General features: G+C 36.0%; 7 protein-coding genes and 4 non-coding genes across 18 annotated transcripts; 4 read left to right on the top strand and 7 right to left on the bottom strand.

The window, feature by feature from the left end:
* Positions 1-2,251: 2,251 nt before the first annotated feature.
* Positions 2,252-3,228, bottom strand: LOC132037912 (fasciclin-like arabinogalactan protein 9). Its single transcript, XM_059428560.1, has one exon. The coding sequence runs from the start codon at positions 3,180-3,182 to the stop codon at positions 2,424-2,426; it is 759 nt and encodes a 252-aa protein (XP_059284543.1). The 5' UTR covers positions 3,183-3,228; the 3' UTR covers positions 2,252-2,423.
* A 9,646-nt stretch (positions 3,229-12,874) lies between these two features.
* Positions 12,875-18,311, top strand: LOC132037913 (uncharacterized). Its single transcript, XM_059428561.1, has 2 exons — positions 12,875-13,709; positions 17,858-18,311. The coding sequence occupies exon 1, from the start codon at positions 13,058-13,060 to the stop codon at positions 13,697-13,699; it is 642 nt and encodes a 213-aa protein (XP_059284544.1). The 5' UTR covers positions 12,875-13,057; the 3' UTR covers positions 13,700-13,709; positions 17,858-18,311.
* A 534-nt stretch (positions 18,312-18,845) lies between these two features.
* LOC132037909 (putative pentatricopeptide repeat-containing protein At3g08820) lies at positions 18,846-23,756 on the top strand. 4 transcript variants are annotated; one of them, XR_009410133.1, is made up of 3 exons: positions 18,846-20,971; positions 21,413-21,515; positions 22,862-23,756. XR_009410133.1 is itself a non-coding variant. In XM_059428556.1 (2 exons), the coding sequence occupies exon 1, from the start codon at positions 19,161-19,163 to the stop codon at positions 20,925-20,927; it is 1,767 nt and encodes a 588-aa protein (XP_059284539.1). In that variant the 5' UTR covers positions 18,846-19,160; the 3' UTR covers positions 20,928-20,971; positions 22,862-23,756. The 4 variants fall into 4 exon arrangements, 2 of the variants coding, with proteins under 2 accessions (XP_059284539.1, XP_059284538.1); XR_009410134.1 differs by having other exon boundaries at positions 21,413-21,519; XM_059428556.1 differs by lacking the exon at positions 21,413-21,515.
* Positions 23,757-28,709: 4,953 nt separating this feature from the next.
* Positions 28,710-34,835, top strand: LOC132036466 (OPA3-like protein). Of its 3 annotated transcripts, none has more exons than XM_059426819.1 (5): positions 28,710-28,987; positions 29,675-29,809; positions 33,501-33,587; positions 34,285-34,471; positions 34,577-34,835. In XM_059426819.1, exons 1-4 carry the CDS (start codon positions 28,859-28,861, stop codon positions 34,438-34,440), a joined length of 507 nt encoding a protein of 168 aa, XP_059282802.1. In that variant the 5' UTR covers positions 28,710-28,858; the 3' UTR covers positions 34,441-34,471; positions 34,577-34,835. The 3 variants fall into 3 exon arrangements, with proteins under 3 accessions (XP_059282802.1, XP_059282801.1, XP_059282800.1); XM_059426818.1 differs by having other exon boundaries at positions 34,567-34,835; XM_059426817.1 differs by having other exon boundaries at positions 28,713-28,987; positions 34,574-34,835.
* Positions 34,836-36,160: 1,325 nt separating this feature from the next.
* LOC132037674 (uncharacterized) lies at positions 36,161-38,697 on the top strand. 3 transcript variants are annotated; one of them, XM_059428224.1, is made up of 3 exons: positions 36,161-37,444; positions 38,144-38,330; positions 38,439-38,697. In XM_059428224.1, the coding sequence occupies exons 1-2, from the start codon at positions 37,268-37,270 to the stop codon at positions 38,297-38,299; spliced, it is 333 nt and encodes a 110-aa protein (XP_059284207.1). In that variant the 5' UTR covers positions 36,161-37,267; the 3' UTR covers positions 38,300-38,330; positions 38,439-38,697. The 3 variants fall into 3 exon arrangements, with proteins under 3 accessions (XP_059284207.1, XP_059284206.1, XP_059284205.1); XM_059428223.1 differs by having other exon boundaries at positions 38,429-38,697; XM_059428222.1 differs by having other exon boundaries at positions 36,164-37,444; positions 38,436-38,697.
* Positions 38,698-39,729: 1,032 nt separating this feature from the next.
* Positions 39,730-42,958, bottom strand: LOC132037673 (ras-related protein RABA1f). The gene is made up of 2 exons (XM_059428221.1): positions 42,497-42,958; positions 39,730-40,503 (listed from the first exon to the last, which is right to left on the bottom strand). The coding sequence occupies exons 1-2, from the start codon at positions 42,715-42,717 to the stop codon at positions 40,071-40,073; spliced, it is 654 nt and encodes a 217-aa protein (XP_059284204.1). The 5' UTR covers positions 42,718-42,958; the 3' UTR covers positions 39,730-40,070.
* Positions 42,959-45,745: 2,787 nt separating this feature from the next.
* On the bottom strand, positions 45,746-61,209 carry LOC132037904 (uncharacterized). The gene is made up of 19 exons (XM_059428539.1): positions 60,812-61,209; positions 56,853-56,927; positions 55,290-55,440; positions 55,141-55,209; positions 54,799-54,968; positions 53,542-53,679; positions 52,772-52,897; positions 51,821-51,919; positions 50,575-50,695; positions 50,348-50,411; positions 49,782-49,836; positions 49,567-49,691; positions 49,171-49,244; positions 48,118-48,167; positions 47,252-47,338; positions 46,835-46,885; positions 46,674-46,757; positions 46,346-46,396; positions 45,746-46,109 (listed from the first exon to the last, which is right to left on the bottom strand). Exons 1-19 carry the CDS (start codon positions 61,133-61,135, stop codon positions 46,026-46,028), a joined length of 1,998 nt encoding a protein of 665 aa, XP_059284522.1. The 5' UTR covers positions 61,136-61,209; the 3' UTR covers positions 45,746-46,025.
* On the bottom strand, positions 58,208-58,303 carry LOC132038807 (small nucleolar RNA snoR113). The gene has a single exon (XR_009410282.1). It is a non-coding gene; the product is annotated as a small nucleolar RNA snoR113 (small nucleolar RNA).
* LOC132038806 (small nucleolar RNA snoR113) lies at positions 58,583-58,675 on the bottom strand. Its single transcript, XR_009410281.1, has one exon. It is a non-coding gene; the product is annotated as a small nucleolar RNA snoR113 (small nucleolar RNA).
* LOC132038805 (small nucleolar RNA snoR113) lies at positions 58,988-59,081 on the bottom strand. Its single transcript, XR_009410280.1, has one exon. It is a non-coding gene; the product is annotated as a small nucleolar RNA snoR113 (small nucleolar RNA).
* Positions 59,305-59,398, bottom strand: LOC132038804 (small nucleolar RNA snoR113). Its single transcript, XR_009410279.1, has one exon. It is a non-coding gene; the product is annotated as a small nucleolar RNA snoR113 (small nucleolar RNA).
* Positions 61,210-70,594: the final 9,385 nt, after the last annotated feature.

Genomic DNA, 70,594 nt, shown 5'->3' with positions numbered 1-70,594 from the left:
AGTTAAAAGCCTACGTCCCCCTTGCTACTCCCATCGTCAGAAGAAATGGAGCAATACACAAAGTAAAACACAATTTCCATCGTCAACGAAATTTGAACTTAAACTCCAATAATCTTGACATCTCCACCTAGATATTTCGTTGAACTTGAGCCGCCCTTAATCTTAAAATCTCGACCTAGATATGTTATTTTTAGCTCCACATAAAAGCATTTTAATAAGGAATTTTTACCTGTCATAGCTACCTCTAAGACTTATTTATGAATAATAACTACCTTATTTTTTTATTTAATTTTTGTAGCTTTATTTTTCCAAAATTACATTCCATAACTAATCCAGGTAACTTTTGAAATACGTATATCTTTATTCTCCCTCATTTTGCACATTTATCATCTTCTCCCACCACTAAAAAAATTCTCTCTCCTCTTTCCCTTTCCCTTTCCCCTCACTCACTTCGCCTCGCTCGACATCTCCTTGGCGCCGCCGCGACTAAAGGTCACTCTTGCTCGGTGATGCCAGAAAAAAATTCTCTCTCCTATTGCCATCGGTGATGCCAGAATCCATGGCTTCTTCTCAGATCTAGACGGTTATCGAGCAAGTTGATCGGATTTGGAATAATGAACATCACAACCATAAAGCTTAAGCTTTTTGGGATTGCACAGTATATATCTGATTCAATGATCTAGTAGAAGTTGATTTCATTTTTTTCTTGATATCTTCTATCTTCTTTTACGCTAAATTAGGTGGTTCGAGTGTAATTTCGTTAGTGAGCAGCACATTCTTTGATTTGTCTTTGTTGACATGTTAGTGAGCAGCACATTCTTTGTTAGTGAGCATCACATTCTTGATATCTTCTATCTTCTTTGTAATTTCGTTAGTGAGCAGCACATTTAACTACTCCTGCAAATGCACCAAATGACAACTATTCCTCAATCTCAATCCTGTTAATATCTTTTTTTCCTTCTCGTTAAGATATGCATATGCTCAAGTTACAATCTTTTCAAGTAAGTATGGCACTCAAAGATATAATGATGCGAAGAAGGTGTTTGATGAAATACTCTAAAGATATATTGTTTGCTCTCTTCATTACGATATCATGTTATCTTCATCATGGGTTGGTGAATAAGGTAATGGATGAATTTCACGGTTTCTACTAAGGATAATGTTGGTGGACAGCTATGATTGATCTTCGGTTAGAAACAGTGAAATGAAAAATCTTGGAAATATATTTAAAAGATATTTCGTTGTATTTCAATGTATTTAATTTCGAAACAGTTTACGATATATTTCATTGTATTCCATTGTACATACACATACTACAATTTTATATTTCTTAAATAATCAACCATATTTCATTGTATTTCGGTGTATATTTTTACGTATTTGGAAGTATTTCTAAAAGTTTGGAATGGAGTAATTTGGAGAGAGAAACGTGGGTTGTTATGGAAACTTGACAGTTATGCGTCATATATTGATTTAATTTGACTTACCATTTAAAATAAAAGAAGAGAATCTATTCCATAAATAATTTTATTTTTACTCTCATTTTTGTATTTCGGTATATTTCAAAAATGTGAACTCTAGGATTTTGTATTTCGTGTATTCTCATATTTCAAAAACGCGAAATACAACTAAATACAATAGGCCCAAACGATTTGTAAATATAGAAAAAGTAGCTATAAATTGTTAGAAGCTATTAAAAGGTAGCTGTTTTTGTAAGTTGCCCTTTTAATAAAGGCTAAAAAAAAGCACTCATCGGTCAATTCAGCCTTTTCTATTCGTTTCAAGCCTGTTAAGAGAAAATGTCCAAAAAAATAATAGTAAGCCGGCCCATTGATCTTCCAAAGGCCAAGAAAGAGTTGACAGAAACCAGCATAATTATAGTTTTAGCTCCATTTTGTGGTGGAGTTCTATATAATTATATTGTGTAATAGAGTTTGATCTATAAGACTAAACAATGACTTCTAACTCTTAACTTCACGTCCCAACTATTCTAACTCAACTTCACGTCCCAACTAAACCACAAGTTGATATTTTCTAGTTCTCTAAAGTCAAGGCTGCATGTGATCTTCTTTTAGATCAAAACATGTTTGTCGAAATTTGATAGAGAAAAATCAAGATATTAAAAAGCATAAATTACCTACTCCCCAACCCCACCCTCCACCACGTACCCCAAAAAAAAAAAAAAAAAAAAAAAAAAAAGTTATGCAGAATAAATAAAAGAAAGCACAACTGTAGTTTGCAACTTGCAAGATTGTCCAACTGTAATATTTATATGACGAAGAAATTACAGCAGAAAAGAATGAAATCATAAAATTAACAAACACCAATCAAACTTGAAGAAACAATGTAAAAAAAAAAAAAAGTTGGAGTACAAGTAGTCAAGAATTAATTTTTATAAGCAAAAGATAATTATAGTTTGCCCCTCAAGAAAGTGCTCCCATCAAGAAAACTCCAGAAACCAAACCAAGAATTCCAACATTGAACCTCTTAGCATCATTTGGAGTTGTTGGAGATGGCTCTTTAGCTGTAGTATTATCAGCATCAGTACCTTTCTTGGTAGAACCACCAGCAGGTGCAGGTGCATCATCAGTAGATGGACTTTTAGCATTAGTAAATTCCACAGGAATTAAAACTTTATCCAATTGGTAAACAGCCAATGGAGGGTCTTTCCTTATAGCATTATACACATTTGTTTCCACAGCACCAGATGAGACATTCACTTGATTGTTCTGTCCAGTGAAGTTAAGTCCAAAAGGCTCACCTTTTTGTCCTGTTGCTTGTGTCCTAACAGGGTTGCTCACTGTTTGTAAGTCATCAAATGTGTAGAATTTTGGGATAACATGGTACTGAATGAGCTGGACCTTTTGTTGGTCATTTAGTTTGTTGAGGGTCCCACTTGGGAGGTTGTTAAAAGCATTGTCTGATGGTGCAAAAACTGTCATGCCTTGGTTGGAATTGTTGACTTGGTTGTTGATTTGGCTTCCAACTTGTGTATCATTAAGGAATTTAATGAATGTGTTGTATTGTCCTGGTTTTTTGAGGATTGCAAAGATGTCAATTGGTCCTGTGGGTGCTGGAGCTGGTGCTGTTGGAGATTGAGCTTGGATTGTTTGAGGAAAAAGAACGAAGAATAGTGGGATCGAAGACAGAAGAACGAGAGGGAGTGCTCTTTGATGAACCATTGTTGGAGAGAAATGTGAGATGGAGAGAAATGGGAGTGGTGATTTGATGTGTGAAGTAGAGGATTGTGTGTAATTTATGGGATAAGATCTGGGGCTAATCCTTGGTGGAATGAGCTGGCTATGGACTTGCATCAAGACAAATTTTATTTGAAAGTGAAAATATAACAACCAATAGATAGACTAGAAGAATAAAATATATCAGTGATTAGAAACCCAAAAGCACACTTTGTTTTTCCATCAATGCTAATGTTAAGAAAATGATTCTTCCTCTAACTCGACTCCAAAAATTAGCTCATGATATGAGTATTGTCTATAATATAGAGTTAATTCCTTGGATGATCACCCAAGTTTAGAGAATTTCCTACAAAAGTCACTTTTATTTCATTTAGGACAATAAAGTCATTGAAATATCACTATTTTCCTCAAAAAATACTAAATACCTCAAAAGCCTCATTCTCTCCAAGTTGGCATGCCACGTCATTAAAGCCCCATATTTTTTAATAATAGACTTATTTAATTCATCAAACTCATTTAATCAAATTCATATTTTTGAGGAAAATAGTGATACTTGAGTGACCTTAATGAAACAAAAGTGACTTTTGTAGGAAATTCCCTAAACTTGGGTGACCATCCAAGGAATTAACTCCTATAATATAAAAAGACAACACCTTATTTCTTTAAATAATGTGGTACATTTTAACAGTTTCTTGCACTACAGACTTGGACAGTTGGTGCAGACGAATAACATATCGAGACAACAACTCATTCCTTTAACTATGTATTGTTCTTTACTCCTCTCGAACGCTTAGTCTGGACAACTGGAGCGTGGATAAAATAATATTGGCGTTCAATACTGAGAAACACAACAATGGAGGTGATTTTGGCTCATATACCATGTTAAGAAAATGGATTTTGAGCTTAATTCGACTCTAAAATAATAGCTCACGAAGTGAAGAAATGTCCAATAGTATTATATAAGGAGACAGCAGGTAACTCATCCGCAATGGCGGAGCCACTCTTTGCCAAGGGGAGATTTACACCGCGTAGATAGATAGAAAATATATTCTTTTATATTTATACTATATGTTGACATCTCTTGGTAAAAATTCTGGCTCCGCCATTGCTCATCCGTTTACCAGCGTGGGACACTTTAATAGCTAATAGTAGTTAAAGGGTACTAATCACCCTTTTTCAATTGATTAACACAAGGAGCTTGGAATTGACATTGTAACAGTAATGCAAGAAAAGATTTAGCTGACTTTAAGAGAAAAAAAAAAAGAAATAATAAAAGAGGGCAGGCTAGAGCTGAAAAGAACCAGATCCAATTAACCAAAGTGGCAATACCAACTACAGAGCCGAAATATGAATTATATATATGAAAGATAAGATTATAAAGATATTTGACAGAGTGGCAGAACATGGTATGAGACATAGGTGCTAAAACTTAGAGGGTTTCAACTAAGAAACAGAGCACTTTAGCTTGTCATCCTGTTGTTTGATGATTACGTAGGTCCATACTCCATATATATTCTTTGTGGAATGTCTTTATCCCTTCCTGATAATTTAACAGTTAGGAAACAGTGGACTTTTGCAATTTTCCAGTATGGTTCCCACTTAGAAATACTTTTATAGACAAGTTGCATTAAGGGGGGCCAACCACTTGGATTTGAAAAAACAGCCACAGCCATTTTCTTATGTGAATATATCGCATTTTAGTTACTTTAGTTTGAACTCCATATTCGTTTGGATAGATTACAATATACTTGTTAAGAGTCCCGGCTCTTGCAATAGAACATTGTAGAGAAATATAGCAGAAGAAAGGTAAATCGGAGAGACCTTCTGCTAGCCCAAGATCGTAACTAAGATCGGAAGATTCAACTAAAGAAGAGGAAGCTATGAAAGGAGAATTTGGTTATGGAAGAAAGACTTTCTTGAATTGGCTTGAATGACTTACAATTGGGGTTGGCTTGGCTTAATTACAAATGTTCAAGGCCACTCATATTTATACTTGTCTAGGGATGGTTCTAGATATTATTCTAGATACATCCATAAGAAAAATCTAGTTCTTTCTTGTCTTCTACCACTATTCTAGACTATCATGATATTATTCTAGATACAAAAGGATCTAGATAATTCTACCCTCAATTATAAATATCTAAGTGTCTAGAATTTCTAGACATTTCTTAAGTATATATATCAAAGATATTACAATATAACTTTCTAGAAACTCTTCTAAATATCTATGATATTTATTCTTTCAAAAAATTAACTTTAATTTTTCACACTCCTCCTTAAAGTAATTTTTTGGAAGCTATCCCGAACTTGTCGTGGAAGAACTCAGACGAAGCTTTTGAGCGTGCCATGGTGAAGATCTCAACAATATTTTACCGACACTGCTTCCTTCAAATGCTGATGGTTTTCCGCTAATAATTGGGTCTCCAAAGAAACATGAATACATCTTGATAAAATTTTCATCTCTGTAGCGGAGAGACTTGACAATATTTGTTTTTGGCCTTTGTGAACCACGTGAATCATCTTCATGCTGAGTTTCACATTCTTGAGTTTCCAGACTCCCCCTTTCTCTTAGCTCCTCAACAATTGTGATATCTGGAAAGACACTCGAGTCGGTGACGATCTGACCACGATTTTCCTTCGAAGCCTCAATACCAGCATAGGATCCACCACTAGATTTCCTTTCCAGGTCCTCAATAAATTGTTTGGCAACTTCGGAGCTTTCAAAAGTCATACCGTTTGTATCTGCATATGAAATTGAGCCTTTAAGGTCAACCTTTTCATTTATTTGACTGTCGACTTCTCCATCTGCTTCCAGCATTTGATCTGAGCTAGTGATTGACTCTGATATGGTAGATGATTGACCAGAGACTTCAACTTCCACCACAACTCCCTCAATGCTTTCTCCAGAATGGTCACCATTGTCATATATAGTTTTAGAAACTTCATGCTCAGGATCTACTTCAACATACTCCACGTCCAGACTTTTATTACCAATTTCGGGGGATCTCTTCGTTGATTTCCTCGATGGCGGTACCGCCACATCGGTCCGATCCGAATGCCTTCGGAATCTGCTTGCTTTTTGTTGATGACACCAATGCCTTCCTTCTGCACGTAATGGACCGTATTATCTATTGAATCCACGATCCGGTCTTTTTCGAAATTGAGGGAAGCTAAGGCATCTACTGCTCGAGTCTCAGCTACGAAGCACCTTCCCCAGTCTTCTTCTTCTTCAGCAACTTTCTCAACTTGAGCCATATTGCTCTCTTTTGTTCGGCAATATCTTTTTATGTGTCCTATTTGACCACATCGGTAACATTTAATAGACTTCTTACCATAATTAGAAGACTCCTTCTTCTGTCTTAGAGAGCTTGAACCCTCTTGGAATTGAGAATACGCCATCTCTCTTGAGCCACTTTGCTTTTGCCTTACTTTAAGATTCCTTTGATTAGCTGCAAGAGCATTTCCTTCCCCTTATTTGATCGATACACCAGCCATCTGTTTGGCTAGTAGCTCCTGTGATGACAACAAATTCTCAAACTCCTCGAAGGATGGTTGTTGAGCCCATCCTTGAATTGATGTAACAAAAGGAATATATTCTGACTTTAAACCACGAATGATAATTCGTCTCATTCGTGCTTCAGAGATAGCCTTATCCGGATTTAATAATGAGATCTCTGAACATAAGTTCTTAATCTTCAAAAAAATTCAGAATAGAAAGATTACCTTGAATGGTGTTAGCCAATTCATTCTCAAGATCTCGTAGCCGCGCTTCATCCTTCTTATTGAACAAACAATCAAGGGTCCTCCAAATTTCATGAGCCGATTTGCACCTTATAATATGATCAAACAAGTTGTGAGAGATGGACCTCAGATGAACTCCGCCTTCGCATTAATTTGCTTCCACTTCTTGTGTATGAGGCGCTATTTTCGTGTCCGTCAATCAGGAGGACTTGTGTAACTACCATTAACAACATCCCACAAATCCTCTCCCACAAGGTATGACTCCATACATGTCTTCCATACCTTGTAGTTGGACTGATTCAACAACTCCATCCCCAGTCCATTAATACAGCCGCTTAAATCCATTTAGAGAAATCAATTGAATCTACCACTAACCCGATCTTAAAATAAAATCCAGAAGCCAACTACGGCTATGGCTCTGATACTATGTAGAGAAATATAGCAGAAGAAAGGTAAATCGGAGAGACGTTCTGCTAGCCTAAGATCGTAACTAAGATCGGAAGATTCAACTAAAGAAGAGGAAGCTATGAAAGGAGAATTTGGTTATGGAAGAAAGACTTTCTTGAATTGGCTTGAATGACTTACAATTGGAGTTAGCTTGGCTTGATTACAAATGTTCAAGGCCACTCCTATTTATACTTGTCTAGGGATGGTTCTAGACTACCACTATTCTAGACTATCATGATATTATTCTAGATACAAAAGATCTAGATAATTCTACCCTCAACTATAAATATCTAAGTGTCTAGAATTTCTAGACATTTCTTAGGTATATATATCAAAGATATTACAATATAACTTTCTAGAAACTCTTCTAAATATCTATGATATTTATTCTTTCAAAAAATTAACTTTAATTTTTCACAAACATTGTATGAAAAGACATTGTCTTTGTTGGTTTTGGTTGTTGGTCGATACTCGATGCAATTCTTGATTATTCTCTCTCTTTTTGCGTTGTTATTTCAGACTCATAGGAGTAAATATATTTAAGATGGATAGTAGCTCATACTTTGAATAACCATCGACAAATTAAAAAATCCTTTTTTCGGAGGTTGTCTTTGCTTGTTTCTGAAAGCAATGGGAAACTTGCTCCATAGAATCCTTTGATAAATGTATTATATAGGATGTCATTGTATGTGACAATTTTTGAAATATTTTTTTGTAATCTTTTTCCTCCTATAACGGCTCTATCCTGAGAATCAATCACAATCGAATAGATGGAAGAGAGATCAATCCTCTTTTCTTTCAATCTTTAGAGTAAATATAGGATAATCAGTACATTGCAATGTTCAAAATAAAGCTAGATGAATAGAAATATCGAACGGACATAGCTCTCAGGTAAGAAATGAACCTATAACCATCTAGATCACAAAGTACTCTTATTTTTAGGAGACTTTAATCCTTAATATTCTCTATGAGCAAAACCGCTCGGGTGTGCTTTGGAATGACAATTAATTATAACCTACAAAGATGAACTCTTGAACTAGAATTTAGGGTTGTTGTTGTTGTTACTCCCTCCATCCCATAATAAATGTCACCTTAGTCAAAAAAATTGGTCCCATGATAAGTGTCAGCTATTACACTTCGCCTTTTCGTATACGTTAATGTTTTGTCTTAAGTCGGTTGTCGTAGGCTCGTATTGGAAATCATTGGAGAGTTTTGTAAAAGTTATATGGGTGTATCCCGGAGATGTATAAGTCCTTAAACATGTTTGAATAACGTTACAAAGGTTAGACGTTAAACGAATCAGAGAGAATACGTTTTGTCGAAAAAATTGGACAGAGTCCATTTTCACGGACCGTGAAAATGGTGGTTGGCCACCATGACTCGGAGGCAATGGAGAGGAGCCACTGGACTAATTTCACGGCCACTTTCACTGCCAGTGAAAATTTTCGTGGTCCGTGAAATTGAGGTGGTGGAAAATTTCCCCCTTTTTATAAACTAAAGGCCATGACTTGGGGTTCATAATTTTTGCCAAAATAGATTTCTCTAAACCCTCTAAGCTTTTCTAAACACCCATAAACATCCCATACTATTTCAAAAGGAGATCAAGCATTAAAACCCTAAACTAATTCATAGAAAGTGGTTGTTCTTGCTTCTACTTGGAATTGTGGTGAATTTGATCTTGAGGAAAGTTGTGTGTGGCTAAAGTTATTCAAGTATAAGGTATGTTCTTCATCTTATTGCTTATGTTGAGTTGATTTGGAGGTTTAGTAAGTCTTAAAGTAAAGAGAATCATGGTAGAGAAGTCATGAGGTATTAAGTTGAAGTTGATGGCTATGGATTGATTTTGAAAGGGATTTTATGATTGATTTAATTTTAATTTGAATGCAATCTCTTGGCTATGGAATTGTTGATGTTGTTATTGTTGTTTGGGAGTTTTTTTGAAGTTTTGAGCAAGTAAGTGATATAGGGGAAATGCTGCTCGAATTTCGTTAGCTCATTTATTAGTCTAGTTTAACCTTATAAGCGTTTCAACGACTTAACCTTAGTATGAATCTTCTTGAATGTAGACTTGCAAGCTCGGGAGGATAGACGTTGAGTGGTTAAGTAGACAATGAGGTATGTAAGGATGTCCTTTTCTTTCTCTGGCATGATCTTATTGATACAAATATTTACGGATATCCTTCATAATGACTTGAATCCTAGAAATGTTGAAAGCTAAGGTTCTTGATCTTCTTATGACATTATGGATCTTTGTTTTATAATGTTAATGATCTTGTATTGTGATTATTGGCCATATTTATTGCTGATGATCTCATCTAATGGTTATTGTTCCTTCAAGGTCAGACATGCAGATGATGATAGTTCCATAATGGTAATCGGAGGTTACCGGCCTTACATCACTCCGATACAGATGCAACGCTTCTTTGAGCTCTCATTCATGCTGTATATATATATGTAGCTATTTTCTCACACTGAACCGCGTTATAGTTGGCCCGGTACGGCACCTATTGTGCACGCCATTGCAGTTGGGTACGGATAACACCGAGCTTATTATGGCCGGGTACGGATGACACCGACCCTATTAAGGTCGGGTACAACATTATGATATATGTATATGTATGATTTTTTTTTTTTCAAAAGTAAAGCATGTATGTTATTCGTGTTAAGAGGTATTCAGATGTACTGGTTATCTCTATCATCTCTTGTTATTTTTATATCTTTATTATGTTGCTTTCTATGCCTTACGTACTCGGTACATTATTCATACTGACGTCCTTCTGTTTGTGGACGTTGCGTTCTTGCCCGCAGGTAGACAGGGAGACACCTCAGACCCATAGGTTGCCTTCTCAACGATTGTACAGGAGCACTCCACTTGTTCCGGAGTTGCAGATCAGCTTGGTACGATTCTTTTGTGTACATATGGGGATGGCGGGGTCCTGTCCCGTCCTTATTATGTTATGCACGCCAGTAGAGGCTCGTAGACATATATGTACAATTAGATGTCCTATGACCTTCTCGGTCTACATTTTGCTATATCATTTTGACAGCCTTGTCGACTTGTATATATGAGCATAGTTTGATGATGTGTATATGTATATGCATATATCTCTTGGGCTCATGTCCCTTACAGTCTTTGATGTCTATTAGTTAGCATTATGACCCACTCAGGTATGATCATGTGATGCATGTATGTCATGTGGTGCTCGGTAGGTTAGCTCCGGGTGCCCGTCATGGCCCTCTGATTGGGTCGTGATATCACCTTAGGAAACCAAGACATAAATTGGCTAGTTTTTTCCAACTCTACCCTTAAATAAAAACTAACAAGTTAAAGTAACATCTCAATGATGATTGGAAAAGTCACATAGTAACTTGATATTGTTGGATTCCAATATCAAAAGTATTACTATTTGTGCATGCTCTAATCAAGAGGAAAAAGTATATATGGATAATTTAGTAAACTTCACATTGCATTATTGATTTCTTAATATGCGTGTTTTTAGCTAAGGTGACACTTATTATGGGACGGAGGAAGTACTTGCTAGAGGTTTTCTTTATGGACTATCAATTTGTATTTCACCCAAAAAAAAAAAAAAATTAACGAAAGAAGGGAAAAAAGGTATTCTGGACACACAGAGTGCTTCATCGTATCAAGATGTCACCATTAATGCTGTCATCAACTAGTTCCCCATGTTGAAGTTTTGCTACTTTTGTTGTCAAAGAAGATGGTGCGATGATTGCCTTGGCCTAGTCATTAAACCATGTATCTTCAGGGATTGGTAAGCCCAATTTTGTCGGTCTCTCACTTGTCATGGGGTAAATGATGGACTACTATTATTTCGATACCTATGACCCAAGATCATTTTTTTGTGCGGATTGTCCTTCAAAAGCATTGGTCTTTAATTTCTGTCCCTCAAATTCGTGGTCTTTAATTTTTGTCCTTCGTCTAATATCTCAAGGTTCTAGGTTCGAACTCCAGCTCAATAAAAAAAATAAAAAAATTCATAAGATAGAATTTTGAATGCAAAACTCTACCTGCAGGGAGAATTTTGAATGGAAAACTCAACCTGCAGGCATTGAAATCTACCTTTCAAAATTCTGCTTGCAAGTAGAGTTTTGCATTTAAAATTCTGCTGAACCCTAACTTTGGCCCGAATAGGCCTAATTTTGCTACAAAAATCTGCCTTGCGGTTTTTTTTTTACTGAGCCGGAGTTCGAACCCCAAACCTCAGCGAAGCCAAAAATTAAAGACCACCAATTTGAGGGGCAGAACTTAAAGACCACCCCAAAATAAGGGCATTCCTGCGAATTCCCCACCCAAGATTGAACCAGAGATCAAGGTTGCTCCATCAATTGTCTTATGTCATTGTTGCAAATGATGGAATCAGGCATCTATTATGCTTTATGCACTACTTCATCCTTAAGTTTCATTTGTTCTCCACACATAAGGAAATGGAAAAGAAGGGAAGGTGGAGATGGGTATTTGAATATGAGTGTTGAAATTAATAATAAGTAATTAATATATTTGATAAAATAATAGTAACAAATATTTATTTTGTTAAAGTGACTTTAAAGCTATCTATAAAATGTATACCTGGTAATAGTATTTTTATATAAAAGAGTTAGAAACAAAAAATGGGATGGAGGAAAGGAATTTTGTTTTGCGGAAGAAATCTTGGAGAATATAGAAGATATAAGGGATAATTAATAAAATGTTTGGTTAAATTGAAAGTGCTTATAATTTTTAAAGTTATAAGCTTGGGATGACCAACTTATTTTTGTTTGAGTTTAGAGTTTAAACACTTATTTTTAAAATTTATCAAAACTTATCCAAATATCCTCTTAATCATCGTAAAGGCATAAACATATCAATATCAAAATAATGCCAAAAAGAATCTCGACCAACACCCACGGAAAAAAAATACTCATACATACCTCTTAGGGGTCGTCTGGTAGCTGGCTACTAGTAATTTATTCATGTATTAAAAGCCTATATATATAATATTGTATTTGATAGCTATTTATGAGGTGAGTTATTCATGTTTAAAATTAATACGATGTTTAGTTTATAAATTAGAAATCAACTTAATTAATACATATATAAATTATGAAGAAATCTATGTATTATTTTATACAGCGCAAAAGATGAAATAACTAAAATCCTGCATAACTAATATCTGTATAAAATAACACACAAATTTCCTTATAATTAATTCATATATTATTAATACATGCATAAACGACGCCTAACTGTTGCAAAACTATGGATCAACTTTGTTAAAGAATCGTAAGGAAAAGAATAAAGAAAGTCAACTAAAACGAGACAAATAACTCCAAGTGTTCGTACCCAAAACAGTTTCTAACACCCAAAAGAAAAAAAGGAACAAAAAGATTACAAATGGCACACTTGTATCCAGACCAATCAACATCAAAGTTATTACTTATTAACACGTCAGAAATCGTCCGCAACAAGCAACGTTATAGTCCCCCAACCGACTCCACAGACGTAACGTGCACATCCCCACACTTTATTCCTTCCTTTTTCTCTCTCACACAGATCCAAAAACACTCCCATCTTACAAATCAAATTTCACAATATTCCCATTTTTTCCGATCACCGGAAAATCACATTTCTCTCTACCTTTATTTCCTCCTTGTACGGCGGTCGGTAGTGGATGGCAAGAACCAATAAATATACCTCCCTTAATTTCAACGACATCTACGAGAAAAAAACCAAACCCACTAGTAGACCAAACTCTTCTTCATCATCATCTTCATCATCTAATAATAAGACTATTATTTCTAACTCTCGTATCCATGGACATATGCTTGTTTTAAGCCGGCCTACACCTAAGCCCATATCCGTTCCCCAACCCGAACCCGGCCCGATCCATCAACAACAACCTAATAAGTTACAGAGCCCACTACGGGATCAAAAAACCCGAGCTGAACCGGAATCGGATTCCATTTCGCTTCGTCCACAGGGCCGTACCGGGTCCGGGTCGGGTCAAGCTATAGTGTCTTCGTCACCTTTGCAATCGCCTTTGCAAAAGTCGAGCCGGTTTGTGCCGCCACATCTTAGACCGGGATTTGTTGGGCGGGAGGAAAAACCGGTGCCGGGTCAGGGAGTGAGAGGTAGACCGGAGGTTGTTGGGCCTGGGCCTGGGCCTGGGATACATCAACATCATCATAATCAGGGAAATAGGGAAAATGGTAGACCCAAATCGGGAGGTGGGTATGAAAGGATGAACAGGGATTCAGTGAACTTCATGAATAGGCCTAGATCTAGTGGGGCTAGGCCCAGCTCTAGTGGATGATGCCATCATGGTAATGATTCCTTATCTTTTACTTCCATATTTACTTGTCCATCTTTCATGGCTACCCTTTAAGACGAAATAAATATAATGATAATTTTACTATATCAGCAATATAACATGCCCAGTGGAATCCCACTATATATACGTAAAAAATAATTTTAAGTCGTAAAAATAGTAGACAGACATCCGGTAGATCAGCAATAACATACCCAGTGGAATCCCACAAACTGGGTCCGGGAGGTAGACAGACATCCGGTAGACCCTAGGCACAAGAACAAGCAGTTCAAAGCAGTACAAAAAAGAGAAATAACAGAAGCGAATAAGCCGTGGCAAAATACTATAAAAAGCAAGATAAAGCGGTCTGAATAAAAAGGACCCGTAACTACCATAAATCGAAGCACAAGAAACATCAGGGATAATTTTACTATATCACCCCTAATAATTACTCCCTTCGTCCCAAAATAAGTGTCCTTAGGAGTTCAAGACAAAAATTAGCAAGTGTTTCCAACTATGCCCTTAGCATGAAATAGTAGTCCCTTATATTACTCCAATTACATAAATAGTCCTCTTTAAAATATTAAAATCTATATTGTCTTAAAAAACATCTATTATTTTGGGACGGAGGGAGTATCAATCATCTTAATAATTGAAATCAATTAAAAGTTGTTTAGCTACTAAGAATTAGTTGAACTTTCCAACCCAATAATTAATACTCCATCCGTTCCATAAGTGGTGTTTTTAGCTTATGTACACCCCTTAAGAAATTGCTCACTCCTTGAAAATTATGAGTATTTTTACTGACATATCCCTAATTAATGCCTACAAAAAAAAAAGCTACTTAATGATTTTTGATTATAAATAAGGGTAAGTTTGGAAGAACAAGATCAATTTCTTCTTGAAATCCGAAAACACCACTTATTATGGAATGGAGGGAGCAATAAGGGTAAAATAGGTATGAAATGGTAAATTATCTCTTGGTTTTCCAAAATGGATAACTATTTTTAGTATACAGGATAAGTAAAAATGAACGGAGGGAGTAACATCTTTCATATTCGTATATATTGTTGTTGGGAATATTTTCTAGAAATGTGGAGTAAATGATCGAATATTTTGTTTGTTCTGTGTTTATGTTGTTTCAATTAGCCCAATTTTTTTGAAGTAGTGTTTTTTTGTGTTCATTTGATCTGTGGGTTACGTTTAAACTTGTTTCATGAGTGTGTGATTTTGTTTGTTATGAGCTTTTTTTAACGAATGGGAGTAATCATTTAAGGCTGTTTGCCTTATCAAACCAAAAAAAAAAAAGGTTAGTTGATACTATTTGGAGGAAAGAATATATAGGTTGGATTTGTTTTTTTAAATGATAAAAAGATAATATAGGTTTGGTTTGTCATCTGTCGCTCGTTTTTAGGTTTATCTTTGTTATTGCTTTTTGGTTGGCAAGTAACAGTTAAATGCTTGTAAGGCTACAGATGACTTATAAATATGTAAATTCAGGCTTTTGCCCTTTCTTAGATGCTTGTAATAAGAGTTTGTGAGTCACTAATAATCAAATTAAAGCAACTTTTACTTTCAGATAATTGGTTACCACGCGCACACACATGAATATGATATAAGATGGTTGCCAGATTTTGAAATTAACGAGATTCTGCTTGAAAGTGGTCATAAGGCTAGACACTTTTGCAATCTCTTTTTTCATTCAGGTAGTGTATAGGTGCTATGCTTGCAGTGTCGACTATCACTGCACTTTTTTTCTCACTGAGTAAATAAGAAAACAAGGATTTTAAAATATGATGTTTCACATTTTTATATAGTGTTATAGGTACTGAATTGAGAAACAATTGAAAATACCTTGGTATATTTATGATGAAAAATAGGAAAAGATTTTAGCAGTTCCCTAATTCTCTGTGCTGAATATTTCAAAGATGATGATCTTTTGAGCATAAATAGTCGGGTCATTTGGTGACTTTTCCCACTTTTTCTGTACCGTCGGCCCTCTATCATGAATGTTCTATAGATGTTTCGTTGTGTTCCAAAAATTATAAGCTAGTTAGCAAACAAATCATGTCTCCTTAAGATGTGAACTCGAATTGAAGAAGATGGATCAACTTTGCATCTCAAGATGTTTCTTACTGCTTTTCACATTTACTCTTTTCTGCTTGGAAGAAAATGTTGGAAAAATTTTGTGGTTCAAGCTTTCATCCATGCCATACTATACTATACCTGAGCATTGTTATGAGAAACTTTGAAGATCATCTGAGTTATTTGTTTTCCATTTGGACATTTTTGGAAAAAGTCTTAGAATTATTAAAAAGGTTTTATCATTGCCTGCCTTAGAGCAGCTGTAGCTTTGAAGTTCTGTTTGTATGTTTGGTTGGAGAGACTCAAGGACTTCATAAACTGTTTCAAACCATTTTGTGTCACGTTACTCATAAAAATCTTTTGCAATTAATGTTGTTTGTTTATTTTTTTGAGATAAGATGTTGGTTCAAGATAAAGAAAATCTTTTTATGTTCTGTAAGAGGAAAGCTGTTGAAGAAAGTTATTGAATGATCTGTTGTTCACCGATAGTGCCAATAAAAAAATCTGCAACTATTCTCAAAATATCCAACTGAAATACAGTTTTTTCATTCTTTTTTGTTTGCTTAGTTGTGTACTTGTGAATATAGCTGTTCTATCAATGGATTCTGATTATAATGTGGAGATGGACCAACATTTCCATTGGGTGAGTGTCATCATAAAAGAGAATAGTGATATTTCTTTTGGCATGCTGCACTTGGGAAAGTCTCTCTATGATGAGTACTTCGGTGTTTTGGTTGTTGCAGTCTTACATGAGCATCACTACTAGAAAGTATTTTTTTGTACACTCTGTTGTTTTTTTTTTTTTTTTTTGGGGGGGGGGGGGGGGTAGTGTAAGCAATTTTTCATCATCGTGTACTGTGATCATGTGTCATATGACATGCTTTAATTGAAGATCTTGAGATCCTTAGAAGATTTGGGACAACAATCTAGCACATAGGAAGTTGTCAGCCACAGTTGATTTTCACATAGACCTTTAGACAATTGTGCGTTGGCCATCAATTTTGAAACCCCCGGTTGGAAATCAATCTACTTGTGGCCATCAATTTTCATCCATGTTTGAACCTATGGTTTGAAACCTGGGTTTGAACCCATGTATCCAAAAAGTGTTTGGGCTATTACATGGTTTCCTTGCCATGACAAAGTCTAAATTATTAATATTTTTAAAATTGCCTGCCTTAGTTGGTAAATATTTGTAATCTGTGTTCATCAATGTTTTTGGACAGATCTCATTAATCCATAAACTTTATTTATCAAACCATTTTAATTTATCGTAGAAGATTATGTTCAATTATATTTTGTTTGTTTATTTGGTTCTTGAGACCGAACTCGGGTCTATAAACGTAGAGAATAATTTTTTATGTTCTGTAAGAGGAAAGCTGCTTTCGAATAAGCTGATTAATTAAAATAATTCAAAATTATGAATGACAGTTGCACTAGAAATAAAAAAACAAAATCATTTTTTATAGTTTCTTCCTGCTATCTTTTTAAATATTAATTTTTAATTTTGTTAAAACTCTTGTGTACTTGTGTAGCTGTCAGTTCAATCTTCTGATTATAGTTAGGTTCAAATTTTTTCTGCGCACACACCTCACTATTCCATTGGGTGTGTTGTCATCATAAAAGAGAATAGTGTTTTCTAATTCTGTTTGCATGCTGCACTTGCTGGAAATGTCTCTCTGAGGCAACTGCAATTTGATGCAGTTCATTCATGAGCATCACTACTAGAAAGTATTGTGGTTTGTTCTGTTGTTTGCTTCTGCAATTGCTAGTAGTGTCAACTGCAATTTTTCATCATCGTGTACTGTGATCATGTGTCATATGACATGCTTTAATTCAGCATCTTGAGATCCTTAGAGGTTTAGGGACAACAATCTTGCAACTTAAGTTGTCAGCCACAGTTGATTTTGCGTATTAGACCTTGTCAGACATTAAGTGTGTTGTTTTAATGATGGGAGTCCGAAGGTAGCAGTGCTAGTTTCACCATCTTCCTGGCACCCCACTGTTAAAGGAAAAAGATGGAGATAAATATAATAGTGAGAGGGCTGTGTTTCTGATCCATATTTTAATTTTGGTTTACAGATCTTGAAGGAGCTTAGCTCCCCCCCTTTGCCGATGAGGATGGAGAGGTCTTTCTGAGGCAAATACGCTTGCAAGATCAGCTGCGGTTGGATGTTAATGGTTATTGAAGTGATGGAAGTTGGATTATGACCAGGTTGCTCCTTTTGTCTGCAGTAACTCCAGTGAGCAAATAATGACTTGCTGGTGTTATCAAGGATCGAAGCTCGATCGAATTGTTTCTTTCATTTCTGGCCTTCTAATTTTCTTTTGCTTTCGTCTACCTACTGCTCTCTCAGAAAGAGATAAGGTTTAGATGAAATTTAGTGTCTTCTTGTATGTTTTACTCTTACGAGTTATATTGTGCAACTACCATAAAGTGGTGTATTCTGATGGTTTGCTACCCTGATCACCATATTGTACTTTCAGACTATATCTGTATTACAGTGGATATGAATTTGTTTCTGTTTTCAGAGTTTCTCTCTGTCCCCACTTAATTTTGTCACATTCATGGTGCAAGTAATTTCTGCTCTTTTTCTTTGAAATGAATCCTTTTTCCCCTCTTTTACCTTGTTAAAAAAAAAAACCTTTGTTCCCTGTTAAAGTGAAAGGAAATTCGTTTTTACAGAAATTGACAATTGTTGACTTGCGAGGCGCCCTTCCACACTACATTATGTTGGCATAATTTTAACCAGAATTTAAACTTATTTTTGGGACATCTTGTGATATATTGGTACCTTGTCATATTCGTTACTCATTTCCAAAAAGAAATGCATCTAAGTAAAAAAAAAAAATTAATATTCAAATGCAAGGAAATTTAAAATGCAAATGACAAAATTGATCTAATAAAAAAAGAAATAGTGGTAAAAAATCTACCACTTTTTCACGAGTTTCACACTCCAGTATTTTTTCTCGCCATATATGTATTAAAACATACCGTAACTATCAATTATTTCCTTTTTCTACTTGAACAAACGGTGATAGTTCGGGTAGAAAAAGGGAAAAACTTATAGTTGAGGTGTGTTTTAATACATAGATGGTGATAGTTCAGATAAAAAAAGAAAACAATTGATAATTGAGATGTAAAACTCGCGGAAAAATGACAGTTCAGGTAGAAAAAGAGAATAATTGTTACTTCAGTTAATGTTTGTGATCATTTTAACTCAATAAGAAAAAAAAGACATTTATTTATATGAAAATGTAGGCATATATATGGGTTTTGCTAGCATTGTCCCCATTTTGTCTTTTCCTTAAATGTCCCCAATAGTACATTATTAGCTCATTAACAATGAGAGCTAGACCGCAGCAGATAACCACATAACAAAACATGCAGAATCTCTCCAACCTCTTAAAAGGCCGCATTTCCCATAATCACCTTAAACAAATCCATGCTCGTGTTTTCCTTATTAATGCTCACCAAGACAACCTCATTGCCACTCGTCTTATTGGTCACTACCCTTCAAACATTTCCCTTCATATACTTCATCACTTAAAAACACCAAATATTTTCCCCTTTAACGCTGTCATTAGAGTTCTAAGTGAAGAGGGAAACTTCACTCATGCATTCTTGGTATTTAACAAGTTGAGATTTTTATCACTTTTCCCTAATGAATTAACCTTTTCTTTTCTTTTTAAAGCTTGTTCGAATTCAAGAAATTCATATTATGTAAAACAGGTTCATACCCTTGTTGTGAAATTGGGATTTAGTGATGACCCTTTTGTTTGTAATGGGTTGTTAAGTGTTTATGCTAGGGGTTTGAAAGAATTGGGTTATGCGCGTAAGGTGTTTGATGAAATGCCTGAGAGAGATGTTGTTTGTTGGACTTGTTTGATTTCTGGATATGCTAAGTTGGGTTTGTGTGAGGAAGCTTTGAGTTTATTTTTATCTATGGTAAAGAAGAGTTTGATACCTCAAAATGATACTATGGTTAGTGTTTTATCTGCATGTTCAAAACTTGATATGTCAAATATCGAGAAATGGATCGCGAATTTATGTGATTTGGGATGTTCTGGATGTGATTCGGTTAGTACTGTTCTTGTTTACTTATATGGAAAGTTGGGAAATGCTGATAAGAGTAGGGAAAATTTTGAACAGATTTCTAGTGATGGGAAGAGAAGTGTGCTTTCTTGGAATGCTATGATAGGCGCGTACGTTCAGAATGGTTGTGCTCTTGATGGTTTATGTCTTTTCCGGTTAATGATGGAGCTTAATTGTTGTTGCCCAAATCATGTGACAATGGTTAGTGTGCTCTCAGCTTGTACTCAAGTTGGTGATTTGGACCTTGGCTTGTGGGTTCATGAGTACATGAAAGTTAGTAGGCAAAAAAGCTTCTTACTTTTAAATGCAAATCTTGCAACTGCTTTGATAGATATGTACTCAAAATGCGGGAGTTTACAGAGATCGAGAGATGTTTTTAACCAATTGGTTGTAAAAGATGTTGTTTCATTCAATGCTATGATCATGGGTCTCGCAATAAATGGTAAAGGTCAGGAGGCGTTAAAACTTTTCTCACAAATGCTAGAGCTCAATTTGAGTCCAAATGCTGGGACATTCCTTAGTTTGCTATGTGCTTGCAGTCACTCAGGGTTGACAGCAAAAGGCCGTCAAATATTTAAGGAAATGAGTCAATGTTTTAGAATTGCTCCTAAATTGGAACATTATGCTAGCTATATTGATCTCCTTGCTCGAGTAGGTTATGTTGAGGAAGCACTTCAAGTTGCTACCTCAATGCCTTTTAAACCCAATAATTTTGTATGGGGAGCTTTACTAGGTGGTTGCATGCTACATAACAGATTGGAATTGGCCCAGTTTATTTCCTCCATTCTTGTTGAGGTGGACCCTAACAATTCTGCTGGCTATGTGATGCTGTCGAATACATATGCCGTTGATCATAACTGGAGTGCTATTTCACGGCTGAGGTTGTCTATGAAGGAAAAAGGAGTAGTAAAGCAGCCAGGATGTAGCTGGATCAACATTGACGGAGATGTGCATGAATTTCTAGCTGGGTCCTCGTCACATGTTCTGAATGAAAGCTTGCATAGCGTATTGCAGATCTTACTGAAGGAGATGAAGCTAACAAGTATTTACAAGTGAAACTCTAGTAATACTGTGTGGGATATTCCTTTCTTTTTCTTAAGGTATGTAGACCTCAAAGTTATTTTTGTTGGTAAAAAAGAGAGTCTCGAAGAAAAAGATGTTTCAATTATTAAATTCCCAGCACTATCATTATTAGAATTGCTAATATCTCTTGTGGTAGTTTTGCTTATAAATGCTAGCACTAGCTATTCCTGATGATATCATATTACTTGACATCATATGTTTATTCTTTCTTCTGGTAATGATGTGATGTTTATTGAAGTGAACTACTGCTTGTGTTGATAGCAAATCATATTAATGGCACGAGTGATCCATTTTGTCTAGGAAGCAATATCATTTGTTCATTGCTAATCCTGCTGAACACCATCTTTTTTGTTAGGCCTTGGCTGATTTGTCATTCAGTTAATATCGTGTCGCATCTAGACTAGGGTACCATGTGGTGGTCAATCTCATTGATAACTATGTCAGTCTTGTATTTGCAGGAATCCTTTTTTTCACTTGATCTGCATGCTTTCGGAGCAGCTTGAAAGAGCAAGTCTATCGGAGAAGGTTTTCATTGAACCAGATCTACATCCTTTGAAACTAGTATGTACTGTTATCTATGATTTCCTTCTAGATATATCTCCTAAAACTTAATGTTGCTTAATGGGGTTATGTGCGGGTCCTGCTAGAAACCTGGGGCCTCTCATTTAATTGAGACGCGGTAATGTGTGTTTATAAGAAAAGGCCTGCATAATGATCTTTGAGCTTTAAATGAATTTTAGACCTTCTGTCCATAGCTGTCCTACAATATTGCACCTAAAAGCATAAAACTGCACGACATGATGTAGATGAATCATCTAATAAGATAGGTGGTTTCATCTCCAGCTACTCCATGAAATTTACACCCTCCGTACCAATTTATGTGGCACTTTTCGCTTTTCGAGAGTCAATTTGACTAAATTTTGAAGCGAAATCGGTTTAGATTAAATCAATATTTAACATTAAAATTTATATTACTGCATGAAAAGTACTATAAGTTGCAAGGTTTCTCATATCAATTTGGTGAAAAAATACATCTTAAAATGTTGGTCAAAGTTCATGCAGTTTGAATCTCGGGTAGCGAAAAGTGCCACATAAATTGGGAAAGAGGGAGTATTATGTTACTGATTCAGTGTGCTAAAATAGCATAAAATGATTTTATATAGCATGTATAGTTAGGGATGTATGTTCCAATTATTTGATGAGGATAGTGAGAAAGAAATTCTGCTTCTGTACTGCCTGAAAGTCAAATTTACTGAACTACCGGTGTTTCAGCTTATGATGTTCCTTCCTTGACTGTCAAGTCACTTTATTAGTTTGTGGAGGTCTGAAAATCCAAATTACTAATGTAGTTGTGTTGGGGTTTTAACTAACAACAATCCTTCTATGACTTTCGAGCTATTTATTTAAATTTCGTGAAGCTTTAAATTCTAAACAACTTCCACTTTACCCTCTAAAGTAACTTTGGGATGTCAGCTATTAAGCTATAGTACCTTCTCGGTTGATTAGAATGTTCTGACGTCACAGGATACCTTTCTAAACTATCATGATAAATTGTCGCAGCATTACCTCAATTCTTCATTTCATTATGCAGTTTGTGTTGGACACTAAAATTTTGGCTGTTATGTTTAGTGACTGCTTGAACTTTCTTGATGTTTGTGACTCCAGTCTCCAGGTTGTCCCTTGTAAATCCAAAAAAAAGAGGGATTTAAACATATGGAGTGTACTATAGTTCGGAATATTCTGGACCTTTTTCGGCCTAATTGCAAGGTCAATCATATACATTATAGTTCAGAATTATCAATAGTTGTTTAAATATTTATTTCATGAATTCCTGTAGGATGTCTTTATACTATCTTGTAATATAATCTAATGCATGTACTTCGTGTGCATCACTGGCTGTCTGGCAGTACACCGAGGAGTTGCAAGCAGAAGCTGAAGAGAAACATGAACGCAGTCTAGTTTCAGAAAAAAGGCTCCAATTCATTAACCTCCACTAGTGTCTATGAAATCAACATAAACAGACATCAACATTCTGAATTCTCGCATCTGGACACCACAACTAGCAGGTAGCAGACATCCAACTTTAGCTGATGAGTCCTCTAACATTTCAAGTTCTTTTAAGGATGAGGCTGGGCAATCTATGGGAGCTGGACAAAATGATACACTAATGTGTGCTTCAGAATTCAACACGAGTTCTGCTTCTAAGAAACCGTCTGCATTTAAGGCAGCAGCTGAGGAAGCAGAGCTTGACATTCTTCTCGATTCAGTCACCAAGATTGAAATTTTTGAGTCCACAAATGTAATTGATTAGTCTATTTGTCCTTACCCCGTGACACTAGCAGGAACACCAACTCTGTTATCAGAAGAGACTTCATCTAAGTTGGAGGTCCCAGCCAAAGAAAGGCCACGATCTGGCCAAACTTGCAATATCAGATATCAGTTTGGATGATACCCTGGATGATCTTCTCAAAGAAACATCAACTGTGACTAACAAAAACGAGTGTTCACCACTTAATGAGGTAAACTCTACTGCTGGCCATACACCCTCCGGTAGAAAAGGGGTTTGTACTGCGTTTCACATAGATTTTACTCGATTGTGCATTGAGTCGAATCAACCCCCACGATGGAAATCATATCTGCTTAATGTTCAAGCTTTCATCCATACCATACCCATGCTATTCGTCTAAGTGCCGCTATTACTCATGCATGTTAGCCCTTGAGTGAAAAATGCTTTTCAGTTGCCACGCCATGAGTAGAAGTCTGGAATTACTAATCTGAGGTTTTGTCGTTGCCTGTCTATGAGCAGCACACTATTGTAATCTTGTGCTACTGTGTTTGGTTGGAAAGAGGCAGATCCATAAAACTGTTCATTTTTATCATGTTACTTGTAAAAGCATGTAGGTTCAGTTATAGATTTTGTTTGTTTATCTGGTGCTTGAGACCAAAATCTGGTCTATAAATGTAGAAAATAAGAGTTTCTTTTTATGTAAAAGGAGGAAAGCTGCGTCTGAATAAGCTGAAAGTTTTGTGAATGATGGTTGTACTGATAGTGCCAACTATTGCGGTTGTGCTTCTTCCTGCTATCTTTTTTCGTTCTCTTTTTGGTCAGTTCATTTTTTTTTTTTTTTTTTTTCAATGATAGTTGTGTCTGGACCACCTAAGACTATATCACCTGGTGTGTTGCAGTGGTTATTGAAGTGATGGAAGTTGGATTATGACCAGGTTGCTCCTTTTGTCTGCTGTAACTCCAGTAACCAAATATTGACTTGCTGGCGTTAGACGTTCAAGGATCAAAGCTCGATCAAATTGTTTCTTTCATTTCTCGCCTTCTAGTTTTCTTTTGCTTTTGTCTACCTACTACTCTCTCAGAAAGAGAGACGGTTTAGATGAAATTCAGTGTATTTTATGTTTTACTTGACGTGTTATATTGTGTAACTGCCATAAATTGGAGTATTCTGATTGTTCTTTCAGTGTTTGTATTACAGTGGATATGAATTTGTTTTTGTTTTCAGGGTTTCTTTCTGTTCCCCACTTAATTTCATTAGATACATGATACAAGTAATCTAGCTGAAAGTAATCTGCTCTTTTCCTTTGAAATGATCCTTCTTTCCTTCCCTCTCTGCTGTGAAAAAGTTTGTTTTTTTGTTTCTCGCCCAGTATTCGGTACTCTTTTTGGAGGGTAAAGCGCTTCCTACTAAAGGCGACTTTATACCTGAGGCTACCCTAAATTTTTGGTAAAGTTTTCTCACAAACAATGACAATTGTTGCAAGAGCTCTTCTACAATAATAGTATAGGCATAATTTCAACGAGAATTTAAACTAAATTTTTTGTGATATTGGTACCCTTGTCATATTCATCATTCATCATTCATTTATAAGAAGAAAGTTACCTCGGGTTAAACACATGGTTGGATAAAGATACGTCTATTGAAAGATCTTAGTAGTAAACAAATCTAAAAGCAACTCTTATTTTCAGGTAAGAAGTTAATACTCCATTCAAATGCAAGGGAATTAAAAATGTAAATGCAAAATTGCTATAATCTATATATAATATAAAGCTAAGCATAGATAAGGTGATGTGACACCTTTCTATGGCCTCCATTCCTATTTATCTTTTTTCTCATTTTTTGGCTTTTTCTCTATTTTTCCATATTTTTCTTCAAACTCACTCATTTTATCCATTCAATGTTGAATAGTTTATTTCATATTGATTAGGTCTTAAAAGCTCTTCAACAACCCTCATCAGCACGTCCCTTTGCTTTCTCATTGTATTTTTACCTTTCTCCATATTTTGCTCAATTATTGTATTTAAAAGCCACAATATGTCTACTAATATCCCTGACTGTTTTTTTACGTAATAAAGTCAGTGGTAATTGTTTGTTTTCATTAGCCTTCCCTAATAAAGTCTATAACCGTTTCCCTTTCTTAGTCTGCAAAGCACAAAAGCATTCTTCCATTTTGGTTATTGAGGTTCATCCATTATGTAAGTTTAGAAAAAGAAGGTTGTCAGCAGGATCCTTCTCTTCCAATTAAATCATGAATAAGATAGAGTAGCTCAATGTTAATTTTATCTTCCAGCGATGTAGGGGAATAATATTCTTCATTTTCAGGTGTGTTTTGTTATAATTTTTATGTTCTATTTTGTTTGATGTGTTGGTTTGGTTTGTTTTATCTTGGATCTATATGTTATGTTTGGTGCTATTGCGATTTCAAGATTGCTCTATCTGATAGTGGTTGGCAGGGGCGGATGGAGCATTATAATTTGGGGTTCAATTGAACCCCAAACTTTCGATGCGGTATATAAATTTATATGTAAAAATTTACTAAATTTACAATAAATAGTAGATATGAACCCATAATTTTAGAAATATAATGGTTCAATGCTAAAAAATTTAAAAGATTGAACCCCAAGAGTTTAAATCCTAGATCCGCCTTTGGTGGTTGGCGTCTATACGTTGTACCGTTTAGTTGGTGGGACAAGGATAATAATTTGGGAATAATATGTGAGATTATTTATTCCCGGTTTGATAATGGGTATTAACTTGGTCCCTTGATTATTTTATTCCACCATTTGTACTAAAATGGTGAAAGTACTATCCCATAGATAAGGTAGATAAAATATCATGGGATATCCTTGCTTATTCCATCTGGCATACCAAACGACCCAAAGTCTTTATGATTCCTGCGTCAAACATGGAGGACCTAAAAAGATTTGGTAGTTTTGGGATGAGGATAAAAAAGAGCCCGAGAACTACAATAATTTAATTAAATATGCTTGCTTTCTTCGATCGTATATCATAATTAATTAGACATATTTGATCTTTTTTGTTAATTACGTCCTACTTTTAGTTGTTGTTATGGTAATGATATACTTGAATTTTCTAAATTAGTATTTGGAGATTTTATATTACATATTTGGTCCATTGACTATATGTTGTTTTGGTGTATTGAAAATTATGAGCAAGGAAGAGATGATCGAGAAAATGGTGCTCTTTGTTGCTGCACCGTTCCTATTTTTGGACTATGAGAGGATATATAATATCGCTTTTTTATCTTTTTAGAACAAAATGTTGTGATTTGTACTCTATTTCCTTATTTCAATAACGACTGATAGTGGGTTTTGCAGGGTGAGTTATGAGAGAAATAGTGGTTGAAGATGTATTCTTAGAAGTTTTTTATTAGTAAAATACTTACATTTTTTTTTTATCTTCTACAGTTGTTTCTTACTGTTTTTTCGTTTCGTAAATAGGAGTAAATTTATAGCACTCTACTATACAACACTTTTCTGTTTAATATAAAGTGTATGATTAATAGTATTTTTTTAAAATTTCAGTTTTGAACTATTTGTAATTATTAATTAGTGAAGTATGCATATATTTGAGATTTTTATTAGTAAAGTACTTACATTTTTGAAAAAAAAAAAAAGTTATTATCATTAACAGTTGTTTCTTACTTTTTTTCGTTTCTTAAATATGAGTAAATTTACAGTACTACTCTATTATACACCACCTTTCCGTTTAATATAAGGTGTATGATTAGTATTATTTTTTCAAAATTGCAGTTTTGAACTATTTTTAATTATTAATTAGTGAACTATGCATATAGTTGAGATTTTAAATTTAATTAATTTTTGTATCTTCTTATAACATTAAGAAATGAAAAGAAAATATTTTTTTGATAATTTTTTCCTATAACAGCCAAATAATATTTAAATGACAAATGTTGTTATAGGTATATAACAACCAATTGTTATAAAAGTTTGATTAAGAAATACACATTACCTTTACAATATAATCCATTTATAAAAGGCAGTTCTACCTTTTCTATCTATATTATAATTAGTATAATATTGATGTATTCTATGACCGCGCGAAATGCGGATTAATTTCCTAGTAGAAAATAAAAGACATCTATTTGTGTAAAAATAAAGACAAATATTTAAATATTTTAATTCCATTACTTTTGATGTAGTTTGATTCTTTAGAACACCAAAAAAGTCTTAGAATAAAAGCAAACAATAATGCTATCTTTTGGGTGTTTTGCATTGTAACTTATAGTTTGACAACACGACCCAAGTAAACTTCAATCATTTAAGTACAAACAAAATCTCAACAGAGACATTTTTTTTTAATTTATTAAATCCACTAATCAAACTTTCGCATCAGCAGAAAAGAAAAAGAAAAAAAGAAAAGAAAAGTAAAAGAACTAAAGAATCTTGCTTTAAACAACTTATCCGCAGATTGCTTTTTCACCAAGCACCTCTCTCTCCAAAGATCTAAAGTACCAATAAGGCAATGACGTGTGATAATCTAATTCATTAAAAATATTTTTTATTATTTAATTATATTATATTTTCACACGCTTTTTTCGTTTTCCCGAGCAAGTATATAAATGTATTTTATAAACAATAAATAACGACAAGACTTGACTCCAAAAATTGTAGTATATCTGTTTCAATTTATTTGTCTTATTTTCTTTTTATTTGGCTTAGATAAAAAATGTCTTTTTCCCTTTTTGATAACTTTTTAGTTTCATCTTTTCACATAATATAATTAAGACCATAAGATTAAAGATATTTTGATATATTTGACATATTTATAATTTAAGATCACAAAATTTGAAAGTTTTCTTTAATTTTTTAAATTTCATGCTAAGTCAAACCCCCAACCCCCCCCCCCCCACTCCAACATCGTGGGATTCAATAGGTATGTTATAGTTGTTATTGTCGTGCCAAATTAAAATCAGACAAACAACTTGAGACGGAACGGAAGGGAGAGAGTAAGATACTATCTATCTCAAAAAGATTATCCTCTTTCCTTTTTATTCTACCCCAAAAAGATTATTCCCTTTCTATATTTAGAAACAATTTAACTTTATGAGATAGTTTACAGCCACACAAATATCTAAAGCTTATTTTAGACTACATATTTTAAAAGTGTTTCTTTATTTATTAAATTTTGTGTCAATTCAAAAGAGAACAATCTTTTTGGATTTTGTAAAAAGTTTCGATTTGGCTTAGCTTATAACTTTCAATAAAATAACTTATAAACCTGCTTTTAATTTTTTTGAAAGATTTGACCACCAACTTATAACCCATTTTGTTTAAAATAAATTTAAAAAAAATAAGTTAACATTTATCTTAAAAAATTTTTTTTTTTTTTTAAGTCCATCCAAACAGGTTCCAAGTATTTTATTTAAAAGCTTAAATGTGAGAAAAAGTACATTTTAATTAACTACTCCTCTATGGTATCTCTATCATTTGGCTTCATTTCCTTGCAGGCTCTACCTGATTCAGAGTCCTACAGGCTACACTCTTATCGTCAAAACCCTTTTGTGTTCTGTTCAATACTTTCCAAAAAAATCAGTGTGTTGTTTGTATTTTAGGGAAGGGTTGGATCGATGAGATGATACTACCAGTGTTTAAGTTAGGGACACTTGCCCTTAAAGCTTTTTGCAAGCCCATAGGCAATCGCATCAAGAAAGAAGCTGGCTTCCACCCCAAGTTTCGTCAATCCATTATAAACATTGCCCAGGTAACAACTTACCCTTTTACCCCTCTCCAATTATTCACTTTTCTTGTGGGTAAATGCTTACCTACCTGTTGTACGACTTGTACCCAATGGTAATTTTTGATTGATATGAAAGAAAGATGCCTTTTTTTATGGTATATAAAGAGCTGGAATTGTCAAGAAAAGGTGGTTTTTTCAGAAATAAAATGTGAAATGTAAAATTACATCTAACAAGATTCCAAATGGCTGAGCTCAGTGCTTGAATTTGAAGATCAATCTTATAGGTAGATGAAATAGTTGACACTAGGATGGAATTACCTAATGGTGTGGAATGATTTAAAAGAATTAGCATTTTGATGCTAAAAAGTAGTAGCAAAAATCAAAGGATATAAAGCGTTTTTAGTTGATTAGAGAAACTAAGGCGCAAATGAATACATTTTTTAATCATGTTTGACTATTAAAGTAAGCAAGTGAGAATTTTATGATTCTATGGGAAATTGAACACGTCGAATTCAGTTATGGCTTACAAATTGGGAGATAAGGAGATAAGTGGCAAAGGCTATTCATTCTTGTAGGTCTAACATTACAGTTGCATTATCTTTCTGAATGTGTGATCTTAGTTGATAATTCCTTCTCTTGGACATTGGAAAAGAAATGTATATGGGACAACGCGTATATTTTGATTTCCCATTTTTTCTTCTTTTTCCGCAGGCAAACCATAGATTGTCAACTAAATTGCAAAGACGTATATATGGCCATGCAACTGATGTTGCAATTCGCCCGTTAAATGAAGATAAGGCTGTTCAAGCTGCTGCTGATCTTCTAGGTGAACTCTTTGTGTTCTCGGTAATGTTGTCTCGAGGGCCTTAATTTGTTATGTTACGCAAATATTTCATATAGAAATTTATTCTCATTTGGGATTATGGTTATTTATAATCATGGTGATATTTTGGGAATGCTGATTTGTTTATTGATGAGAACTCGCTTGTTTAGTCCTATTCCACTTGTGATGGAGCTCAAATTCTAATTTCATATGTTCATAGCAGACCATAGCCAGAATATTATTAACTCCAAACTTAGTCCAATATTCTAGGTGCAACGAGAAGGCATGGCATCTTATGCTTCAGAATAGGGGTTAACAATGAAATCTGAATACTGAAGTCTGTCTGAAATTGATATCACTAAATAATCTGAATCACAAATATTAATTTGCTGTACTGCCTAGTTGTCTTCCTTGTGTGCACTAAAATGTCAAAGATGTTGACTTTATGTGTCTAATTCAATTAGGCTGCATACATCGACTGCTCCTCAAACTTGCCGAAAAAAAATTCATCTAAACATTTTATCTAAGGAATATGTTGAACACCTTGATCTATGTTCAAAATGTGCATGTTAAACACATATTGCTTACATCGCAGTGTATATGAGAAACCAAAATTCTGAGCGCGTGTGAGATGCCAAAACCTTAGGCGAATCGAGCTTCGATCGCCGTGATTTTGGATACTAAGGGCGGGTTAAGGTCAAGAGGTCGAGATGTTAGCATGCGGAAGATGAGCAAGGGGAGGCGTCGGATAAAATAATTTTGGGTTAACGCGGGTAGGGGAGGTTTGGAGTGGCTTACGCGGTTGTTGAATGTTATTTTAGGACGGCAGAGATGCTCGAAGAGTGGGAGATGGAGCACCATGATCCCGTTGTATAAAAACAAGGGGATATTCATCGGCAACAACTATAGGGGTATCAATTTGTTGAGCCATACGATGAAAGTTTGGAGAGAGTGGTGGAAGTGAAGATGAGGAAGTTAGTTTTTATTTCGAAGAACGAGTTCGGATTCATGCGGGGCGTTCGACTCTATGTTGGTCGGTATAGGGATAAGAAATGTGCACATGGTGTTTGTCGAGGGCTTGAGAAGGCTTACGACAAGGTCAAAGAGAAATCTTGTGGATATGTACGGCAGTGTTTCTGTAGCATACATTAGAGTAATTAGGGACATGTATGATGGAGCCAAACCGTGTTGGAGATGACTCGGAACAACCTTGGGGGCTGGGGGTCGCGTAACCGTTTTGTTCTTGTGGCTATGGACGTGACAAGCCACGTTCAAAAATTTGATGCCGTGGTGCATGTTGTTTGCGATGACATTGTGCTTATTGACGAGACGGAGCGGGTGTTAAGGTGAGGTTTGGTGACGATTTCGGGTCGAAGAGGTTTCAAGGTTGACTAAGACAGTACTTAGAGTGCAAGTTCGATGGGGTCAAGTAGAGAGGACGTGCGGGTGGATACTGGTCATCCCGAAGAAAGAAAGTTTCAAGTACACAGGGTCGATCATTCGCGAGGATTCGACGACGATGTCACACATTGTATTGGAGCGGGATGGATGAAATGGAAGCTCGCACCTGGGGTGTTGTGTGAGTGGTCCGCCTATTCTAAAGGAAAGGGGTTCTGTGCGGTGGTTAGCCGCTATGTTGTATGGGACGGAATGTTATTGTCAGAAAGATGAAGGGCGAGATGTGGATCGAGATGGATGTGCGGGCATACCCGGAGAGTGGATTCGGAATGAAGTGATTCGGGATAAGCGTGGTGTGGCCCCGTGGTGGATAAGATGCGGAAGGAGGTTGGTGGTTCGGCCACGTGCGGCGGAGATGTGCTGTTGCGCCAGTGAGGAGGTGTAGAGGATGGGGCACGTGGTGGGCCTCGGAAGAGAGGGAGGGGTAGGCCAAAGAAGGCCCGGGGAGAGCCAGATACGGCGTTACTCAGCTTACCGAGTTTGGGAGGGGGTGGAGGTCGAGTATCGGGGTAGAGGGCTAGTGGGGGGCGCGAGGTTTCCTTTCTCGTACTAGGAGTATTTTTATCCCTCTTCTACGTGTTGGTCTTGTCTATCTTTGTTATTTTATCATGACTTCGCTCTTGCTATTTCTCATTTTCACATGGTTTTGAACCGGTCCGTACCGACTCTTTTCCCTTGTTTTCTTTTCGAGCCGAGGGTCTTTCGGAGGCTTGACCTCCCTACCTTCCGGTGGGGTAAGGTCTGCGCACCCTTTACCCTCCCCGACCTCACGTTGTGGGATCCAACCGGGTATGTTGTTGTTGTTGTTGTTTTTTCTCTCCCTCCCTCCCACCCTTCCCCTTCTCCTTCTCCCCCCCCCCCCCCCTTCCCTTCCCTTCCCTGCCACTACCCCAACCAGTCTACCACCTTCACACACCACCATCTCTGATTCACAAACAGCCAAAAAACGCAAGAGGAATCACAAAAATTAAAGGGAAGAAAAGGGAGGTAAATTTCAAAAAGTAGCCATTTGGAGCTGAAATACAGAAGCTAGGCATCTTTTCAACTTAAAAACTCCGGTACTAAACTGAAGAGATAATGACTGTATGGTGACTGTCAAAATTTTCTGCAACATACTAACTTCAATCAGGTCTTCTTGTACAGGCCAAAGCTAAAGCAGAATCTTTTCCTCTCTAACATTTGACCAGAATCACCTGTTACTCTATTTCCCTAGGGACCGTCCAAGAAACTTAGCCACAAGTTCTTCCATTCAGGAAATCACTGAAAACACCAACCAACAACTTCTACTTTAGTCCACTCTCCATGTAAAAACTCCTCCTCAGGCCACTCACTTCGGTGACGCCATACTCAGCGACCTTCATCTACCATCTCCATACACTCACCACAACTCCACCAACAAACACAGCCGCAGCCCCTTCATATACTGTCTGACGCCAACACCCCAATTCACAGGGGAGAAAAACAACTTCCCCACTCTCTTCCTCCATCCTAATTACCCCAGCCACCAAACCCAGCCTCAAAATATTCACCTCACCGATCTCCTTCGATCAAGCAAAAGGAGATGTTTAAAAAAGCTTCGCGGGTAGGAAGTAGAATTAATACAATGGATTCAAAAGCATCAAACCTCTCTTGTTCGAAAGAATTGAAACACGTCGAAATGGTACCAGCCGAACTTAATAATAGAAGGATTTGTAAGCATATTAGTATTCTGCCTTTTGAATATGAATACTCTTATCTGATATCTAATGATTAGAGACTTATATTTCCGATGATAATGCTGAAAGTTTGAATGCATTTAAAGTGGTATTAGATGATCTTACGTTTCTGTTATCAAACGTGTCTAGTTGAATATCAAATGGCCCCCAAGTACAGTGGACAACAAAAATTTTGCATCCAATTTCAACTGCTTAGGGATGGCTTGTTAAGTTGAGAGGTACCTAACATGATGAAAAGCTGTTGTGGCATCATCTTTATTATTCCTTCTCCTTTTTGTTCACACACATTTGCTATCTGAACTCTGATTGGCCTACCCTCACTGGAAACAGGACTGAAAGTGCAACGCTGATATAATTGATCTGCAGCAGAATATTGTAGATGCTCTTCTTAACCTGATATTCTCTCTTTCTGCGCATTACACATCAATTATTTGGACAAGTATAGCATAGAGATGTCTATGAATTACATTGTCAAGTCTTCTCTTATTTTTCCAGCAAGGCAGAACACCCTCAATCTATGCTTTGTTATCTGTTTAATCAGGTCGCTGGAGTGGCTGTTATCTTTGAGGTGCAAAGAAGTTCCAGGTCTGAAGCTAGAAAGGAGGAAGTTCGGAAGCAGGAATTAGAGGTGCATCTTGACATTCATAACAATGATTTTCTTGTGCTGAAATATTTGCCCAGTCCCTCCTCTCTGCACTCTATTTCCTTAGGAAAAAAAAAGTAGAATCATCTCCATGGAACACACAAAAAAATGCTGATCAAGAAAAAAAGAACTCCTGGAAAATGAAGTCAAAAGATTGAGCACATATTCAATTGTATTGCTCTCTGCATTAATATGATCAGGTTTAGGTGAATATCTTTTTTTTTTTTTTTGAACAGGTAACAAATTTAGGTGAATATCTTTATGATGATGCATTATTGGTTCTTGAGTTAATGTTTTATTTTGCTGTCGTAATTGCAGCAATCACTCGTTTGAGATTTTCACCACACTGCACCTAGTCAGAAACAATAAGCAGTGAAGTCAGAAACAACAAGCATGAAAGTGAATTTACTTTTTCCACTTGTTGGCGTGCTATATTTGAAACTTCTTAGAGCTGTTTTTCTCTTTCTTCACCTCATTTACTGTTCCTACCTTTTTCCCTTGATTCAGAAATAAGCTAAAGCATGTTATGGTTGTGATTGTTCATAAGCACGGATAAAATCTTATGTTTTAGATTGAGGAGATCTATTACTAAAAGATGATATAAGGAAATGATGTTATTGTTGTGGCTAACGCCGTATTCTGTTTCCATGTAAAACTAATACATAATTTGTTTGTTTCATAGGCAATGAAGCAGCGAGATGAAGAGCTGAGTAGAGAGATTGAGTTCCTCAAGAACAGAATTAGTGAACTGGAGAAACATGCCAAGACACGAGGGTTAAGTAGCATGTTTAGCATTGGTCATGCAGAAGGCACTCAAGATAAAGTAAAAGCTGGTTGATCATCTGCTAGTGTTGTGCTAACATATAATTGTAAGACCCCTCTACAGTTGAGCAACTAACGAGTTGATTTCTGTTTTTCTCAACTTATTTGTACTATTTTAGCATCTAATTGACTTTTGCTGGAAAATGCAGTAGTTTCTGGAAGTAAGGAAACTTAAAGCAACTCTAACAAAAGGATGATGTTCAGGACATGTAAGTTTGACACGTCAAAGCCATTAGAATACTATTAACCAAATGAGTGTCCATGGTTTGCAGCCTTTGGTCTATGAATAAAACATATCATATTGTAACTGAGTTTCATATTTTGGACAATATTTGTACCTAGCCACTGATGCAGTATTGATGACAATTTTATTTGTGGCTTTCAGTAATAAGAATTGTTATTAAGGGCTCAGGTATCTCCAATTTGTTAGATGTGATTTATTGTGCTTTCTCCTCGGGAATCTCCCAAGGGGTTCATGGAGTTTTACCTATCGTAATAATCCCATTTAAGTACTGTCCGTTGTGGTTGCTTCTAAATTCTACCCTCCCAGTCTGACCACTTTTGTCCATCAAAGTACCCGTTGCCTCCTGCCTTCTCCACTAGATAAATTATTTGGTTAACCCTGGTCCAGCGCATTAGGTGGCCGCAATAACTTGCTACTTACTTACCCAGTGCTGCTAAAATGGATTTGATTTTACTTGTCCTATTCGTATTCCTACTATAATAAAGAGTGTATCTGCTGCTGCTTGGCAATTTTGAGAATCCTATTACTGATAGAAGGGTTAAGGATACTTACCAAAGAAAAAAAAAAATTGATAGAAGGGTTAAGGAGAGCAACGTGAGGAGGCATAAAAATGCTACTCTTGTTTTAGGGGTTTATTCTTCAACAACTTTGTGTATCATATTGTTTTGTGGATTTGCATTTAGGTTAGCTTCTAATTTTAGTGGTAATGCTAGTGAAGGGATCAACACCTTGATTGAGATTGTGGCAAGGTTCCTACAGGTTGGATCCGTTTGCTGTTGCGCCAGTGAGGAGGTGTGAGAGGATGGCTGTGGTGGGCGAGAAGAGAGGGGGTAGGCCAAGAAGGTCCGGGGAGAGGTGATTCGGCAGGACATAGCGTTACTCTAGCTTACCGAGGACATGACCGGCGATAGGAGGGGTTGGAGGTCGAGTATCAGGGTAGAGGGCTAGTGGGGGGGCGCGAGGTTTCCTTTCTCGTACTAGGAGTATTTTTATCCTGCTTCTATGTGTTGGTCTTGTCTATCTTTGTTATTTTATCATGACTTCGTTGCTCTTGCTATTTCTCATTTTCACATGGTTTTGATTTGCTGGTCCGTATCTGACTCTTTTCCCTTGTTTTCTTTTGAGCCGAGGGTCTTTCGGAAACAGCCTCCCTACCTTCCAAGGTGGGGGTAAGGTCACACACTTTACCCTCCCCAGACCTCACGTTGTGGGATCCAACTGGGTATGTTGTTGTTGTTGTTGTTTTTTCTCTCCCTCCCTCCCCACCCTTCCCCTTCTCCTCTCCCCCCCCCCCCTTCCCTTCCCTTCCCTGCCACTACCCCAACCAGTCTACCACCTTCACACACCACCATCTCTGATTCACAAACAGCCAAAAACGCAAGAGGAATCACAAAAATTAAAGGGAAGAAAAGGGAGGTAAATTTCAAAAAGTAGCCATTTGGAGCTGAAATACAGAAGCTAGGCATCTTTTCAACTTAAAAACTCTGGTACTAAACTGAAGAGATAATGACTGTATGGTGACTGTCAAAATTTTCTGCAACATACTAACTTCAATCAGGTCTTCTTGTACAGGCCAAAGCTAAAGCAGAATCTTTTCCTCTCTAACATTTGACCAGAATCACCTGTTACTCTATTTCCCTAGGGACCGTCCAAGAAACTTAGCCACAAGTTCTTCCATTCAGGAAATCACTGAAAACACCAACCAACAACTTCTACTTTAGTCCACTCTCCATGTAAAAACTCCTCCTCAGGCCACTCACTTCGGTGACGCCATACTCAGCGACCTTCATCTACCATCTCCATACACTCACCACAACTCCACCAACAAACACAGCCGCAGCCCCTTCATATACTGTCTGACGCCAACACCCCAATTCACAGGGGAGAAAACAACTTCCCCACTCTCTTCCTCCATCCTAATTACCCCAGCCACCAAACCCAGCCTCAAAATATTCACCTCACCGATCTCCTTCGATCAAGCAAAAGGAGATGTTTAAAAAAGCTTCGCGGGTAGGAAGTAGAATTAATACAATGGATTCAAAAGCATCAAACCTCTCTTGTTCGAAAGAATTGAAACACGTCGAAATGGTACCAGCCGAACTTAATAATAGAAGGATTTGTAAGCATATTAGTATTCTGCCTTTTGAATATGAATACTCTTATCTGATATCTAATGATTAGAGACTTATATTTCCGATGATAATGCTGAAAGTTTGAATGCATTTAAAGTGGTATTAGATGATCTTACGTTTCTGTTATCAAACGTGTCTAGTTGGAATATCAAATGGCCCCCAAGTACAGTGGACAACAAAAAATTTTGCATCCAATTTCAACTGCTTAGGGATGGCTTGTTAAGTTGAGAGTACCTAACATGATGAAAAGCTGTTGTGGCATCATCTTTATTATTCCTTCTCCTTTTTGTTCGCTACACACATTTGCTATCTGAACTCTGATTGGCCTACCCTCACTGGAAACAGGACTGAAAGTGCAACGCTGATATAATTGATCTGCAGCAGAATATTGTAGATGCTCTTCTTAACCTGATATTCTCTCTTTCTGCGCATTACACATCAATTATTTGGACAAGTATAGCATAGAGATGTCTATGAATTACATTGTCAAGTCTTCTCTTATTTTTCCAGCAAGGCAGAACACCCTCAATCTATGCTTTTGTTATCTGTTTAATCAGGTCGCTGGAGTGGCTGTTATCTTTGAGGTGCAAAGAAGTTCCAGGTCTGAAGCTAGAAAGGAGGAAGTTCGGAAGCAGGAATTAGAGGTGCATCTTGACATTCATAACAATGATTTTCTTGTGCTGAAATATTTGCCCAGTCCCTCCTCTCTGCACTCTATTTCCCTTAGGAAAAAAAAGTAGAATCATCTCCATGGAACACACAAAAAAATGCTGATCAAGAAAAAAAGAACTCCTGGAAAATGAAGTCAAAAGATTGAGCACATATTCAATTGTATTGCTCTCTGCATTAATATGATCAGGTTTAGGTGAATATCTTTTTTTTTTTTTTTTTTTAACAGGTAACAAATTTAGGTGAATATCTTTATGATGATGCATTATTGGTTCTTGAGTTAATGTTTTATTTTGCTGTCGTAATTGCAGCAATCACTCGTTTGAGATTTTCACCACACTGCACCTAGTCAGAAACAATAAGCAGTGAAGTCAGAAACAACAAGCATGAAAGTGAATTTACTTTTCCACTTGTTGGCGTGCTATATTTGAAACTTCTTAGAGCTGTTTTTCTCTTTCTTCACCTCATTTACTGTTTCTACCTTTTTCCCTTGATTCAGAAATAAGCTAAAGCATGTTATGGTTGTGATTGTTCATAAGCACGGATAAAATCTTATGTCTTAGATTGAGGAGATCTATTACTAAAAGATGATATAAGGAAATGATGTTATTGTTGCGGCCAACGCCGTATTCTGTTTCCATGTAAAACTAATACATAATTTGTTTGTTTCATAGGCAATGAAGCAGCGAGATGAAGAGCTGAGTAGAGAGATTGAGTTCCTCAAGAACAGAATTAGTGAACTGGAGAAACATGCCAAGACACGAGGGTTAAGTAGCATGTTTAGCATTGGTCATGCAGAAGGCACTCAAGATAAAGTAAAAGCTGGTTGATCATCTGCTAGTGTTGTGCTAACATATAATTGTAAGACCCCTCTACAGTTGAGCAACTTAACGAGTTGATTTCTGTTTTTCTCAACTTATTTGTACTATTTTAGCATCTAATTGACTTTTTACTGGAAAAATGCAGTAGTTTCTGGAAGTAAGGAAACTTAAAGCAACTCTAACAAAAGGATGATGTTCAGGACATGTAAGTTTGACACGTCAAAGCCATTAGAATACTATTAACCAAATGAGTGTCCATGGTTTGCAGCCTTTGGTCTATGAATAAAACATATCATATTGTAACTGAGTTTCATATTTTGGACAATATTTGTACCTAGCCACTGATGCAGTATTGATGACAATTTTATTTGTGGCTTTCAGTAATAAGAATTGTTATTAAGGGCTCAGGTATCTCCAATTGTTAGATGTGATTCATTGTGCTTTCTCCTCGGGAATCTCCCAAGGGGTTCATGGAGTTTTACCTATCGTAATAATCCCATTTAAGTACTGTCCGTTGTGGTTGCTTCTAAATTCTACCCTCCCAGTCTGACCACTTTTGTCCATCAAAGTACCCGTTGCCTCCTGCCTTCTCCACTAGATGAATTATTTGGTTAACCCTGGTCCAGCGCATTAGGTGGCCGCAATAACTTGCTACTTACTTACCCAGTGCTGCTAAAATGGATTTGATTTTACTTGTTCTATTCGTATTCGTACTATAATAAAGAGTGTATCTGCTGCTGCTTGGCAATTTTGAGAATCCTATTACTGATAGAAGGGTTAAGGATACTTACCAAAGAAAAAAAAAATTGATAGAAGGGTTAAGGAGAGCAACGTGAGGAGGCATAAAAATGCTACTCTTGTTTTAGGGGTTTATTCTTCAGCAACTTTGTGTATCATATTGTTTTGTGGATTTGCATTTAGGTTAGCTTCTAATTTTAGTGGTAATGCTAGTGAAGGGATCAACACCTTGATTGAGATTGTGGCAAGGTTCCTACAGGTTGGATCCGTTTAGTGGTCCTTTGCCAGCTAATGTAATCATGGGCTTTACACTTATTTCTTATGCCAACTAATGATAGATTTTCAGTTAATATTTTTGAAGTTGTGGTGTGGTGTACATGTAAGAACTGTGTTCTTATTAGGTATATGCACGCAGAGAGGTTGCTAGTGTCATGTCCTGTATCCATGTTCATATTTCCCTTCCTCGACTTGCGAAGCTCAAGATGGATAAATGCCCTACTCTTGGATTGATCCTTGACCTTTCATTTGGTTACTCAGGTCGATTCTGATCTCTTGGACCCATATGCGACCACATCTCAAATTTGTGTTTGCACCTAAGTCGATGCTTACCTAGGTGGTCTAATAATTCTTGATAGATGTAGATTGATTGATGGAAAGTAATATCATTAAGAGAAACAAATGACTGACTTGATAAAGAAATGTCCAGTGAAACTGTTGTAGTACTAGGCGGGACAATATCTGGTCAAACATGTCTCAGTTCAATCTTTGCAATCAAATACACCCTATCCAAGAGATTCATAAGAAGCTATACTACCATCATACACTAAGCTATAACAAAAATATAGAAACTGGGATAAAGAATGCTGAGGAACTCGTGTAAGAACTGCAGCTCAAATCCGACTTGAGCACCAACTAGAGCTCTCACGGCTAAGAATTCATGTGGTTAATTCCTTGTACAGAAAAGGGAGAAGTACCACTGCCACATGAAAATTTGAACTCAAAAGGAAGAATATATCTTCCAACATCTAGATCAGTCCTTGTTTTAAGAAGAACAGCACCCGACTTTCTTAACTGCTGAAACATCGTCCTTGTTTCCGATATTAATAGTCTGCCCCTTAGGCAATGCTGCTGGGTCATCTCCTGCTTCAAGAGCTTTCTTGCTCACAACACGGTGTATTTGTGTGAGCACCTCTGTGAAGGCGTTTTCCACATTCAAGGACTCCAGAGCAGATGTCTCCATGAAAAAAGTACTCTCCTTCTCAGCAAATGCCTTGGCATCCTCAGTGGAAACAGCCCGCAAGTGACGCAAATCTGACTTATTTCCCACAAGCATTATGACAATGTTTGAGTCAGTATGATCTCTGAGCTCCTTCAACCATCTCTCCACATTCTCGAAAGTCACATGACGAGTGACGTCATAAACCAGCAATGCACCAACAGCTCCTCGATAGTAAGCACTCGTGATTGCTCGATATCTTAAAGAAAGAGCACATCAGTTGAGATTATTGATTATGATATGATACATCAACTCATAACATTTCCATACAGGTAACTAAAACTGTACCACATGAAGAAGATTACTGCACAATATATATGGATCTACTAGACACAATAGAAGTCCATAGATAAACCAATCAAAGCACGACATCTATTTCTGAAAAAAATAGACTTACATCTCCAATCAACTTAGTTTAAAATGTGGACTTCTATAGACATAAGAGACTAGAAAAAAACAGATGGCTGAGAAATAAGAAGAGGCGGTATCTCACCAGCAAACTAACATGTCACATACAACCGACTTAGAGCATCCCAATGTAACTTGGATTACTCATAAATTAGCTACATCATAAATTATTAACGTTGCTTACACCAGATTCTCCAAACAAACCAGAGGCCAAAAACAAACATAAGGAGTAGGTCTTCATAACATACACATGACAGCTCATATAACAGAGCCGGAACAAAAACAATGACTAAGAGAATTAGGCATAAGAAGGCAATCTCCTAATAGATTAAATTCATCATCCCAAGAACATGAACATATCGCATTTCAGACTTCAAATTGGATGAACAATGGGGGGAAACAATTCTAGAGTCATTGTCAGCCTAATGAAGTATTTCAGGAAGCAAAATTCGTTATTAGATTCAGAATAATCAGTCTAACTGCTTTTGGAGACTGACCACCATTGCAGTAGGACGGGAGTTGTTCTTCAACTCTTGGTGCCTCGAACCTTCCTTACATCGAAGACAAAAGTTTCAAAATCTCTACATTTCCTAAAGTATGCTGAAATTGAGTAGAGAGATTGGCAAAGAATCTCAAGAGGACACCAATTTGCAGCACACACTGTAATAGCAGTCTGATGATACCTTACAAAAGCCAACTAGTTTTTTTATCCCCACCCTGAGAAGATCAACAATATTCCTATTTACCCTCCACATGGCTCTGACCTACGAGCTGGTGGTAGAGGTGCTCTATCACCAGATCAACCTTTTTTTTTATATAACTATGGTATACAGGCCAGCTTGCGCGCACCTCGAGTAATTCCACAGGGTACGTACTACCTCGCACCAGCACATGTACCGGATAACTATATCCACCAAGACTTGGATAGATGGGAAGATACCACCTAGTGTTTTATGTCTCCGTTGGAAATTGAACCTGGGATCTCATGGTTGGCGATCCACTTCATTGACCACTAGGCCACACCTTTGGTGCTCAAACCACTCATTATCAGCTTAAGCCTCCATTAATTCTGATTAGCTTACAAAAAGCAACTTGTCCTTGGTACTGAATGTAGTTACCAAAAGCCAAGTCGAGAGCTGCAAAAAATCAAGCTCACTGATAACAATAGCAGCCACAAGTATGGAGCAGCCGGTCTTTTCGCATCCATCTGCCTTCGACTCGACCTCTATATATATGTACATAGAATTTAAAATACACAAGTTCATACTAAGTTAGCACGAACTATCACATAGTAACTAACTAAACTACTGGATCTGCCTCTATCAATACTTTTAAGTAAATAATTATCATTCCTAGTTCCTACATTTACAATCTTACACTTGCACTAAACAAACATCGGATCTAACTTACGCGGTACCGCATCAAATTCGCCAAGTTGTGCAAAAAGCTAGCCTGGACATAACAGTTATAAAAAATTAAAAAAAATTAAAAAAAACTCGGATCTAACTTTACAGAAAATGATAATCAACAAGTACAAACATTGAAATGCACAGTACATCATCATTCTAGATCTCAAAGTTCCTCCACAAACTCAAATCAATTTGCCAAATGATAACGTATACAAAATGAGGAGAAAAACGTCGAAACACACAGTACATCATCATTCCAGATCTCAAAGTTACTATCAATCCAAACAAGTAGCCAAATTATAAGCATATATAACTCTACATAAACGAGAAAGGGAAAAAAAAAAAAACATTGTAATGAGTAGTAGTATATATTACCGTTCCTGACCAGCAGTATCCCAAATCTGAGCTTTAACAACTTTATCCTCAACATGGATACTACGCGTAGCAAACTCAACACCAATAGTGGACTTAGACTCAAGGCTAAACTCATTACGACTAAATCTAGAAAGTAGGTTAGATTTACCAACACCTGAATCACCAATTAGCACTACTTTGAACAAGTAATCATAATCATCTTCAGCTCTGTATGCCCCCATTTTTCACACAGATGATTTCTTTTTTTTTTTTTTTTTTTTGGGGGTACAGAGTAGGATGAGTTTTGGTTTTTAAAAAAGAAATAATAATAATAATAATAGAGGGAGATCTGAAGGTGAAGGGAAGCACTGCTTTTAAAAAAGAGAGAGAGAGAGAGAGAGAGAGAGAGGGAGATTTATTCAAAAGCATTAATATTATCTCTACTAGTACTATTATTCTATTCAACTTTTAAGTTCTTTTCTTAGGCGGAAGGTTATTTTACTTTTCTTAAAACCCTCCTTGAGTCTCTCAACTACATGTTTTCAACAGTTCAAATAGTTAAAAATTTGTATCTAGGAAAAGTTTTCACGGGGTTAAGATATACTATCTTCTAATAAAATGAAAATAGAAAAAGTCGGGAAAAGAATATAGTATTTTTTTCAAATCACCCCTCCCAAACAGCATAAGTAGAATAAAATGAGAGAAGGCCGTCTCTTTTTTTAAAATCGCGCGTAAATGGGCATATAAATTTAATAATATTTTTTCAAATCACCCTCCATCTAAGTAGAATAAAATACGGCGTTTGTGATGTAAGTTTATTTATTTGGATACGAGTTTAAAAAATACGAGGAGATATGAAGGAAGCACTGCTTTTAGAAAAGAGAGAGAGAGAGGGAGATTTATTCAAAGTATTTATTATTACTACTACTATTCAACTTTTAAGTTCTTTTACTTTTCTTAAACCCTTGCTTAAGTCTCTCAACTTCATGTTATTAACTACAGTTTAAATGCTCACTATTTGAACTCATGTAACAGTTTTGAAGGGGGTAAAAGATAATCCTTCCCGTTCAAAATAAGTGTCAGCTTAGCTTTTTTCACACTAAAATAGTAACTCTTAGAAAAATATTGGCATTTTAACTAAACTACCCTCAATTAATATGCTTATTTATAAGTGGACACTTATTTTGAATCAAAATAAAAAGCTAAGTGGACACTTATTTTGAACCGGAGGGAGTATCTTCTAATGAATCAAAAAAAAAAAAAAACATTTTGGCTTTGTCACTTGAAATGTAAATTAAGATAATTTATTGAAAGTTTTGAATCCAAACTGGGAAAAAAAAATAGTGTAGTATCTATGCGATAATTAAAAAAGCAAACTTGTGTAGGTTTTAGTTAGATAAAGCTAATTCGCTAAATAGGTTCACACTAAACGTATGTCGGTCAATATTAGTTTTGACATGGGATATATTGTAATATCGGTGGCAACTAGCCAACTACCGAGTAATTGAAACTAGCAAACTAAGGCATTGAATGGTTCAGTAGCATAGAACCTTTAAGTTTGTTATTTAAGGTCAATAAAAATACTAGCATATTAGTATTGCATTTTATTAAAAGTATTGCTACTACTATTCAACTTTTTAGGAGGAAGGTTATTTTACGTTTCTAGAACTCTGTTTAAGTCTCTGAACTTCATGTTTTCTACAGTTCAAATATTCACAATTTGAATCCACGTAACAGTTTTCACGGGGGTAAAAGATATCTTCTAATGAAACGAAAATAGAAAATGGGGAAAAAAGAATATCTTTTTCGAATTACTTCTTTCGATTACGTGGTGAACAATATTTTCTGACCTAAACATATTTTTGTATTGTCAACTTGAAATGTAAATTAAGATAATTTGTTAGATTTGGTGTAGTATTCACGCGCTAATTGGATTCTTGGATATTAAAAGAGCAAACTTGGTTCTAGGTTTTAGTCAGGGGAGGATTCAGAGTGTTTCTTCACATTCATAGAAATTCAGTAATTTTTGCTTAAACCATATATATTTATTAAAATTTTCATTAAATATCAAACAATGTTGTATGTAAACCTAATTATTATTAAATATTAACTTGATATCACTATAAGACCATAAACTTCAAATTCTGAATTTGTTTTTAATTTTAGTTAGATACAACTAAATAGGTTCACACTAGACGAATGTCGGTCAATATTAATTTTGACACGGGATACATTCTGAATTTCTGACATCGATGGCAGATGCCGAGTAACTAAAACTAGCAAATTAGAAGGTATACAATAGTTTGGTAGCAGAGAAGAACCTTTTGTTATTTTAGGTCAATAAAAATAGCATGTTAGTATTGCATTTTATACAATATAATATATTACTTTTTCTTGTATAGTTTGTTTAATGAAGGTGACTCTGGAAAAGTAGGGGAAAATTTACATTAGATAGAGAAAAGCAGAAGAACAGATTTGGTGAAAATCAAACGCTGATGCAAAAAGAAAACCTAGTTTTTCTTTTTAATAATTCAACTAGGAGTACCGCATTAAGCCCCCGTTTGGCCATAAGAATTATTCACTTTATTCCGGAATTTTTTTTCACTTTTTTCCGGAATCAGCGTTTGACCACGAGAATTCCGAATACAACTTCAAATACCAAAAACTCAAAAAACTTGTTTTTAAAAAAAAAATCGATTTTTTCACTTTTTTACAACTACATTTCATCAAAAACTCCAATTTCAAAAACTATAGCCAAACACAACTCCAACTCCAACTCCAAAAAAAATTCATTTTTTGATATCTATGGCAAACGGGGCCTAAGTTTCAAATTTTTTATAAGGGTGGAAACACAAATACAAGTAGTCAACTGGGATAGGAACATAATAGCGACAAATAAAGAAAGCAACATGACTAGTTGTAGTCTACTACCAGAGAGCAAGGGTCCGCATTCAATTTTATTTACAATTGCAAATGAATTGGTATTTGGCAGCTTGCTATGAGTTGTATAGCATCTGTAATAAAAAGGACATGCAGTCATGCACACAAGTAAAAATCTACTAACAGCTAACACTAAAAAACACAATATTTTGCGGTTGACGCAAGAATCTAATACTAATATATATGAACGTGCATCAGATGCAGTACCACTTAACCTCTAATTTTTATTTCTGAGTTGCTGGCAAGTTGACTCAAAACACTAGAAAATTATAGTACCAAAAAGGGTACAACAAAACATTAATTCAAGTAAATTTGATGAACGATGGGAAGGGAGAGGTCAAAGTTCGACATGTTTTTATTGCGTTCAAGCATTTTATTTTCAGTAACTCTGCCTTTAATAAGCTGTTACAGTGAAATACATTTCCCGATAGCCAGTGCTTGAAAAAGAATATTCTGTGATACAACTTCTTTTTTTTTTTTTCTATCTATATTAAGTGTAAAGATGTATAAATGAGGAACATCTAAGTACAGGCGAAGATAATTAAGCTTCACATATACAAATGGTGGCAAAATCTTTGACAAATATAGAGGGAAAATAAAGAAAGAGACTTCAATCCTTGGGCCTCTTGCTCATTGTTTTTCTCTTGTTCACTTCCAGGTATCTCTTTCTTAGCCTAATGGCTTTCGGTGTAACCTGCACCAATTATTATTTTTAAACAAACGCGTTGTTAGCATCGGTTTGTTTCCTTAGCTAAATAATAAGTAATATGCCTAATTAGTTTTATTTCATTTTGGAAGTCAGTAAAGCTTTATTGACCAATTCACCAAGGTAGAGTGTTCATCCAAACAACCCATTATTCGAAATAAGAATTACAGAAAGCTAGATCTCTAACGAGAAGTCATTTTATCACATTAAAATAGAAAACAGACCTCAATAAGCTCATCGGAAGCAACGTATCCTATGGCTTCTTCAAGAGACATCTGCAACAAAACCATCGAACATCAGACAATCAACAGCCAAAAGGAGCACAGCTCAGCACCATAAAATCCTTTAGCTAAGACATTTTTGAAGATGGACAATCCAGTGAAGTTCTAGATTTCTCACACTTCTTTGAACACTTAACATTACGCAATATGATTAAGAGTATGATATCCAAGATGTCAACAGCAAAAGAGCTTTTTTTTTTGAGAGAGAAAGGTAATACTAAGAGAACAAAGTTTTGTAAGAGGGTAACGTAAAAGCAAAATAGAAACTCACAAGGCGAGGAGGAGTTAACTTCACATTCTCATCCTTGCTAGGGGCCCTTATATTGTTGAGTTCTTTTGCCCTAACCGGGTTGACCTGTTTCATGCAATCACAAAAGAGTCACAAATGCACATGACAAACACACTGTAAGAAACGAAACAACAGCTCCTTACATCAAGATCTGTATCTCGAGAATGTTCTCCAATAATCATGCCATCATATGTCTGCATATTATCCAAGACAAAGTAAGATCACAATATTTTTATATTTTTCATAAGAGCATGTGATCTACAACGCTCTCAAGATCCCTGATAGCACATGCGATTTGTTACCTATCTTTACTTCAAAATTTCAAATTTTATAACCCGAAGACCTTGTGAGGACTTTGATCCGGTAGTTTATTATAACATTCCACACATAAAACATCTTCCCATCATCCCCTCCCCCCTTTTCAGAATAAGTAATCACAACTTGAATGGCAAGAACATCAGAGCCATCAGCCCCAGGTCCTACTGGCCAAGGTTGATACCCTTTTACTAGTAAGGAAAGAAACTAGGACAAAAAGTTGACAAACAGTTCAGCTGAACCACCTCCATCCCAGGAGCCACAAAAAGAATTCCACGAGCTTCTAAACTCGTCAATGCATGAGCAGTGATTAAGCCACGGCCCATCGATACCTGTTCAACCGATAGAATGAGGCACAGTTATCCACAAATGGAAACAGGAGATAATTATCCTTTACCAAGAAACTAGAAGATATTATATCAAAAAAAAGTTTGATCAAGTAAGATATTATAAGAGGGAAGCTATGTTCAAATCTGAAGCTACACTGTCTCAAAATGTAAAACGGAAGCTGCATTTACTATAACTCCTAATGAATGTGCTAGACAATTGAGAAGAGAATAAGGTCCAAAGTAATTCTGGGACCAATGAAGATACTCCCCGAGGATTTTCAATGTTACATGACACAAAATTGTCGGCAGAGAAAATATAATGAGAAAATCTAGAGACAAAATGTTTTATTTATTCACACCTAGCATCTTAAACATGGTAGGCATGTAAAAGTATCTCAAGAACACCATTCTCGAGAGTACTGGAATACAAGCTCGGGTATACCAGCTACACATTAATAGGCATGACCACGAGAAATGATACTATGGACCATGAAAGTCACAAGTTGTATTATAGGACAACAGACAGAAATACTGAACTAGTGAACTTTCTGGGACACGCATTTACGCAACACTGCATAGTAAAAATATTTTAAGTAGAAATTAGCTGAACATACTTAAGATGAGTAGGACAAGGAAACAGAAAAGACAATCCTGGGTGAACTGAGGGACACAAGCCATTTATTCTTCACAATGATGAAACATATAGCAGCTTGAAGATGGCAACAGGAATAAACAAAAGAAATCTTGAATGTGTCTTTACACAGGATAGTAAAGATGCTTACTAGAACTCCTTTCCTGACATTTCCAAGAGGACCACGATATTTTTCATAAGCTGCATGAAGGAGAAAGATGCTAAGAATAATGAAAAACTTAAACCATATAGCAGGCATTCAAACATGCATTAAATGTAGTCAAAGTAGACAAAGGAAAAAAAGCTAAAGAATAACTCCAATATAACCAGAGCCTCGTGTTTAGCAAAGATAACACTTTTATGTATACTTAGAAGATAAAATGGAAAAAACTCATTTTGAAGTGCCCATTCAGAAATCAGCATGACAAGTCAAGCTTTTCCTTATTACCGACTGTCGATTAAAATCAGGGATAATCACACTGATGGGTTATTAGTAAATTCTAATTTTGGTCCCTCTATAATATGTTACATTTAAACAATAGAAGTTAGAACTATATTACCCTCATGTACATGGATACTAGATGATGTAAGAGTTAACATTTCTTTTAACTTGTGAAGATTCACAATGATACGGATAAAAAATGCACATTTCAATTAATAAATTTAACCGTGCTAGCTAGATATCACAAGAACCAAATCAGAATTGTCGATATTTGAGGGACTAAGAGTGAAAATTCCCTTAAAGTTAAGAATCCAACTGTCCTAAAGACTCCTCAAATCAGAAAATACAATGAACGCCATATTCCCTCTCAAAGATAAAACTGGCACATGAAGAACCTCAGCCCACCAAAAGCTCAGTGGATAAAAAATTAGAAAGGGGATCGAGGTGGATCCAAAGAAAGAACAGGGACATAAAAAGGAGTAAGTTTGAAACACCAATGTAAATTCTGAAATCATCTAATACCCGACAAGATGTGTTGTTACAAAGTTCAACTGAGCTGGTATACTCACATCAACATTTTTTTTTTTTTTTTTGAGAATTTACTCACATCGACACATTGCTAGCACATAGTTACAATTTTTGCATTTTTGCTATCATTATATAAAATAGACAGAGAGATCCTACTGTAATGTGCAGCACGAAAATGTAGAAATTGTCAGATAACTTGTAAATTGAATAATAAAGATTAGTTGAAAAGTATACTCTGAAAAGCCCGGTGCATAAATCCAGAGCCACGGGTGTCACTGCTGAACACACTTCTATAGCCAACCAGTCCTCTGCATCAGTTCAGGGAAAGTTCAAATTTAGACAAACTAAACAATGGAATCAATCAGACAAGCTTGAAGAACATGATGTATACAAACAGGGTCGGAATACAGAAAGGTACATGAAACTGAAATCTGAAATCTACAAATCTGTTCGTCGCCTCCAATAAAATCTTTGAAGAAAATGCATTGATTCATCATTTCAATAAATTGACAATTAGCTTTGTTAAGCTGTTAACCGAGGAAAAATCTAGTCAAAACCATTCTTCTAGTTACGTATCATTGTGCTCTATACAAGTAATTAAACCTGCAAATAACAAGTGAAAAGAAATACCTTGAAGGACATGTCAGACACATTCTAGTCCTTCCCACGTTGCCAGGAACAGGGCCCATGTCAGTAACTTCACCTCGCCTGTGAGAAAGTGCTTCCATGACCAAACCTACATGCGCGTCATCAACCTGGAAATGGAAAATGGTCCCTAGAGGTTTGGTATAAGTTCTGAATAAGTAAATGATAATATCATAGGTTTATGCAATTGACTTGTGCACCTCAATAGTCACTTCTTCAATTGGCTCAAGCTTAACACCTCTCTCTACTTTGTACCTATACATACAGCCATTGCAAACGTAATATTATCAGTTTATCACCAAGGTTAATGGTGAATAATAGACATCAGTAGCACAATTATCATTAGGCCATCCAAGACCCAAAAAATTAGAGTCTCGAATGAAGCTATACACGGCTACCATAGATATATATATGTGTATGTACTGGGATGTGCACTTAGGCGTGTATGTCTAGTTCTGGCAAGCTTTAATCTACAAACCATTCACAACAACAACATACCCAGTGTAATCCCACAAGTAGGGTTTGGGGAGGGTAGGATGCACGCAGACCTTATCCCTACCTTTGTGAGGTAGAGAGGCCTACAGACCATTCCATGATAGGAAATAATTCTGCTCCTTTTTGCTATATGCTCTATATATTCCTGAACTATTGAGTAATCATAACAATATTTACCAAGTCACCAAGTTAACATTACAGAATAAAGGTATGCAGGCATCAAGATGTGATTCTGAACAAGTCAGTCTAGAATGAGAACAAAGAAGCTCACATGACTTTAGGTGGGGAGACAGAGAGCTCAAATCCTTCGCGTCTCATGTTCTCAATTAAGATGCCTATTTTGAACAAGAAAAACGAGAGTTAGGTTGTATGTAAAACTCTAGACAGAAATATTTCAGGTGGACTGCTTGATCCGGTTTAATTTTGTCCCTTGAGCACATATGAGACAAGCAAGAGTATTGACAACACTGTTACAGATTGTTACAACAAACAACTCACCTAATTGAAGTTCACCTCTACCCTGCACTTCATATGATTCCGACGTACTGGGGAGAACATTTATGGCAAGATTTGTTTCTGATTCAGCTAGCAGCCGGTCACCAATTTTCCCTCCAGTCAACTATAAAAAGTACAAAACACTTTAGACGGCATCAGAAGAAAGAAGAACCTGTAGTTTCAGCAATCTCATTTCTCACGCAGTTAAAAATCGAAAAGACACATGCCTTCTGGAATTTCTTGAAAGTCAAAACGGACTGATCTCTCTTCTTTTTTATCTTTTGGATAAGGTTCAAAGTGGACAAATTGCTACTCACAAATTCAATAAATTGAATTTCTTGATCCAATGGACACTGGTTCCGAAAAGCTATATCTCACAAAGTTGTAGTCTTTTAAGGGAATGAACTGTTTATTCATTACCAGGAGTCAAGGAGCAATCTATAAGTTTAATACTTCTAACAGATTTTGATAACCTATATAAGTTTACTTCTCAATCATCTATCAAATAAAAAAGGCAATTGCGACAAAACCCGCCAATTACTGCATACAAACCACCCTAACCTATACATCTTCACTCTCCACTCCCAATTTTATGCCATATTTTCCAGAAAATGTTTAAAAAGCTGTAGTACAAAAACCCTTTCAACACCAATAATTACAGTCACTTTCTCTGTTTGTGGAATCATACAGTTTCTGTTAGAGGATGTAAGGAAAAAGACAATGGCAGTCTTTGTTCATACTATTAAGGTAAGTTATAAGAGAAATCTTTGAACTGCCAAATTATAGAGGCTATCATTGTATCCCCCAAAAAAATCAACATCCCACCTTCGGTTATTCTTCCTTTTGACTAAAAACATCTCCCAACAACTCCATCTTAAGTTGTCTCAAACTACCATTTGATCTCTTTCTCTAAGATAGAGACCTCAGCTCCAGAACCTTTCTCAAAACTACAAATCATCTATCCAAATAATCTATCCCAATAACAATCAAAAGAAATGATAAACGTAAAAGCAAATATGAAAAAGAAAATTAAATGGTTTAAGATCAAAATTTACAAAGACCACTAGATGTTTTATAACAAAAATTATGCATGAGTTGGGTGTCTCTTTTGGAGACATTCTCACGGTAAAATAGGGGCAAAAGACCGTCAACAATCATCCTTCACGGAAGTTGCAGCTGGAAAACAGACGCAACTAGACACAAAGATCACACATAAAGGAAATGAGCAGGAAAAAAAAAATATACTCACATGAATACCATCAGAACCAGCCAAGGGAGAATCATTGACGCCGAAAGTCATGGAGATGGTAGGGGGATCAAGCACAACCGTGGGCAACGCTGTCAGAACCTATCCAGTTTCAGAGAAGCTGAGAAATTTAGCTCACAAAGAATTCATTGTCGGTAACATGTTACAAGATCAAGAACCACATGCCATGTAGACATAAAATAGAAAACTCAAACAGGAAAATATGACTGAACAAGTAACGAGTACTAAAATGTATCAACTAGAACTTAATAAAGACTAGTCAAATTAAGGAAAATGAAGTAAAACAGTGGTAACCATGATGGGTTGACGACTTGGATATCAACTATTGCTTGGTCTGAACTGTGAATCAATTGACTAAAACGTACATTAAATTACAGACATTGTCAGTAGTTGACTTCCACAATCAGGGATATCTCTATACATAGATTTTTTTTTATTTTTTTTTTGACAATAATAGCATTACATAGATTTTAGTTTTAAGCATGTACAACTTAAGAAATATAAGACGACAACTGGCCCATTTAATAATTATTATTACTTAAACCATTATATTCCACTTAAATGACATCCTACTACAATTTATTTACCTACAGCCATAAAAGTTAAAATGGCTTCAATTGTATCACTTTAGACATTATGTAGAAGGCATGAAAATGTTGATTTCCACATTTAAAACACAACAAAGCCGTCGATGTTTATTCTGGAATAATCGTGACTACAATTTCTACAGAGGTCATATCACTTTATGGTAGGAACTCTTGCGTATGCTGCTGAAGTGTCTTATCCCTTCTTTGAGGTGAAACTTATATAATAATGCCAGCAAAATTTCCACCCACAGAACGACAACATTCCCAGATCAAAAAAAGCAATGGAACAAATAAACATGATAAGAAACATTTAGAATTGAGTTGGATCGATAAAGAACTCAGCTACCTCCGCATTTGCAACTGTGTGTCCAATTGTCGGACTTGACAAACCTGCCATGGACACTATGTCACCTGCACCAGCACTATCAACTGGATCTGCTCTCATACCCTTCTTTTTCATCAGCTTCACAATCTAAAAGTTTGACCAACAAACAAGGAAGGAATAGAAAGTGAAAAATTAGCTGACAATGTCAAAGCATGGCACAAGTTCAGGCTTCCTATTCCAACAATAAGAAAATAAATAAATCACAGAAATATAGTCCTAAACATTCACGCTTAAAATAAGTTGTTTGAATGCTGACTAAAGCATTTTTACCTTAGTAAACTGTAGGATGACATACCTTCATCCGAATCTATATGAGCTATCACCAATTATAGCTTTCCTCTAAAAAGTTGAATTACTGCCACATAATAAAGTTGCCAGTGACAGCAATCGAAGTTACAATCAACAATCTGATAATAGATTCTTTAAGTAATTAATCTCCTATGTTAATTAAAGTACCACAGAAATGATACCATTATATCCCATGATGAAATATGGCTTATACACCTAATTCTCTGTTACATGGTTTTGACTATTTGACATCATAAAGTTATCAATGTTGGAGTTCAATTTAGGTTGATCAACTATTTAACTCAAACTTCAACAACGTTGGAAAATTAGAAAATTTATTTGATGATTATACATACAACAATTTATTAGATTTTCAAAATATTCCCTTAACATGTTAAAACATATAAGTTACAAATTTGGTACATTATCTGGAGACAACAGACCTTTCCTTCTTCAATTTTTACAGTTCCATCGTCTGTCTTCTTAAGCCCGTTTACTTTATCACCGACACGAACAACTCCACAAGTTACCCGGCCCGTCAAAACACGGCCAAGATAAGGATCTTTCTCCATCATGGAAACCTGAAAGCAACTATTAAGCATCTTCTCAATGCACATAAAACGCAGAAGTGCGAAGACTCATAAAGGATTCAGATTAGAAAATCATCAAAAGACTGTGGACCCAAAAAAAAATAGATAAAGAAAGTTATCCAATAGGAACAGCAAACAGTCCTTCAATGGTACAGTACATCTAATTAGGGCCCCCGACGGAGAAAGTGGATCCATTGAGTCAAACAAAGATGCAGAGCTTGTTTCTTAAGTTGCAGATTACCTTTCAAAGAGGACAGAACAATAAACCTAGCCACTATAGCAAGGTCTAAAATCACCTACTCCGTTGTACTTGATGACAAGTGGTCAGAGGAATCTTTGAGCACTTCTTGTATAAATCCTAAATCTTGAGCACCTCCCCCCCGGCTCCTGTTTGGGTTGACTTCTCACCTATTGGTAAATCCTTTTTTTCATGTCTTTATACAGTTGCCTGACTTTTTCCTCAGGTAGGCTTCTTCGATTGATTGTTTAAGCAACCCGTCTCCACTCATAAAGGTATCTTTCCCAACTCATCTTGCAGCATTATATCCATTGTAAATTTATCTACATTAGCTCTGCACAGCACAAGCTTTTTAACCTGCTCGCATGCACTTGCCTTCGGCAATTTCTTTCTCTCTATCAATGAGACATCTTATTCTTTTTGAATATTAAAAGCTAACAGCCATTGGATCATGCGTTCGCTTCTCTCTTCAATCTTTATCCCTTAATCACCAAATAAATATTTTGACTTGTCATTACTTCCATTGTCCAACAAAAATAAGGCTCTCACAACAAGCGTTCATCTGCAACTTCTCCATCGGCAATACCTCTAGCCAATTACGAAAAATTCACAGTACAATATTTTGTTGGAAAAACAAAGCAGGGACGAGTTTCTTACCCATGGGCCATGGTTAGTGGTACTTGAAAAAATCGAGGTATCTCAACAAAGTGCAACAAAATGTACAATAGCTAAATGTACGCAAGCTTAAAGATATGAGAATTATTACCAGCACTTGCACTTGCTACGCTTCAAATTTTGCAAAGTTGCATAAGCAGCTATTTCATTTATCTTATTACGATTTATAAACTAAGAAATGCAAATCCAATACTAACCAACATCTGAAAAGGGGCATCTAGGCTGGCACTCGGTGGAGGAACATGCCCAACAATAGCATCGAGCAATTGCGACATATCCTTCACATCAGGAGGACTTTTTGTATATGTGGAAGATGCCCATCCTTCTTTCGCTGAAGCATAAAGAACAGGAAAATCTAATTGTTCCTCTGAAATAGAATCATACAAGCTCGATCAGAAAGGGTAGATTAAATTTAAAATGCATAAAAAATATAGAATACATGGACTTTGCGTCTGATGTATGGAGAGACAGTGAGAGATCCAAGTGACAGGCCAGAAGAATGGATCTTAGAATTTTAATGAAAGTTATGTTTCTAGAACCTGTAGCACCAAGGTTTGCGAAAAGATCAAATACAAGGCTCTCAACTTCATCACATCTCTCTTCGGTCACTGCATATGTATAATTGAACAGTTAAATATGAAAACACTAATAGAACTTGTGATGAGAATCACCTCAGAAATCATAATACCTGCAGGTTTGTCTACTTTATTGAGAAGAAGAATGGGGCGTAAACCATATTTTAGGGCCTTAGCAAGAACAAATTTTGTCTGTGCCAGCGGACCTTCACCAGCATCAACAACTAGTACTGCTCCCTCAACCATGCCAACAACCCTCTCAACCTGTAAGCAAATGAAAAGTGAAAAGCTCACAATTGTCATGTCAACCTACCAATAAAAAATGTCATGTCAACCTAACAAAACGAGGAGACACTCGGAATAGAAATTCAAAGAAACTTCCATCAAAATAATGAAACACTGCAATGAAAAAGTCAGGATTGATGGCAATTGACAACAAGCCCAACTTCTCCAAATTTTAGTAAGATGAAGATAACAAATAAACAATAAAGAGAGCTATTCTCAATTCACCAAGGTAAAATGGAATTCACTCCCATAGTCCCATTCAATATCCTGATGAGATATACATCACTATAATCGACCACCAATAAAGCACCCATCGTATCAGCTTTTCTACAACATACCAAATTAAAATTGAAGTTTTCATCAATGGAAACATCATATTAATGCAAAATGGCTGACATTAGAAACAGTAGTGCGCATGTTCACTTAAGTTTTTAAAAGAAAAAATTTCAAATTCTTATAATGAAGTGATTGGAAGTTGGAAGGTCCTTCTAGTTGAAAAGCTCTTCTTCCACACACAAAACACTCATAAATCTTCAAAAAAAAAAAAAAAATACAACTATCAACACATCAACTTCCACAAACGTCTTAGAGCCTCGTTTGGATGGGCTTATGCCTATAAGTTGTTTGCACACTAAATAAAATAAGTTGGGGTAGTCTAACTTTTTTTTTTTTTGGCTTATAAATCTTTAGATAAGCTAAGTCAAATGGGCCCAATTATTTTTTTGAGCTTATTTTAAGCACAAAATGACTTTTAAGCTGGCCAGCCAAACACTCAAAAAAGCTGAAAACAGCTTATAAGCAACTTATAAGCCAATCCAAACGGGCTCTTACTCAATAATTGGTGCAAAAAACTTCTTTCCAAATATTTTCCAGACGGTTCCTCGTGAGAACCTTTAACACAAAGATTTCTTTTACAACAGTCTTACTCTCAAGGATGCAACTAAGGAGAAGACTGAATAACAGCTTCCCCTAGAGCTACTAGTAGCTCGATCATCTTTTCCTATTCACTAAGCCTGAATTACTTCCCAAAATCTTGAAATATTTATGATTCTTATTCAGTAACACAATATAGCCGATCCATTTATTGATTCTAGAGACAATCTGACACCTGGAAATAACTTCTTGCTTCTAGTTAAAGCAATTACAATGATAATCCTATCTCAAAGCTTATCAGCTTTTTCTGTTTTTATCATTTTCCCCCTCAAAATCCAAATAATCTTTCAAGAAGTCCATTGTTTTCAAAGTCTATACACTTTAAACCAAGGTAATAGTCTAATTACCAATTCTTGTGGCAACTTTTATATCCGTGATTGTACACTAAGGAAAAATCACAAAATGAAAAAGATTATAAAAATACTTCACCACCAAAAATACTCAAATAAAATACTTACTTCACCACCAAAATCCGCGTGTCCAGGAGTGTCCACCATGTTTAGCTCTTTGTCCTTCCATGAGATGGATGTAACCTTAAAGGTGATAAAAGCATATCAGAGCTCACCCAGATTTTGGTCCAAATAACTCTATCAATGGAGGTTTACTTGAAATAACAACAGCAGTGCTACCTAAGCAACCATGTTTAAACTTACATTGTGATCCATTTTGCATTCACAAAAATAAATTAAAACAAAAAGAGCAAGGCCCCAAAAAACACAATCACTCTTTTTTAAAAAGTAAAATGACATCTATGAGTTCGATCCCTTGGTTTAAACTTCATTTATCTCAAATTATTCAGAAAAGTCAAACTGCTTCACCGTGATAAGAATAATCAATTACTTCATTTATCTCAAATTATTCAGAAAAGTCAAATTGCTTCACCGTGATAAGAATAATCGATTACAATCTGACTTAAACTGAAATATAATCAACTAACCTGCAACTGAACTAAGCTATTTATTTTAGCACAGAGGAAGTAGATAAAAATAAAATACTATGTACATCCTTTTTTATAAAAATTGAAAAAATAGAATACAAACCAAGACACAAGCCATTATCCCAAAATTTAGTATTTATATTTGACATGTTTATTTATGCCTATCTGCTTTTAGTATGACATCGTCATACAAAAATTCTTCTCATCCGTGAAGAACTTGGACAATCACTTCCCCCCCCCCCCCCAGGTAAATAATAAAAATAAATCTCCAAAGAAATTTTCCATCCAGAACGAAAAGTGAAAAAAAATCATGCACTAAATTCCAGCTCCTAACTCTATATGTGCACTATATTTCTTTGACTCCCTTTGTTTCTTATTCTATGATTACCTTTGTAGTTTACCACAGATACATTGACCGCTTTCCATTTAAGGGAAACTACATTTTCTTTAGATTTTACCCTCTTCAAACAACATTTTCTCACAACTTGTAAGTCCAAAATTGCTCAACCATACAAAAGAGGAGCCAGAATTGCTATTAAAAATTTACAACAAAGACAACCGAAAAATCTTAAGAGTATCATTTCACATTACTTCAAATTTTGTTGTCAGTAAATATGAAAATACTTTTTCCCTGATGTGTTGAGGTCTTCAAGTGGGTGCACAGTCAAAATTTGTCGCATAAAATGGAACAAAAGGGGTATCACATTGGGCGTTCATAATACCTCTCAGTACTAAGAGAAAAAACAAATCAATATACAGATTAACCACCCGGCCAAAGATAAGGGTGAAGAAAACCAACTATCAGCTAAGGCCGGCGATAAGGGTGAAGAAAACCAACTATGAACTAAAACTTTCTAAGATCAATATTATCCATATCTGGCTCAGCAAATATACCTTGTTGTAGACTTTCATCACTCTACTACCAACTACACGGTAGCAGCTGTAAGTCCGGCCTTTCTTTCATCATTGCCAGTGGAAACAGTAGCTTGGATTTCACATAGTAGCAAGCTCTAGATTTTCTAAATCCTCCATCACCACATGTATTTTAATACCAACATACATTTTTAATCAAGAAGAAATTCTGATACCACGAAAGTTAAGTTAAAGAATCATACTGGTGGTCCTCACAAAACCTCTTAGTTTTAGAGAAAAAAAAATCAAATCAATATACAGATTGAGTACCAGGCAAAAGATTGGGAGAAGAAAACCAACGCATAAGCTATAACTTTCTAATACCACTATCATCCATATCTGGCTCAGAATATACCTAGCTGTGACTTTCATCACTCTACTACCAACCACATGGTAGCAGCCGTAAGTCCGGCCTTTTTTTCATCATTGCCCATGGAAGCAGTAGTTCCTACTTCACATAGTAACAGCCCTTAAAATTCTGATATCTATCATCACATGTATTTGAACACCAACATGCATCGTCAAAGTCACAGAGCAATCCTGAATACTACTAATAGAGAGTAGTGAGTCAAACTCACAGAGCAATTCTTGGAAAGCTAAAGAATCATACTGGTGGTCCTCACAAAACCTCTTAGTTTTTGAAGAAAAAAATCAAATCAATATACAGGAGTACCAAGCAAAAGATTCGGAGAAAAAAAAAACAGCTCATCAGCTAAAACTTTCTAAGACCACTATCATCCATATCTGGCTCAGAACAAATACCTAGCTGTAATTTCATCACTCTACTACCAACCACATGGTAGCAGCCGTAAGTCCGGCCTTTTTTTCATCATTGCCAATGGAAGCAGTAGTTCCTACTTCACAACCAGTAATAGTGAGTAGTGAGTCAAACTCACAGAGCGATTCATGGAAAGCTAAAGAATCATACTGGTGGTCCTCACGAAAACTCTTAGTTTTAGAAGAAAAAAATCCAAATCAACACAGATTGAGTACCAGGCAAAAGATTCGGAGGAAAAACCCAACTCATCAGCTAAACTTTCTAAGACCACTATCATCCACATCTGGCTCAGAAAATATACCTAGCTGTAATTTCATCACTCTACTACCAACCACATGGTAGCAGCCGTAAGTCCGGCCTTTTTTTCATCATTGCCAGCGTAATCAGTAATTTGGACTTCACATAGTAATGACCCTTACAATTGTGATATGCTACATCATCAGTAATTCGGACTTCACATAGTGATGACCCTTACAATTTGGATTTAACCCGTGGACTATATAGCACATTGCTTCTAGCGTGAGAATACTAATGAGGCTTGCAGCAAATGTAATTAGCCCAAACAAACACAAAGGTTACTTATTTAAGCTGAACGATTAAATTAATTAATTCCTTTCTTTGGTCCGTCCAACATTTAAATGCAGATATTACACCTCTCATCAAACCTACATATTAACAAAGTCAATATATACACACACACACAAATATGTATATAGTTGTGCATCCACTAATTATATGCTGGATCCGTCTAATAATCAGAAACTTATAACAAAGACAGTTACAAATGAACTTTGCTATAGAAAAGCCTTGACAATATCCGCATAAGCAAGCAGAGGATAGGCCCTCCGTCCATTTTTACTTAACCTTGTTTGACTTGGCACACCCCTTAAGAGCAATAAATAAAAACGGCAATTTTACTATATCACCCCTAATTATTATAAATCATCTAAACAATTGAAATCAATCAAACATACTTTAAAATTCGTACAGCTACTAACAATTTTTTGAAGTTTTCAACCCAATAATTAATAATAAGGGTAAAATAATTATGAAATGGTAGACTATCTCGTGGTTTTCCAAACTAGACAAGTAAAAGTAAAAATGGACATCTATTTCTACTCCTTCCGTCTATTTTTGCTTGTCCTGTGTACTAAAAATAGTTTACTTATCCAGTTTGGTAAACTAAGAGATAATTCACCATTTCACACATATTTACCCTAATTACTCCCAATTTATGTGGCACACTTTCCTTTTTAGTTTGTCCCAAAAAGAATATCACCTTTCTATATTTAGAAACAATTTAACTTTATGAGATGATTTACAACCACACGTTTATCTTGTTTTGGACCACAAATTTTAAAAGTCTTTCCTTTCTTTCTTAAACTCCGTGCTTAGCCAAATGGTGCCACATAAATTGAGACGGAAGGAGTATTAATTATTGGGTTAGAAACTTCAAGAAATTGCCATTGACTGTACAACGTTTAAAGAATTATAATTGATTTTAATCATTAGATAACTTAGTACTCCCTCCGGATCAAAAAAAGGTGTTCACTAAAGTATCCACTTATCAAATCAAGAAAGAATTAACCTTATTTGCCCCTATTAAGTGTTATCTGATCAAATCCCAATGTCTATTTAATTAGGGATAGTTTAGACAAATTATCTTGAGAGAGTAAAAAATAGGAGTAATATAGTAAAACTGTCATTCTATTTATGACTCCTTAGTAAAAATGGACAATCTATCTCTACTTTATACTGGACGACAAGTAAAAATGGGACGAAGGGAGTACCTTAGAAGCAATAGTGATACCGCGTTCTCGTTCAAGGTCAATAGAATCCAAAGCACGTTCATGAGGTATATCAGCGCCACACTGTCTAAGCAACCTATCCATAAGAGTCGTCTTTCCATGATCAACATGAGCTATAACCGCCACATTCCTCAGCCGCCCAGGATCCAACGCGCCGCCGTGTGCAGCATCGGCGGGGGCAGTAGCGGCGGCGGTAGAGAAAGCAGCTCGAGCATAGGATAATAAAGGTTTAGTATGCGAATAATGAGAAGAGGTGGTTCGAGTTGATGTGGACCAGAGAGATCGAAGTAATGGACCGACCACCATTTCGAAGGAGAGAAATGGCTGCTTCCGGTGCTGCTAAATCTTAGTCCTCTTGTTTATAGAGGTTTAGGGTTTTAGGAAACGAGTACTAAAAGATCTTTTATTTTTATTTTTTTATTACAATGGATGGGGGAAGTAAATTAAGGGATAATTTTAATAATATACATAATTCAGCATAAAATATTATATTCATGTAATCATATTTTTAATTTATATTTATATATCTATTTTTTTTTGCAACAGTGTTTATACACGCGATATACATCACTACACAATATCATACACTTATTGTAGATAATATATAAACTTTTTATGGAAGTGTATAATAATGTATAAAAAGGTCATTTCGGATAATATTAGAAATATAGGTCATTTCGGGTTTCTCTAACTAGATATAGAGTGTTATTTTCTCTATCCCGAATTACTAAGTAGGTGTTTGGCCTTAGAGACAAAAGTATTTTTCAATTTATTTAGAATTTTTGAAGATGGAGTTGTGTTTGGATATTTGGTTATAGTTTTTTTAAAAGAATATTTGGGTTTTTGAATGTACTGAAAGTGAAAACAGGTTGTTTTCCAAATTTCAAATAAAGTGTAAAAAAATTCCGGAAAAGGTGAATAATTCTCATGGCCAAACAGATTTTAACTTTATTTGGAATTTTTGAAGTTGAGTTAAATCTGGCATTAGTGATCCGACGTATATAACTTAAATAAAAAAGAGGCCTCAATTTTCCGCACAATCGACAAAAATATTTAGATTTATCGATTGTAATTATACATCCAATCACTTGTTAAATTGTCACATTAAGAGTGGTAAGTATCACAAGATGTATATAGGATTATATAGTCAATATTAGGATGTTTTATGGAAGATATCGGGTTCGATCGAATCCTACAGGAATGACTCTCTTCTCCGCCACTATTTGATGAGTCAAATAGTTTTTTTTTGTTCATTATAATTTCCTTAACTAGATTATATACTGCTGAATTTATTTCTCTTTTGAAAGTATGTATTCAAAAGTTTTATATACGTTGAAATTTTAGTTATTTTTTACCTATATATCTAGATGTCGTGTCGAAAATGTTATATTTAGTTGAACCACTAATTTCCTCAACTGAACTAGGTACCGTACCACTGATCTGAAGCCCAATAATTGGGAGGTGCGGTTCATGTATCTTATAGTTTTCCAAGTTATTGTGGGTCAACGTTTATACAAAACCATATGCCAAAGATACTTGGCAACTTTACCATTGGAACATAACTGAAGTACCTAACAATATCATCAAATCCAGGCAGTCATTTATTTAATTCCATATATTTACCAACATTTATTTAACACTATAGCATACTGTTATACAGTGACAACACTAACGGGATAATACAAGAATAAAAATAAATTTCATAGTTACCCATTGAAGGAGCTAGAAGCTCACGTTCAGAATTTGGATTTCCGTAAGCCAGCTCCTTTTCGCTTGGGTGATTTCCAAATATGGGAAATATCTTGAGGAGTTCATACTTGAAATTTTGGATAATTTGGTGAAGTTTTTGAGTGATTTTGGTGGAGATTTACAAATGGGTTAACATGAAGATGATGAACAATTTTTTGATTTTTTAAAGCCACATGACAATTTTTAAATTAAAATATAAGGAAAATAATTTTGTAACTCGCAAAGTTGAGGGGTATATTTGCCCCCTTTCCCCATATTTAAAAAAAAATAAAAAAATTATTACTTAAGGGGTAGGGGAAGGGGAAATGGAATGGAATTACAACGTGGGGATTCGAACCTTCACAAACAAGGCGAAAGTTGAGGTAGTTAACAAATTAAGCTACTAGATCCCTACCCCTTTTCCCCATATGATATGGATAGTAAGTTGTTTTATATTTAAAACTATTTCAAATAACTTTAAAAGTGGTTTCCACCTATTATTACCTTGTAAGATATATGTATAAAGGTGAGTAACTTTATTGAAACAAAAAAAAATAATAGGTAAGGGGTCGTTTGATTGGTGGGATAAAGATAATGATTCTGGGATATTCCATAGGATTGTTTTATTCTGCGTTTGGTATTATTTAGTCCCAGTTTTATCCCACCATTTTAGTATCTATCTAGACCTCGATGAACATAATTACTTGATACCTATTAAAAACCACAAATTTGAAGGGAAAAAATTAAAGACCAATCCGAAATGGGACCATTTGTGCGAATGACCCAGTGAACAATTGTAGCTTTAAACTGTAGGCAATCGTGCGGACCGGTCTTTAATTTTGCCCCTCAATTCCGGTCTTTAACGGTAACTTTAATTTTTGCCCTTCGCTAAAAAAGGTGGTCGAAAATATCCCGAGGTTCTGGATTCGAAACCCAGCAAAGTCAAAAATAATAATATTTTCGTAAGGCATAATTTTATATGAACCTATGCCTATTCGGGCGAAGTTACATAGAACCTTTGCCAGAGATGGCAGACTTTTGCAAAAAGCGTTGCCTTGTGAAATTTTTTTTTTTTTTACTGAGTGAGGGCTCGAACCCAGAACCTCGGGGTATTTTCGGCCACCTTTTTAATCGAAGGGCAAATATTAAAGACCAACAATTTGAGGGGAAAAAATTAAAGAACACCCCAAAAGAAGGGCAATCCGCGCAAAAAAAAAATGTTAAACTGTCAGCGATCATTGCTTGCCCATCCGAAGTCAGAAGTTGAAAAAATGAATATTTGAAGTTAAAGTTCAAAAAGAGTATAGAAGTATCTGGAGATGAATTTCTCTTTGAAAAAAGTTAAATTTTATGAGTGGAAGTCATTATTTCACTTGATGTCACGATCTATTTTGCTTAAGTCGTGCGGGCACCTATCATTCCCACCGCGATAGGTGAACCTTTATCCCAATATAACCAATTTAAGTAAAGGCGGAAGAAATAAATATAGAATAAGTCTCAAGTACCAACAGGGGTACGCCAATAATATATGAGTGTCACAACTACCAACATAGGTACGCCAATAATATCAGGGTCACAAGTACCAACATGGGTACGCCAACAATATCAATGTCACAAGTACTAACACGGGTACGCCAACAATATCAGGAAAGACTACACAAGTCATATAAAGAACTCTATCCTCGTATCAACATCAACCCGTAAAACACTACAATATCACAATCAAGATAGAACAACAGATTCCAATATCTACTAACATGTGGCATCAAGCCAACACAATAGAACAATCAAGTCACAACACAACAGGGTGGCTAGCCCCAATCACGCAACAGGGCCCAACGTAAGACAATATCCAACCCAACTTTACACCCGAAGGTTTACATGTTTTCTCCGATAATATAATCTAAATCTATGTTTCGCTATATGAAGTCTCACCAAGGGTAAGCCGTAACCTACCTGGATGGCCGATCAGCAATACTAACCAATCACTTTTTTGCCTTGCCTTTCTGTTGAGCCTTATAACCAAAAAAGTCTAGGCATATTTGAAATCTAAATTAGAAATCATGAAGAATGATACTAATATTGCTATCATTCAATTTCAGTCAAATCCAACCTTAGAATTCGGGAAAATAGGGCCCACAAGGTCAAAATGGGAAATTTGGGAGCAAAATATCAAACTAAGCACTAGGTGATCATAACCCAACCACTAATTGCTAATTTAACTCATGGATTCACCTAATTTCGAAATCGAAGCAAAATCTCAATTTTGGGTATAAACCCAGACTCTTTGATTCAAGAATTCAACTCTAATAATGGAAGATAACTGGTTAACAACCTTAGATTCATCAAAATCTAGCATAAACTCCATCAATTTCATCATTAATAAGCCTAGATAGAACATTCATTATCTCCACTTTTATCTTCCATTACCAAGGAATTATTAAGGGAAAGAAGAATCTATGATGATTAGGACTAATGGAATAGCACAAGGATTAGGAGTACTTACCACTAGGAATCTCCACCAAAATTCTCCAAGAATAGTTCCCAAGAGCTATATTTCGTAATGGCATTAAATGATACACTAAGAACTTTTAACACTTCATTAAATATACTCACTGCCCGTCATTTTTGCTGACGTCAGAATCAAGCCCGCTCAATAGGGTGACCACTACCAGGATGCAGACGCGCATCGCGCTTGGTGCCGCCAAAACGAGCACCAGACACCAGAAATCCACCCAAGTTTCACAATGCAATCCAATTTTCTAACTAATTCTCGAGGCCATCTGCTCACATACCACACATATAGACACACATAAAAACACGCCATGAACGCGCTCGTGGCCTCGGAATTCCCAACGGAGATCTCGTTGACCAAGTCAACCCTCGATACCTTAATTCAAATTTCCCAATCCAAGTCCCAAAATGCATCCAAGTGCATTGGGGACCAAACCAGATATACATACAAGTTTTAAACGACCATCCGGACCTCTCGGAATCGACGAATTTTTGAAAAAGGTCCGTTTATCTAAAAGTCAACTTTGGGTCAACTCTTTTTCACTTTAAGCCCATATTTTATGAAAAATTGCCCGAATCAAGTCTAGACACCTCGAAAAGCGTGTCAACGGTTCCCTCGAGTCAAAAGTGAGCTAACCAATGCTTGGGAAGGGGTGAAAATGCTGAAAAGACTATAACGACCAAACGGGTCACTACACTTGAAATACTCCTCAAACCAGTATTTCCGCTTCAAATTAACATTGAAATATACAACAATAACTATGGCGCAGTCTCAAACAGGTTGAAGTTGACTATGTCAACCTTCATTTGACTATGTTATTTCATTTAAACTCATCTCATGCCAAATATTATGCAAATACAAATACAAATACAAATATTAGTTCTCTTTAGAGAAAAAAACATAAAATCACTCCTAAACTTGCACCGAATATTCACTTTAGCAATTTAACTTTACGGGTATTTATATACCCCCTATTGTTGTTTGAAGTGGAATAAATACCGCCCTGAGATTATGATAGTATCAGTATCACAATGTGAAGTGTATTACACACGCACCACGTTGTTTCCACATTAGCACCATGCCATAGCCATGTCAAAATTAAGTCAAACCAAATAGTGAAGTTCTTAAGAGCTCTTAAATTTATCTAAGTCTGAGGTAGTCCTCACTTATGTCCAGTTTTTGAGTAGTTGCGTTAGGAATCTAAGAAAACTCAAGTGAAAGTCATAGATAATTGAAATACCTTTCCAACTATATATGGTGGAGCTCAAACGGAGCTCTGTGCTAGGAGTTATACCTGTAATACTGAATGATTTAGGCAGTCGCGGCACCCTTGCGTCGCAAGGGTGGCGCGAGTTTTGGTGTCTCAGACCAACTTTTGGCCTTGCGCGCCACACTTGCGATGCAAGGATGGCGCAAGCGAGGCACCTCGCACTGGCCTTGCGACGCAAGGGTGGCGTGAGGCCCCGTTTTTCTGATTATGAACTATATAAGCTTCTAACTCATCAAAAACCTTCCCCCACTTCGTTTGACGACTTTTTGAGAGAAAGCAACCCTAAGGCTTCCCCAAAACATCTAAGGTAAGTTCTTAATCAATTCTCATCATTACTACTTCAATCTAACATTAGATTAGTGCCAGTTCATCCTTCAAAATCATAGATTCTTGAAAACCGAAGAAAGAGAAATTGAAAGAGACTTTGGGAAACTTCTTAAAGGTATGTTCTTTGATACTTACTGAAATTATTTAAAGTATTTGTACTAGTGTAGGGTATTGGAAGCAATAAGAATCCATGGGTGATTCATGGAGGATTCAAGAACAAGATTTAAATCTTAGAAAAACCCTAGTTTTTGAAATTGAAGGAAAACTCATAGAAGCGATTAAAGTTCTAATCTTTATCGTCTAAATCTATTGTAGAGTGATTGTTGAACCTTGAAAATTCCGTTGGTACTGTTTGAGTGGGATTTGAGGTATGTCTCTTTTTTTAACATACTTCTTCGACTTGAAATACGTTTTCTTTGACAAGGTGTCATGTGAGTAAGGAACAAGCCCTCATGGAATCTTAAACATTATATTCTATATATGAAGTCATTGTTTTCTATCTATGAATTGTTGAACTAAAGTACAAAGCTTGAAACTTGAACTTGGATTACCCCATAAGGGATAGTTTGCATAAGAACATAGATGGTAGTAACAATTGAAGTGTTTTGCCCTATGAACGTGTTGAGTTGAGTCGTAATTGAATAATGGTTGAATAGGATTTCTAAATCAGCTGATAATATGTGTATATCCCTATTAATGGGATCATGAACATAATTCATAATGAGTAAATCGGCTTCCATGCTTTGATTGTGATTTGGCTTTTATGCTATCATTCTATTGATTGTGTTTGGCCTAGCTACTCGGGAGGAAGGGTAGTCACTATGGATTATAGTGGGATTAGCCTAGCCATTCGGGAGGAAGAGTGGCCATCGAGGATTTACAATCTCGATGTGGTCTCTACGTAGCTATTAGGGAGGAAAGGTAGCCATTGGGGTTGATAACCCCTATGTGGTGCTTCTATGCGGGTTAGGGAACCTTAAATGGTCATCCGTTCGTTATGTTGATTTGGGCCTGTATTGGCACGTCTTATACTTTGGTTGTTTGTGAGTGGCTTGTTGATGATCTTGAGTTCATGATGGAAAGACTTAAATGTGATAAACAACCTAATAAGTTGAAATTGATTTATTTGTTCTTTAACGGTTTTCATTAATGGTGTTACTAAGTTTGGTGATTTATTATATCTATGAGTTTCAAACTAATTTTATTGATACCGTTTTCTTTTGATCCTTATTATATTATTTTGTTATATTAACTATTGTCTGGGGAGACACTCCTTTGAGTACCCAGTAATCAGGCATGCCATTATTGTTTTTGATAGTGTGTTAGGTAACGTTGAGGAGCAAGTTTGTGATACGCGCGCGGATTAGGAGAGCTTGTTACTTTCTGGACTATTTGGTGAGCCCACATGCTTGCTCGTGGGGCACCATCCTATCTTAGTGTTACACCTCGTAGTTTTACACGTTGAGATTCGTCGTATGTTAATTGCCCTAGTCATGGATACCGAGGCTGTCTCCAAGGTTATACGAGGTTGGACATGTATATCTTATATTTATAAGGGTTTAAGTTCATGTTTGGTAAGTTATGGAAGGATTAGAGAATAAGTGAATTGAAGAAATACGTTTCGGCAAGTTTCGTTCTGAAATTATTTTATACGGACCGTATTTTTGGGATATAGACCGTATCTTGAAATACTGGCCGTATTTCAGGATTTGAAAATTTAACAACGAAGGCAAATTTTGGGTTGAAAAATACGGACCATTATACGGTCCATATAAAATTATACGGCCAGTATATACGGACCGTATTCCTGAGGTGGTGAATTTTTGCTGATTTTATATATTACGACCCCTCCTCATTTTTAAGTTATTTAAACCCAAACCCAATTTCATAAAAGCTCTAGGAAGCTCTCCCATCATATTCAATCACTCCCCCAAACAAAAATCAAAGATCAAAGTGACGATTCAAGTGCCTAGGGTTTTCAAAGTCTTGTTGAAGCTTATCTCTTCTTCTTGTAAAAGCTTTTGGAGGATATTTCAAGGCGAAATGATCTTGGAATTGAAGTGTTTTTGAGTTTTTTAGGTAAGATCTCATCTTATTTTCATGATTATGAGTTTATGTGATAGTTATGGTAAGATTTGAGAGAAAAAAATTTGAAGGTGTCACGCCCTAATTTGGGATCGTGCGGGCACCTACCTTTCCCACCTCGGTGGACGAACCCCCTATCAAATAACATGTTGATTTAGTAAGGCAATTCATTTAGCTGACAAATAATTTGGAATAACAACGGAACTTCGTAATATATTCATTAACTCAAATGTTTACAGGATTACAACAATATATGATTACAGACTTGATACAAATTCCCCTGACCTGGTCTAGACTAGTACAAGAGCAACTAATGATTACAGAATTTCCACTACACTCTAAGACTCAACCTCCGTCCTGGATGAAGTGGGAGGAGGCCTTTCAAATAGGCACCGCACATTTTCGCTTCATATCAAATCAAATACCTGAAATAATCTACGCCCAAAAAAGGTGTAGCAAGTGTAATATCAGTACAAAACACGCGTACTGAGTAAGTATAATAGGCCGACAATGGTTAGTAACACATATCAGTAAAAAATTCATAGACAAACATGATGACAACTCTACCAATTCATACGTCTATCTATTGCACAGTATACAACAATACCATTTATGTCATTAATTTCACTGCAATACTCACCAATCAGACTCATAACAATCTTGTCACTTCCATATCATTTTCCTTATCATTTAATCATTCGTTTAGCATAGTGGTCTACTCATCACTAGGATACCCATTACCCTACAGCACATAAAGAATGAACATACAAATAAGATTCCAGACGATCTATAGCTACTTCATCAAGTACAACAACGAATCCAGATCCAAACACCCATCATTTACCTAAGTAAGGCAACTAACCCGACTATGTCAAGTTTGAGTATATCCGATCAATCCAACCATCATAATCCAATCATCAAACATCTCAATCAAGTCATAATGCAATGCAGTGCAATAATGGTATGAATGCAATGTCATGCCATGCAAATGAGGTGTACACATGTACTCCAGACGAAAATATCGACGTCTCGGTAGCACAACCCAGCGTGACTCACGAAGTCTAAGTGCCACCCGTCCCGAATCTTTTCCCAACAGATAGACGGGACCTCAGATCTTTGCCCACGAGGGGAGTCTCACCGGCAACACCCTGGGGGACCCGCGAAATCCATGCACTATCAATAATTCCGGGATATCATCAAAATCGGCCATGCAACAATGATGCCGGAATAGATCAACGAACATCGGCCATATCACAAACACTCAAGTAAAAGAGTCTGTCAAATATCAGTTTCACACAATCAATGATTTCAGAATTGAACCTCGGACATGGACCTTCTCACAATCACTCAATTAAAAGAGTATCAAAATATCAACTTCACTCAATCAACGATATCAGATCATCACCGGGTATCGGCTATGCATCATGAATGAGTGAGAATGTATGCAATGCGTGTATCAATATGAACAATCAAGTTTAATATCACAAATACCCACAATGGGGTATGCCAACAATGTATCATGTCACCATACCAACAATGGGTATGCCAACAATATATAATATCACAATACCAATAGTAGGTATGCCAGTTAACGATACCAGATCATCACTGGGTATCGGCCATGCATTACGAATGAATGAGAATGCGTGCAATGCGTGTATCAACATCAAGCTCAATATCACATTCCCAATAGTGGGTGTGCCAACAATGTATCTATATCACAATACCAACAGTGGGTATGCCTACAATATATCCGAACCACCAATACCACAGTGGGTATGTCAATAATATATTCCAAATCAAGATGAATGCTAGGGTCTAATCTCTATCAACAACTTAT

Source organism: Lycium ferocissimum, chromosome 11, assembly GCF_029784015.1.
Source record: "Lycium ferocissimum isolate CSIRO_LF1 chromosome 11, AGI_CSIRO_Lferr_CH_V1, whole genome shotgun sequence".
In the NCBI taxonomy this organism is placed as follows: Eukaryota; Viridiplantae; Streptophyta; class Magnoliopsida; order Solanales; family Solanaceae; genus Lycium; species Lycium ferocissimum.
The sequence above is the reverse complement of the archived record's forward strand: the minus strand, read 5'-3'. Positions and strand labels throughout refer to the sequence as shown.

Coding starts and splice junctions, on each gene's coding strand:
- LOC132037912 (XM_059428560.1), bottom strand. CDS start 3,182: ATGGTTCATCAAAGAGCACTCCCTCTCGTTCTTCTGTCTTCGATCCCA.
- LOC132037913 (XM_059428561.1), top strand. CDS start 13,058: ATGGCAAGAACCAATAAATATACCTCCCTTAATTTCAACGACATCTAC.
- LOC132037909 (XM_059428556.1), top strand. CDS start 19,161: ATGCAGAATCTCTCCAACCTCTTAAAAGGCCGCATTTCCCATAATCAC.
- LOC132036466 (XM_059426819.1), top strand. CDS start 28,859: ATGATACTACCAGTGTTTAAGTTAGGGACACTTGCCCTTAAAGCTTTT. Junction 28,988..29,674: donor CCATTATAAACATTGCCCAG/GTAACAACTTAC, acceptor CTTTTTCCGCAG/GCAAACCATAGATTGTCAAC. Junction 33,588..34,284: donor TTCGGAAGCAGGAATTAGAG/GTGCATCTTGAC, acceptor TTTGTTTCATAG/GCAATGAAGCAGCGAGATGA.
- LOC132037674 (XM_059428224.1), top strand. CDS start 37,268: ATGTCTATGAATTACATTGTCAAGTCTTCTCTTATTTTTCCAGCAAGG. Junction 37,445..38,143: donor TTCGGAAGCAGGAATTAGAG/GTGCATCTTGAC, acceptor TTTGTTTCATAG/GCAATGAAGCAGCGAGATGA.
- LOC132037673 (XM_059428221.1), bottom strand. CDS start 42,717: ATGGGGGCATACAGAGCTGAAGATGATTATGATTACTTGTTCAAAGTA. Junction 40,504..42,496: donor GATACTGCTGGTCAGGAACG/GTAATATATACT, acceptor TCTTTCTTTAAG/ATATCGAGCAATCACGAGTG.
- LOC132037904 (XM_059428539.1), bottom strand. CDS start 61,135: ATGGTGGTCGGTCCATTACTTCGATCTCTCTGGTCCACATCAACTCGA. Junction 51,920..52,771: donor ACACAGTTGCAAATGCGGAG/GTAGCTGAGTTC, acceptor GAAACTGGATAG/GTTCTGACAGCGTTGCCCAC. Junction 49,837..50,347: donor GTCTCCCCACCTAAAGTCAT/GTGAGCTTCTTT, acceptor CTGTATGTATAG/GTACAAAGTAGAGAGAGGTG.